At 36.2% G+C, this 64,994-nt stretch overlaps 2 protein-coding genes across 2 annotated transcripts in view; both read left to right on the top strand.

Moving 5' to 3' along the window:
• The window catches only part of LOC110451146 (probable serine carboxypeptidase CPVL), a 54,006-nt gene extending 50,758 nt beyond the window's left edge, over nucleotides 1-3,248 (top strand). The window contains exon 12 of the mRNA XM_021499008.1: nucleotides 607-3,248. Within this exon, the coding sequence (XP_021354683.1) occupies nucleotides 607-705 (99 nt within the window). The 3' untranslated portion in view covers nucleotides 706-3,248. The remainder of the gene's footprint in view (nucleotides 1-606) is intronic.
• A 21,002-nt stretch (nucleotides 3,249-24,250) lies between these two features.
• Nucleotides 24,251-58,152, top strand: LOC110451147 (polypeptide N-acetylgalactosaminyltransferase 5-like). Its single transcript, XM_021499009.1, has 11 exons — nucleotides 24,251-24,284; nucleotides 25,224-25,377; nucleotides 36,232-36,398; nucleotides 37,703-37,867; nucleotides 37,957-38,173; nucleotides 49,956-50,073; nucleotides 50,560-50,745; nucleotides 51,792-51,920; nucleotides 52,258-52,362; nucleotides 54,605-54,730; nucleotides 57,061-58,152. The coding sequence occupies exons 1-11, from the start codon at nucleotides 24,272-24,274 to the stop codon at nucleotides 57,205-57,207; spliced, it is 1,527 nt and encodes a 508-aa protein (XP_021354684.1). The 5' UTR covers nucleotides 24,251-24,271; the 3' UTR covers nucleotides 57,208-58,152.
• Nucleotides 58,153-64,994: the final 6,842 nt, after the last annotated feature.

The raw sequence follows: 64,994 nt of genomic DNA, 5'->3' as shown, positions 1-64,994 counted from the left end.
CATTACTGTAGAAGGGAAGACAGTGAATTTTGTCCAGGTAGATGGCCATTTACTGTTAACCATGTAATGAGAGGAGGAGAAACATTAACCTGGTAGATAGGTAGTGGGGAAAGTGGAAAGCTTCGACCTGAAAGGTTGATAAGAAGGGACTATGGAACTATTTGTTTTGCCCTTAACACTGTATAATAGTAGAGAGAAATGGGGGACACTATAACGTGGTTGATAAGAAGTGGGGGATGAGGGACATTATTAACCCGATAAGCATGAGCCTAGCTAGTAGGCAAGTCAATGAGAAAGTGACCAATTATATAGTTAGGTAAATCATCGTTATTAATATGACCTGGTATTACCTATTTAGATATTAGTGTGGTACTTAAGTTTAACTTTGTAAACAAGATGGCTTGAATTTGTGAAATAAACTGAAGCATTAAAAGTTACATCACGTAGTCGTTTGTTGAAATTTGAATTAATTAAACAATCAAAACATATGATACCAGCACAACCAATCAGGAGAGAGAATACATCACCTGTGTACCAGCACAACCAATCAGGAAAGAGAATACATCACCTGTGTATTTACTAGGTAATGTTCTTATCTGTCCACAGGTGATTGTACGTGGGGCGGGTCACATCCTGCCTTACGATCAACCAGAACGAGGCTTTGACATGATCCAGAGGTTTATAGAAAACAGATCCTTCCATTAGCGGCCGATTATGAAATGCTGAGTGATGTTATTTTACGACATCAGATTGATCAGATGAACAGCTGTAACTTAAGATGCTCCCTGTAATATGTTAACACATTGTAACCTGTCTAATGAGAACTCTGATAATCAGGAAACCTGTATAAACACTTAACAAGTAACTTAAGCTGAAGGTCCCAGCTTGTGTCTCTGTAGATTGAACCTTTCTTATCTGGAAGCCTGTATGATACGGAAACCTCGGTGATCTGGAAACTTGTATATTCCAAGTACTTAATTGGTTGTAGAGATGTTCCTACTAGACAGGTAACAATGTGATATTGTACTAGTAGGTAACTGTTGCTGAGGGGAGAGAGCAGGGGGTGAGGGAGTGATTTAACTTAAGGATCCCTGTCCCACTGACAAAGGGGACAGGGATAGTTAATATATGTAATGAAACCATGATTCTTCATAATTCCAACTGTTTTGAATGCAGTGATTTGATACATGCTTTTTTTAAGATTTTATAGTTTATATTGAAATATACAGTGTTGTTATCAAGATGATTTTGATATATATATTTATGTAGCTGATCAATGCTCATAATGTACATAAGATTTGGTGTGGTTTATGTGGAACAAAGACCATCGAAGTCGCAGGAAAGAATGACATGATAATTATTCATTGCAAAACTCTGAAACCAAGCAGTTAGGTTTGACACACCTCCGGTTCAAATTCTGCGACGTCCTAACTGTTTTGATAGGTGAATGCAACCGAACTGTAATATTTATTCCATTTAGTCACACAGCCTTCAGCATCATTCCTTTGATAACGCGAGTGCTTAATGGTGACACATTGGACAGTTCAGGATGGTTCATACTTTTCATTAAAAAAGATCATGTTGGACAAATAGTTTCTTTTCGAACATATTTTCAATGTTAACACAATGAGAAGGAAATAGGCTAATAATGTCTTGTTTGTTTGGTTACTCATTGAGCCCTCTAAAATGGTGTAGCTTGTGATGAGATGTGCCATTTAATACATCTTTAAGATGTCCTCATGTTGGCTTGGCTAGTGGTAAGGGATGGCATAGTAAAGATATCCCTTTTTGCACATAATATCAAATAACAAGATTAATATGTCCAAAATGTGATATGGTCATTGTACCTTAACGTAATACTGTACTTATAACCATTCAGATTGGCATTCTCCTCAATCATGCTTTTAGTTTTGACAGGTGTTTGTGTATTCAATATGTCTAATACTGCCTTGGGATAATCTATATTCATAACTTAATGCAAATCTGAGTGAGGAATTTCTCACAAGTGGTTTTTATCAGATATGTATTGAAGCAGTGTTTAGTTAGCTGTATTGGTGAATGAAGCCATACTTTGGGAGTGTAGTCACTAATTGCTGTATTCAGTACATAGAGGTTCCTCAATGAGTAGTCACTGATTGCTGTATTCAGTACATAGAGGGTCCTCAGTTAGTGGTCACTGATTGCTGTATTCAGTACGTAGAGGTTCCTCAATGAGTAGTCACTAATTGCTGTATTCAGTACATAGAGGATCCTCAATGAGTGGTCACTGATTGCTGTATTCAGTACAAAGAGGTTCCTCAATGAGTAGTCACTAATTGCTGTATTCAGTACATAGAGGATCCTCAATGAGTGGTCACTGATTGCTGTATTTAGTACATAGAGGTTCCTCAATGAGTGGTCACTGATTGCTGTGTTCAGTACATAGAGGTTCCTCAATGAGTGGTCGCTGATTGCTGTATTCAGTACATAGAGGTTCCTCAATGAGTAGTCACTAATTGCTGTATTCAGTACATAGAGGATCCTCAATGAGTGGTCACTGATTGCTGTATTCAGTACAAAGAGGTTCCTCAATGAGTGGTCACTGATTGCTGTGTTCAGTACATAGAGGTTCCTCAATGAGTGGTCGCTGATTGCTGTATTCAGTACATAGAGGTTCCTCAATGAGTAGTCACTAATTGCTGTATTCAGTACATAGAGGTTCCTCAATGAGTAGTCACTAATTGCTGTATTCAGTACATAGAGGATCCTCAATGAGTGGTCACTGATTGCTGTATTCAGTACAAAGAGGTTCCTCAATGAGTAGTCACTAATTGCTGTATTCAGTACATAGAGGTTCCTCAATGAGTAGTCACTAATTGCTGTATTCAGTACATAGAGGATCCTCAATGAGTGGTCACTGATTGCTGTATTCAGTACAAAGAGGTTCCTCAATGAGTAGTCACTAATTGCTGTATTCAGTACATAGAGGATCCTCAATGAGTGGTCACTGATTGCTGTATTCAGTATATAGAGGTTCCTCAATGAGTGGTCACTGATGGTTGGTTATCATGTTTATCTCACTCAGGTTAGCTAATTTTCAAATTGTATAAAGACACAATAACGTTTATATTATGTCTTTAAAACCACGTTTCCCTAGAAATACATTATGTCCTATGTCTGTTTCCAAAGGAGAACCCCCAGATAGGTCTCTGGATCCGCCAAACAAAGCAATGTTATATGACGTCACGATTAAAAGATGACCAATGAAATCACGTCTAAGGTGTTGTTCACTAGGGTAACCAAAACTGTTTAACAATTAACCCCTAGCAGGTTTAAACAATGAGTTGTGAGTGTGGAAACCTATTGTGGATGCGGGAGAAATTTATTTCTGATATTACATTTTTGGTGTAGGGTCGATAAGTGTGGAGTACCTCTTACCTGTTGATAAACGTATTTAATTAATTTGTAAAATGTGATTGAATCCTTCTATTGCATTTCCATGTAAAAGATCAATATTAGAATTGCCTCATATACCCATGTCTTACCCCTAACCTACTGTTCTTACGACTACTTCATCAACCACATCAATCTGTGAAGTGTACACATTTTGTGGCCTTTAAACAAAATCCATATATCATTGGTAGTCTAATGCATTTAAGTGGGGCGACACCTGAAGGGGTGTCACAGATGGAATGAAGTATAGAGGGCAATAACTCTGTTTAAACACAGGTAAAACAGCTATTTAACATGACATTGAAGAAATTGTTTGAGTGTTTTAACAAATTTTATCCCTTTGCCCTTGAATAAAGGTCAAGGACGTTTTCTTTTGTAAAATGTGTCTGGTATAATGCTGCTGTAAAGGCAAAGAAAAAGAAATGGACAAAATTTACCTTCGGACCAGGTGAACTAACAAGAGTAGCGTAGGGCGGAACAATATACGCCCGTCGAATGTCATATATTGTTATATATTAACTTGCATTAAAATAGGATTTGCATCACCTTAAGAGTGGCTAGCTAGCTATATATAGCATGCTATAAATCTCACCTTTCACTACAAAGTCAACGTCCGATTTTCTTTATGTTTCTAAAAGTTTGAGGAAAACAAGTAATCAATAGATTAGTCTCCAACTCATTATATTAACACAACTTGATATCATGATTATGAAGCCTACCAAGTTTCGAAGAAATCGATAGAAAACTGTAGATCTCCGGACAAGATTCAAGTACTAGAAATAAACAAAGGGCAACAACTTCCGCAAAAATAGTCGAATAACTTTTTCGTTCAAAGAAACATAACTATATATCATGACTATAACGATTTCCAAGTTTCAAAGAAATCGGTCGAAAAATGTAGGAGGAGATCGCCGGATAAAAATCAAATACTGAAATAAACAAAGGACAATAACTTTTGCAAAAATTGTCAAATCAAAATTCTTTTCAGGGAAACACAACAAAATGTCATGATAATAAAGCCTAACAAGTTTCAAAGAAATCGATCAAAAATTGTAGGAGAAGATCTCCAGAAAAAAATACTGAAATAAACAGTATACCAAGTTTCAAAGAGATCGGTCCATAAATGTAGGAGGAGACGGTCAATGCCGGTCGGACGATAATACTCCCGTCAAATTTGACCGGCGAATAAAAATGGGATCAGTGGACAGTTTCTTATTATCATTGCTACATATCTGTATTACCAGGGTGGAAACAGATGACTGTGATGTCATATACATGACATTTTGAAATCTTAGATGTTATGTCACTGTTTATCTATTTGAGAATTAGTGTCTGTTGCTAAAAACAACTATAAGCTGAAGTTTGGATAGGATTTCTGTTGTTCATCATCACTGTGTAGGACTGACACCGGATATAGCTAGTACCGAAGCGGGCATGGACGCTAGGCGCAGACAAGCCACAGGATGTTTTCCGATATTTCTGGTATTTTCTAGTACGTAGAGACAAGTAAAGGAGCACAACAGTTATACAATAAACAATGTTTTATGTGATGCAGATGATTTGTTAACTATTTCATGCGATCTGAAGATATTGGTAAGAAATGACTACAAAGCACCGGAACAAAATCAATTAAAAAGAAAGAAGATGAGATAACTATTAAATACTAAGTATGACATATACAATGATGAAACGGACGTTACTGGCATATGTAGATGATACCGGGATAATCATATAATGGTCATATGTTTAAATGTCGTCATTACGATGTAATTGACTTAAATGGTTCTTCGTCTGTGTACGGCGAATAGTTATTGATATATTTTCAAGTGTACGGCAGCTAGTATGTTAACAGTACGGCGAAAAGCTATACTAACATAACAATGTTTAGAGCGAGCATTTGTACTAGCTATGTTTTTATGTTGTTATACCATTGGAGTAACATACCAATGGTGTTGCTTTGTAACACTTTTGAATGATATCGTAAGGGAAGGGGTTAAGAATGTCAAAAGTCTAATGAATGTCGAGTTAAATAATGAGAAGGAGTACCAATTTTGCACATGCTATAACACAACTTAAGCTGTGACCTTGACAATAGCGGTGGAGAGTTTGAACTTTTGCTGTGACCTTGGCAATATCAGTGGAGAGTTGGAACTTTAGCTGTGACCTTGGCAACAGCAACTGAGTGTTGGAACTTTAGCTATGACCTTGACAATAGCGGTGGTGAGTTGGACCTTAGGCAGAAGGTGACATACTCTTTCCCTGTCACAACGTTATTATACAAGGGGGAGGGGTTACACAAGATATTTTAAGGGTGATGCAGAGAAAATCTGCACTAATACCTAGATTTGCAAAGAAATACACGTTGGTTAAGTTGATATATCCTCAATTTATTCACAGTTATCTGTAAACAGCAAGTGGTAAAGGCAATACATACATCTGAAAGTGTTAATATGTATACCTTTATAATTAACAGGCCATGGGAAAAGACTGTTTCATTCCTACTCAAGATTTCAAAGTCTATTCTAACTTTATTTTCATCAACTTTTAATAGGCACTTTTAAATTATGGTCTGAAACTGTTTTATAATTGGGACTTTAAAAAAATATTTTGCAACCCTAATATTTTGAGGGCTGAAAAACAGACACACATCTATCATTTTGGCCTATCCCTTTAATCTCTGACCTACCTGTACAACTGTATTGAGTGTATTGTTGTTTCTTGTAATCTGTGGTGTTCTACAACTTAGGTACAATAAGGTGCATGCATTTTACATTGTAGGAGATTTACAGTAATTGGGGAACGTTAGTTTAATTTAAGCTTTAACAAAATATATCACATTTAGGCAAGGTGTTCAATTAAATCCTGTATACTGTATACTGCGAACTATTCGCCATACACCAGATATGTAAAACATTCCTATTCGCCGTACAATGTATTGCTATTCGCCGTACAATGTATTGCTATTCGCCGTACAATGTATTGCTATTCGCCGTACACTTCACCAAAATTAGTTACACCAATATCTAAAGAAAGAAGCATAATATAGAGCGACTCCATGTATTATCATGACTATATAACTATAAGAAATCATCATAGCATATAAATGTATATAATCTACTGGCAAATATCAAGTCAAGACAATATTTGCTGTTGCGAATGAAGATTTAGCGGTACTAGGCAGACTGTTTTTGTAAATAATTTGCAACTTCACCAAAATAATTACATGCCTCCTGTTTCAGATATGATTTACATCTATGTTTGACTGTCGTGCTTCTTTATTTGTCTCTACACTACCAGAAAATACAAGAAATATCGAAAAATTAACGTGATTTGACTACCCACAGCTTCCATGCACATAAACGCAAAGTACTATATTCAACACAAAATCCAACTTTATTGAAGAAAATGTGGAATTATTGGACTTTTCATTTTCAAAATTACTTCCCTTTGTTACTTGTTTGAGAGGAAAATTGATCAAAATACACCTTTCAGAGTTTCAGGGAATACACGGTAACCCGACATGTCGTTTTGTTCATCGTATCATTTTCTAGACATTCACGGGTTTTTTTATTGAACTTAAAATTAAAAACCTTTCCATATGATGTAGCAGACCACAGTATCCAGGCCTGGCCATGAATTTTTATACAATGTATAAATTTGTATAAAAAAAAAAAAAAAAAAAACCCACTAAAATTGATATTTGTCATTTTAAAGTGAACAGTGCAAGGCTGCATATTTTTCATAATATAAAATTTGTATTTGGTTCGAGATTTCAATTTGGTCAGTCTGTAATTTGCTCCAACAAAATCTCCAACACATGCGAAGTTTGCGAAAAATAAATAATGTTGAATATATGCTGAATTGTAACTGAGTATTTGGTTAGCATGAAAGAGATGTTTAATTTAAGACATGTTTTAGGAGAAAAAATCCTTTCTGTGAGGGTCAATTTTAAGGCTAAAAATAACAATTTTCTGCATTTTTTAAATTTTATTTTGGTCCTTTATCGATGGTCTTTACAATTTAAGTCTTAAATACGAGAACACCTTTTTACACAATTTTCACTTCTTTATTACAATTGCATTTGTGATGTACTAGTAAATAAAATATTTTTATTTCTTCAGAGCTCGGCAAAAGCACTCGTCCGCTCGTCCTGAGGAGCAGATTTTGCTGACAGTGATTTTTATAGTCAACTAGTCTGTCGGACGAGTAGATTTTATGTACTTGGGTTACGATATATACGATTTCATAAAGTTATTACATGTTTCTAATACACTTGAGTAAATTATACAATTAGTCTAATATTTAAATTAGAAAATAACTTTGAAATTGTATATATAATTATCACTGTGGTCAAACGGCATTGTATAGGTTCTGGAAATAGCGATCGCCGAAGCGAGGCAGCTTTTTGAAAACCACAGCATGCTTGTGATCATAGACATGTTTTCGGTATACTATCATCATAACGAGGGTGGATGCAAAACAATAAGTGTATTAATAGATCAACCTGCGTTACGAACTTGAAATATTCCAGAAATGAAACTGAAAAGCACATTAAAATATATAGAATCAATGCGGTTATCACGGCCCGATCGAGGTCGACAATCTCATAGATTATGTGTCAATAATTAAATTACAGATCTCATTCGACACATGGTTTATGTATTTTTTCTTAATTCAATGATTTAAAAAATTAAAAACACACATTAACGAAAGCATTTGTGTTTTTAAACATAAAATAAACAATGATTGTAAATAGCATCTGTGGACATGCTACTGTATGGATAATAGCGACCAGACTGTATGTTAATAGCGCCTGCAGCTTTATATTACTGTATGGTTTATTGCATCAAACGTTTTTCCTCACACAGATGGATTATTTCGAGTGCAGTTACTGCCAAAACAGCTTTATCTAGTTTAGTAAAATTAATTGAACATCGCAGGCAAGACCACCAGAACTTAGGAAGAACGGTTACACAAAAGAAGAAATTTCTTTTAGTTCCAGAAGAGATAAGTCTCCTATGTAAATGTAGTATTATACCAAATGATGAAAACTGCAGCGTGAGGGTACAAAGAATGTATCCACTTTTATGTTCCCTGTTTAGAAAAATATCAAAAAAGTTATGAACACAACAGGGACCTGAGAATATGTTACAGCTATATTTAGACCTAAACTAAGATGTTCAGTAATTTTATATGTTTTAGGGGTTTAGATCAACTTTTGGTAAATATGCCGTTCATACCCTAGTCTGGCCGTTACATTTTCTCGTTCTCCTGTCACAAAATTGGCAATCTTGCCGACGCTTGTTTCAAGCAGTAGGAGTACGCTTAGCAAAGGAATACCCGAAACTGGGTTGTAAATAGTTGTGTTTTTCGGGGGCGGGGACTTTGAGGAGGGAGAAGGAATGCAGTGAAACTGGACTGGATCGATGGCGACCATATAGCTCAATTGGTCGAGCATCCGTCTAGAGTTCGGAGGGTTCCAGGTTCAAGTCCTGGTCTGGCTGTTACATTTCCTCTTTTTCCTTTTACCCATGGAAGGTTTATAGAGTTTGGTGTATCTTCGGGGTCGAAGACTTTGTTGTTGAAGGACGGAGTAAGTAGCAGAACTGGACTGGGTCCATTGTGGGCGACCAAGTAGCTCAATTGGTTAGGGTGTCGGTCTACAGTTCGGAGGGTCCGGGTTCCCAGTCTGGCCGTGGCATTTATCTTTCTACTGTTACACATCTAATAAACATGAGTGCAAAAAAAGTACATCATATAAAAATAACGCGGAAAACTATAATGAAAATTACTTAAAAGGAGAAAGTTACTTTTGAGATGTTAGAAAGAAAATCTTTCTAGTTATGCTAACTTTCTGTAAACGGAATTGCTACGTTTTTGACGGTCAAACGTGTAAACCACCGACAGCTTCAAATGATATACATAATAGCCAAGCCAAACACTTACTATCATATTGTTGTACTATATGAATCTATTGAAATATCAATTTGAGCCGGACAGGTTCGGCCCATGCAACACTTAGAAATTAAAGTCGTAAAATTGGCGGGAAAATCTGACGTTGCATGTTTTATGACAATGTAATTAAGCTGATTCCACGGGGGGCCTAACTTACCCGAATGCCTCTCCGACCTTACTCCATGGGGTGGCTCGTTAGGCCATCCGATCTTCTGACAGGAAAAGTTAGATAGTTCTTCAAAAACAGATGGCTACCCTACTTCCCAGAACGGACTTAAATATAAGGGGTCTAATTTGCCCAGGTCTCTTCCTAATTGTTATGCCGGTCTTAAAATCTCATTGAGATTATGTTCTTATCTCATTCTGAATCATTAAATATCAGATATCAACAAAAGCAACGCTCTTTTTAGGCTTTGCCTTTTCTTACTACGATAGAAAGTTGAAAACTCACAGCTTACATGCCACACGTACATGTGGACGGTCCTTTATGTTATCATAGAATATAGTTGTACGCAAACTGTAGCTCACATGTACCCGTAAGGTTGCAAAACCTCTGTAATAACAATTGGAAGCGACTTATTACCATGTAAAAGTTATACAAGGAAATCGCAAGTAATCGACAGTATAATCACTAGTAATCATAGTTAATTTTATCATAACAAGCAAGTAACCATACTGTAGTCGTCAATTAAGAGCCACGGTTGTTCAAACTTCAGACATTAACTTAACTGGAACTTACTTTGATTGCAGGTCTCCTCATACACTCTTTTATCATCATCATCTCTGAATTCAATCAAAATTTATAAGATTTATTATCAGAATTGTAGATATTAGATCGACTCGGATGTCAACGTTTGTGATTAATGATCGATTATGTAAGATGAAGAAGTGAATATCAATATATATTACAGTTTATCGGGTTGAAAAGTTGCAAAAATAACTGCTTCATTCGTTTTGACCAGGGACGTATAGTGGGTTTTTTTCATTTGCAGTATAAACCAGGGACGTATAGTGAATATACTGTCCCTGTTTTGACTAATTAAGCAACATGGGTAATGATAAAAAATAATCCAATTTACCTCGACTGGAGGTGTACAACAACGTGATTTATTTAGCTCTCGCTTCGGTGATCTCTATTTCCGGAATCTGTACAGTGCCGTTCGACCACAGTGCCTTTGAAACAATAATATGTGAAATTAACTAGAATATCAATATATTATCACAAGAATATACAGAAAGTTGATCTAGCTATTTATTTTTTATTTTTCTTGTTAAAAACTTTTTTTTTAATGGTATTGGTAACAGGATGGAACTGCTCTAAATATGTGTGGTATTTTTCGGTTATACCTACCAAAACAACAACTTTTAGGAAATAACACTTGAAATGTTTATTAAAATTTATTTGATGTGTTTATACAGTAAATGGGAAAAAAATGCAGTAACAGCACAGGACTTTGTTTCGAGTTTTCCTTTTCCAAAAAATGTGACAATTTCTGATAATGACGCATTTAATTTACAGTCAACGTTGTCATTAACCCTATACTCTTTGTAATGCTCATATAGGTAATGCTAGTCGCGCGTGTAGTGATGTCTCCTCAAGCTGGGGGTTTCCGTGGCTATTTTTATACGTAAATTAGTATGTGTACTAATGTACAGATGAGAGATTTCCACAAACACTGAACAGGCTTCACACACCGAAATCTTAATTTATTTAAACGTAGAAACAAAAAATAAGTAAATATTGAAGAAACGAGAACTGTTCCGCGTCTGTTGCGCAACGTCAACAAACATGTAAGGCTACAGTAGGCCTATGGGATTTTGCTAGAGATTTTAAACGCTGGGTCATATCTTACATGCATGATTGTGATCAGCAGCAAACATTGATCGTTGTAAAATAGCCATAACATAGAATATCGTAAAATGGTAGAAATTACTGGCACTAGTCAAAATTCAATCCAACCACAGGGTCACGTTACAAATGTCTGCTATACTGATATGGGTCACAACACACATAAACATACACAAGGGAAGAAGCTTCGTCAGAACACTACCGGTACCGCCAAATTTCAAATGAAGATTTTCAACACTTACTTTTGTTATTTTTTCCAGGGATCTGCGGTGATAGCTTCGGTTTGAATTGTAATTAAGTAATCCATCATGATTAATTGTGTAAGTATTCGTCTAATACATCCAATCAAGCACTTTTTCGGAGAATTTGCAGTTTTACAGCCATGATTAACTTGAACCTTACCCGGAAATGATGAGGGCTTTTCGACATGTCTTTATACCATACTGCCAAATACTACGGAAAGTCCCAAGTCCCCCCGAGTAGAGTCTAGTCCCGCAGCAAATATATTTTGGCGCAATGTTTAACATCATGTCTGGCATAGTGTCCTGATATGTATTTCACATTTTACGCTTAAGAGTTACTGTATCAATAATATTGGACTATGTAAATGTGAAATACATACCAGGACACTATGCCAGACATGATCTCCAGGCTGTACTCAGTTATATGACAATACCTCTATCTGTCTGACTAATTAGTCGATCTCCAGCCTGCACTCAGTTATATGACAATACCTCTATCTGTCTAACTTAGTCGATCTCCGGCCTTTACTCAGTTATATGACAATGCCTCTATCTGTCTGACTAATTAGTCGATCTCCAGCCTGCACTCAGTTATATGACAATACCTCTATCTGTCTAACTTAGTCGATCTCCGGCCTTTACTCAGTTATATGACAATACCTCTATCTGTCTGACTCAGATAAGTAAATAACATACACATTTTAACAAATCTTTGTTATCTATGCTATTGGCTGCTGATTGTCTGTCGTACGATGATACGTGTAAATGTCTGTCGTACGATGATACATGTAATTGTCTGTTGTATGATGATACATGTAATTGTCTGTTGTACGATGATACGTGTAATTGTCTGTTGTATGATGATACGTGTATTTATCTGGTCGTACGATGATACATGTAATTGTCTGATGATACATGTAATTGTCTGTTGTACGATGATACTTGTAATTGTCTGTTGTACGATGATACATGTACTTGTCTGTTGTATGATGATACATGTAATTGTCTGTTGTACGATGATACTTGTAATTGTCTGTTGTACGATGATACATGTAATTGTCTGTCGTACGATGATCCATGTACTTGTCTGTTGTACGATGATACATCTTATTGTCTGTCGTACGATGATACATGTATTTGTCTGTTGTACGATGATACTTGTAATTGTCTGTTGTACGATGATACATGTAATTGTCTGTCGTACGATGATACATGTAATTGTCTGTTGTACGATGATACATGTTATTGTCTGTCGTACGATGATACGTGTAATTGTCTGTTGTACGATGATACATGTAATTGTCTGTTGTACGATGATACATGTAATTGTCTGTTGTACGATGATACATGTAATTGTCTGTTGTACGATGATACATGTAATTGTCTGTTGTACGATGATACATGTAATTGTCTGTTGTACGATGATACATGTAATTGTCTGTTGTACGATGATACATGTAATTGTCTGTTGTACGATGATACATGTAATTGTCTGTTGTACGATGATACATGTAATTGTCTGTTGTACGATGATACATGTAATTGTCTGTTGTACGATGATACATGTAATTGTCTGTTGTACGATGATACATGTAATTGTCTGTTGTACGATGATACATGTAATTGTCTGTTGTACGATGATACATGTAATTGTCTGTTGTACGATGATACATGTAATTGTCTGTTGTACGATGATACATGTAATTGTCTGTTGTACGATGATACATGTAATTGTCTGTTGTACGATGATACATGTAATTGTCTGTTGTACGATGATACATGTAATTGTCTGTTGTACGATGATACATGTAATTGTCTGTTGTACGATGATACATGTAATTGTCTGTTGTACGATGATACATGTAATTGTCTGTTGTACGATGATACATGTAATTGTCTGTTGTACGATGATACATGTAATTGTCTGTTGTACGATGATACATGTAATTGTCTGTTGTACGATGATACATGTAATTGTCTGTTGTACGATGATACATGTAATTGTCTGTTGTACGATGATACATGTAATTGTCTGTTGTACGATGATACATGTAATTGTCTGTTGTACGATGATACATGTAATTGTCTGTTGTACGATGATACATGTAATTGTCTGTTGTACGATGATACATGTAATTGTCTGTTGTACGATGATACATGTAATTGTCTGTTGTACGATGATACATGTAATTGTCTGTTGTACGATGATACATGTAATTGTCTGTTGTACGATGATACATGTAATTGTCTGTTGTACGATGATACATGTAATTGTCTGTTGTACGATGATACATGTAATTGTCTGTTGTACGATGATACATGTAATTGTCTGTTGTACGATGATACATGTAATTGTCTGTTGTACGATGATACATGTAATTGTCTGTTGTACGATGATACATGTAATTGTCTGTTGTACGATGATACATGTAATTGTCTGTTGTACGATGATACATGTAATTGTCTGTTGTACGATGATACATGTAATTGTCTGTTGTACGATGATACATGTAATTGTCTGTTGTACGATGATACATGTAATTGTCTGTTGTACGATGATACATGTAATTGTCTGTTGTACGATGATACATGTAATTGTCTGTTGTACGATGATACATGTAATTGTCTGTTGTACGATGATACATGTAATTGTCTGTTGTATGATGATACATGTAATTGTCTGTTGTACGATGATACATGTAATTGTCTGTTGTACGATGATACATGTAATTGTCTGTTGTACGATGATACATGTAATTGTCTGTTGTACGATGATACATGTAATTGTCTGTTGTACGATGATACATGTAATTGTCTGTTGTACGATGATACATGTAATTGTCTGTTGTACGATGATACATGTAATTGTCTGTTGTACGATGATACATGTAATTGTCTGTTGTACGATGATACATGTAATTGTCTGTTGTACGATGATACATGTAATTGTCTGTTGTACGATGATACATGTAATTGTCTGTTGTACGATGATACATGTAATTGTCTGTTGTACGATGATACATGTAATTGTCTGTTGTACGATGATACATGTAATTGTCTGTTGTACGATGATACATGTAATTGTCTGTTGTACGATGATACATGTAATTGTCTGTTGTACGATGATACATGTAATTGTCTGTTGTACGATGATACATGTAATTGTCTGTTGTACGATGATACATGTAATTGTCTGTTGTACGATGATACATGTAATTGTCTGTTGTACGATGATACATGTAATTGTCTGTTGTACGATGATACATGTAATTGTCTGTTGTACGATGATACATGTAATTGTCTGTTGTACGATGATACATGTAATTGTCTGTTGTACGATGATACATGTAATTGTCTGTTGTACGATGATACATGTAATTGTCTGTTGTACGATGATACATGTAATTGTCTGTTGTACGATGATACATGTAATTGTCTGTTGTACGATGATACATGTAATTGTCTGTTGTACGATGATACATGTAATTGTCTGTTGTACGATGATACATGTAATTGTCTGTTGTACGATGATACATGTATTTGTCTGTTGTACGATGATACATGTAATTGTCTGTTGTACGATGATACATGTAATTGTCTGTTGTACGATGATACATGTAATTGTCTGTTGTACGATGATACATGTAATTGTCTGTTGTACGATGATACATGTAATTGTCTGTTGTACGATGATACATGTAATTGTCTGTTGTACGATGATACATGTAATTGTCTGTTGTACGATGATACATGTAATTGTCTGTTGTACGATGATACATGTAATTGTCTGTTGTACGATGATACATGTAATTGTCTGTTGTACGATGATACATGTAATTGTCTGTTGTACGATGATACATGTAATTGTCTGTTGTACGATGATACATGTAATTGTCTGTTGTACGATGATACATGTAATTGTCTGTTGTACGATGATACATGTAATTGTCTGTTGTACGATGATACATGTAATTGTCTGTTGTACGATGATACATGTAATTGTCTGTTGTACGATGATACATGTAATTGTCTGTTGTACGATGATACATGTAATTGTCTGTTGTACGATGATACATGTAATTGTCTGTTGTACGATGATACATGTAATTGTCTGTTGTACGATGATACATGTAATTGTCTGTTGTACGATGATACATGTAATTGTCTGTTGTACGATGATACATGTAATTGTCTGTTGTACGATGATACATGTAATTGTCTGTTGTACGATGATACATGTAATTGTCTGTTGTACGATGATACATGTAATTGTCTGTTGTACGATGATACATGTAATTGTCTGTTGTACGATGATACATGTAATTGTCTGTTGTACGATGATACATGTAATTGTCTGTTGTACGATGATACATGTAATTGTCTGTTGTACGATGATACATGTAATTGTCTGTTGTACGATGATACATGTAATTGTCTGTTGTACGATGATACATGTAATTGTCTGTTGTACGATGATACATGTAATTGTCTGTTGTACGATGATACATGTAATTGTCTGTTGTACGATGATACATGTAATTGTCTGTTGTACGATGATACATGTAATTGTCTGTTGTACGATGATACATGTAATTGTCTGTTGTACGATGATACATGTAATTGTCTGTTGTACGATGATACATGTAATTGTCTGTTGTACGATGATACATGTAATTGTCTGTTGTACGATGATACATGTAATTGTCTGTTGTACGATGATACATGTAATTGTCTGTTGTACGATGATACATGTAATTGTCTGTTGTACGATGATACATGTAATTGTCTGTTGTACGATGATACATGTATTTGTCTGTTGTACGATGATACATGTAATTGTCTGTTGTACGATGATACATGTAATTGTCTGTTGTACGATGATACATGTAATTGTCTGTTGTACGATGATACATGTAATTGTCTGTTGTACGATGATACATGTAATTGTCTGTTGTACGATGATACATGTAATTGTCTGTTGTACGATGATACATGTAATTGTCTGTTGTACGATGATACATGTAATTGTCTGTTGTACGATGATACATGTAATTGTCTGTTGTACGATGATACATGTAATTGTCTGTTGTACGATGATACATGTAATTGTCTGTTGTACGATGATACATGTAATTGTCTGTTGTACGATGATACATGTAATTGTCTGTTGTACGATGATACATGTAATTGTCTGTTGTACGATGATACATGTAATTGTCTGTTGTACGATGATACATGTAATTGTCTGTTGTACGATGATACATGTAATTGTCTGTTGTACGATGATACATGTAATTGTCTGTTGTACGATGATACATGTAATTGTCTGTTGTACGATGATACATGTAATTGTCTGTTGTACGATGATACATGTAATTGTCTGTTGTACGATGATACATGTAATTGTCTGTTGTACGATGATACATGTAATTGTCTGTTGTACGATGATACATGTAATTGTCTGTTGTACGATGATACATGTAATTGTCTGTTGTACGATGATACATGTAATTGTCTGTTGTACGATGATACATGTAATTGTCTGTTGTACGATGATACATGTAATTGTCTGTTGTACGATGATACATGTAATTGTCTGTTGTACGATGATACATGTAATTGTCTGTTGTACGATGATACATGTAATTGTCTGTTGTACGATGATACATGTAATTGTCTGTTGTACGATGATACATGTAATTGTCTGTTGTACGATGATACATGTAATTGTCTGTTGTACGATGATACATGTAATTGTCTGTTGTACGATGATACATGTAATTGTCTGTTGTACGATGATACATGTAATTGTCTGTTGTACGATGATACATGTAATTGTCTGTTGTACGATGATACATGTAATTGTCTGTTGTACGATGATACATGTAATTGTCTGTTGTACGATGATACATGTAATTGTCTGTTGTACGATGATACATGTAATTGTCTGTTGTACGATGATACATGTAATTGTCTGTTGTACGATGATACATGTAATTGTCTGTTGTACGATGATACATGTAATTGTCTGTTGTACGATGATACATGTAATTGTCTGTTGTACGATGATACATGTAATTGTCTGTTGTACGATGATACATGTAATTGTCTGTTGTACGATGATACATGTAATTGTCTGTTGTACGATGATACATGTAATTGTCTGTTGTACGATGATACATGTAATTGTCTGTTGTACGATGATACATGTAATTGTCTGTTGTACGATGATACATGTAATTGTCTGTTGTACGATGATACATGTAATTGTCTGTTGTACGATGATACATGTAATTGTCTGTTGTACGATGATACATGTAATTGTCTGTTGTACGATGATACATGTAATTGTCTGTTGTACGATGATACATGTAATTGTCTGTTGTACGATGATACATGTAATTGTCTGTTGTACGATGATACATGTAATTGTCTGTTGTACGATGATACATGTAATTGTCTGTTGTACGATGATACATGTAATTGTCTGTTGTACGATGATACATGTAATTGTCTGTTGTACGATGATACATGTAATTGTCTGTTGTACGATGATACATGTAATTGTCTGTTGTACGATGATACATGTAATTGTCTGTTGTACGATGATACATGTATTTGTCTGTTGTACGATGATACATGTAATTGTCTGTTGTACGATGATACATGTAATTGTCTGTTGTACGATGATACATGTAATTGTCTGTTGTACGATGATACATGTAATTGTCTGTTGTACGATGATACATGTAATTGTCTGTTGTACGATGATACATGTAATTGTCTGTTGTACGATGATACATGTAATTGTCTGTTGTACGATGATACATGTAATTGTCTGTTGTACGATGATACATGTAATTGTCTGTTGTACGATGATACATGTAATTGTCTGTTGTACGATGATACATGTAATTGTCTGTTGTACGATGATACATGTAATTGTCTGTTGTACGATGATACATGTAATTGTCTGTTGTACGATGATACATGTAATTGTCTGTTGTACGATGATACATGTATTTGTCTGTTGTACGATGATACATGTAATTGTCTGTTGTACGATGATACATGTAATTGTCTGTTGTACGATGATACATGTAATTGTCTGTTGTACGATGATACATGTAATTGTCTGTTGTACGATGATACATGTAATTGTCTGTTGTACGATGATACATGTAATTGTCTGTTGTACGATGATACATGTAATTGTCTGTTGTACGATGATACATGTAATTGTCTGTTGTACGATGATACATGTAATTGTCTGTTGTACGATGATACATGTAATTGTCTGTTGTACGATGATACATGTAATTGTCTGTTGTACGATGATACATGTAATTGTCTGTTGTACGATGATACATGTAATTGTCTGTTGTACGATGATACATGTAATTGTCTGTTGTACGATGATACATGTAATTGTCTGTTGTACGATGATACATGTAATTGTCTGTTGTACGATGATACATGTAATTGTCTGTTGTACGATGATACATGTAATTGTCTGTTGTACGATGATACATGTAATTGTCTGTTGTACGATGATACATGTAATTGTCTGTTGTACGATGATACATGTAATTGTCTGTTGTACGATGATACATGTAATTGTCTGTTGTACGATGATACATGTAATTGTCTGTTGTACGATGATACATGTAATTGTCTGTTGTACGATGATACATGTAATTGTCTGTTGTACGATGATACATGTAATTGTCTGTTGTACGATGATACATGTAATTGTCTGTTGTACGATGATACATGTAATTGTCTGTTGTACGATGATACATGTAATTGTCTGTTGTACGATGATACATGTAATTGTCTGTTGTACGATGATACATGTAATTGTCTGTTGTACGATGATACATGTAATTGTCTGTTGTACGATGATACATGTATTTGTCTGTTGTACGATGATACATGTAATTGTCTGTTGTACGATGATACATGTAATTGTCTGTTGTACGATGATACATGTAATTGTCTGTTGTACGATGATACATGTAATTGTCTGTTGTACGATGATACATGTAATTGTCTGTTGTACGATGATACATGTAATTGTCTGTTGTACGATGATACATGTAATTGTCTGTTGTACGATGATACATGTAATTGTCTGTTGTACGATGATACATGTAATTGTCTGTTGTACGATGATACATGTAATTGTCTGTTGTACGATGATACATGTAATTGTCTGTTGTACGATGATACATGTAATTGTCTGTTGTACGATGATACATGTAATTGTCTGTTGTACGATGATACATGTAATTGTCTGTTGTACGATGATACATGTAATTGTCTGTTGTACGATGATACGTGTAATTGTCTGTTGTATGATGATACATGTAATTGTCTGTTGTATTATGATACATGTAATTGTCTGTTGTATGATGAAACATGTAATTGTCTGTTGTACGATGATACTTGTAATTGTCTGTTGTATGATGATACGTGTAATTGTCTGTTGTACGATGATACATGTAATTGTCTGTTGTACGATGATACATGTATTTGTCTGTTGTACGATGATACATGTAATTGTCTGTTGTACAATGATATATGTAATTATCTGTCGTACGATGATACTTGTAAATGTCTGTTGTACGATGATACATGTTATTGTCTGTCGTACGATGATACGTGTAATTGTCTGTTGTACGATGATACATGTATTTGTCTGGTCGTACGATGATACGTGTAATTGTCTGTTGTACGATCGCGATGATACTTGTAATTGTCTGTTGTACGAAATTTACAATTTACAGAAAGCCCCTGATGATCTTTCCATCCATGCAGAGACATTTACTGCAGTGCCTCTGAGTCTGAAGAAAAAGATTTTTGAAATATTGGTTAATTTCCCCTTTGGGGCCCCGCCCTTGCCACTTGGGTTGGGGCAGGAATCCCAATTTTACAATTTGATACCATCTTCTTCCAAGGATTCTCACAAAGGATAGAATAATTTCCTACAGAAAATTGTCAAAATATACTCAAAAGTGTTTTTTCCCTAAATAAACTATAGTAAACTTTACTTCCGTGGGGAACGAATGGCCCGGGGGTACTAAAATTTACAATTTACATAAACCCCCTGAGGACCTTTCCATCCAATCAGAGCAATTAACTGCAATACCTCTGAGTCTGGAGGAGATATTTTTTGAAATATTGGCTAATTTCCTCTTTGGGGCCCGGTCCAGGCCCCTGGGGTTGGATTAGGAATCCCAATTTTACCATTTTGTAGCCTCATTTACCAAGAATTATTCTGAACAAGTTTTAAAAAATGCCATCATCTGGTTCTTGAGAAGAAGTCGAAAATGTAAAAAGTTTACGGACGACGGACGGAAATCGATCAGAATAGGTCACCTGAGCTTGATTAATTGCAAACAAAGGGCTTGTTAGTTTCATATTAATCAGCTAATGTGTGTAATATTATGAACCATACCACTACACTAAAGAGATTACTATGACCGTCACGGTTACGACAAACCTCGGTGGACTGAAAACCCACCAGCAGAGAGAGTCTACCACCTTTTATTTTAAAAGATGAAACCAAATTAAAGGCGGCAGGAGTTATATGTACCTTGTTGTAGGTGAGAACGAGGCCGACTTGTGAACGCACCACAAGCGTCTCCGTGCAATGATGTATCTTTGAAATATGTACAGATTTTGTGATAACTTATGATTATATTATATTTAATATATAGAAATGGAAAGAATAAAGCAGGAATGCTTTTAATTGCTACAAACGTCGGCGTGTAGTTAAGGGAAAGGTTAAAGTAGAAATGTATTTTATGAGACGATATTTATATGTTGTTTGGGAATGGTACGGGAAGGATGAGGCATAATGCTATACTGAAATTGTTATATTATGATGGTATGCTAATTTGTACGACAACGTTTCCATTAGAACTTCGAGTAAATTACTTTTTTGTGTAACAAAACCAAGCGTTATGAGGATGAGCAGCAGTCATTGACAGATCCAGAGGTTTAAACCACTGGTACAGGTACATCTTTGTATGGTCTTCATTCATATTTTCAACGGAAAATTGTAACTATTACAGAATTGGTTCAGTCTTTATAGCTTGGTCGAGGCGTTAAACACTGTGCTGCTAAATTTTGTATCACTGTGCATAACTATGAAGTATAAGTTGTATATACTTGAACCTGAATTGAAGTAATGAACTCTATGGAACTTTACACGTTACACGTAGGCTGGTTTACACTCAGTATTACCGTTACAAGTGAAATATCCTTTTAAACATATAGTGCAACAGACGCGATATCCTTTTAAAACTGACATTGCTCGAGGTCATTATCCATTGTATAAGTTAACTTGAATGTACTGACCACGTTTGATCAGGTGACGAACACGCTGTCAGGCCCTCGAGGGGTCAGTAACCCACACAGCTTGGCGGTATCCCGAACGTGACGGTAGGTACTGTTGTTTTGTACTTTTTCATCGTTGAAAAATATTTCAAATAAATCAAACATTGAATGTTTTTCTATTGTGTGAACTTGAACTGTAAGGGCATTTTGTAATTCATCCTTTTATGTCGCAAGAACTACCTGTCAAAACGGTCTCCTACATACCCACTTAATGTTTGTTTTGCGTCAGTATTAATTTGAGATGAACTGTACTCCTTTAATTTGAAATTCATATAATTAATTGATTTAGCACACACTCCCTGATGGTTTCAACAGTAGGTTAGACCAGTTCAGACTCCAAACTTTTGACGCCATCTCCGACGAGTCATAGAAAGACAAAACAGCTGTATGATGCAGGTGTAATTTTTGTTTTGCACACTGTATATATTAGTGCAATGTGATTAAACGTTCAGCTGAGTCATGTAGATTTCTGTGTCTGTATACAGTGGCACTACAAACTCTGTATGGTAAAGTTACTATGTTCGGGACTCACTTGATGATATCAGATATAAGATGACATAATGTTCCATATATCCTCATTGTTTAATTAAATCCCGCTGATGTATCTGGTTTTTCTCGGTGTAACTATTTTCGGAATTCGCAGGTAAATATTATGGATGACGTCACGACAATTGTAACTCAAAGCTCTCTGCCAATTTAAAACCGGTGTTTTTCACTTGACGAATTTCTTTAGTTTCATTTTGTATAAGAATACATTTTTATTATTTGATATTATCATCTCGGTTGATATCGCTAAATCACATTTTCATATAACCATATATTTACCTAAACATACTAATTGTATTCTCTCTCTACACGGTAAATCTCAATCATCACGTGATGTACACCTAACTTTACAAATATTCCCTTGATTTACAGGATGTCCGGCGAACTATAGGATACACACATACCGGACACCTACACTTTAACTAATACACACATACCGGACACCTAGATATCACTACACAGATATCGGATACCTATATATCACTACACAGATATCGGATACATATATATCACTACACAGATATCGGATACCCAGATATCACTACTGTGATACCCAGATATCACTACACAGATATCGGATACCCAGATACCGGACACCTAGATATCACTACACAGATATCGGATACCTATATATCACTACACAGATATCGGATACCTAGATATCACTACACAGATATCGGATACCCAGATATCACTACACAGATATCGGATACCTATTTATCACTTCACAGATATCGGATACCCAGATATCACTACACAGATATCGGATACCCAGATATCACTACACAGATATCGGATACCCAGATATCACTACACAGATATCGGATACACAGATATCACTACACAGATATCGGATACACAGATATCACTACACAGATATCGGATACCTATATATCACTACACAGATATCGGATACATATATATCACTACACAGATATCACTACACAGATATCGGATACCCAGATATCACTACACAGATATCACTACACAGATATCACTACACAGATATCGGATACCCAGATATCACTACACAGATATCACTACACAGATATCACTACAGATATCACTACACAGATATCACTACACAGATATCGGATACCCAGATATCACTACACAGATATCGGATACCTAGATATTGAGGATACATGATCGAACCTTCTGTGTAATTGTATTGATGGATAGTTAACACTCTTTTGCATTGACGTTCGTATTGTCAGTTCTGTGTAACAATTAAACACAAAGTCATTCACTGTGAAAGAATTTCAATACTTAGACAATGTTGACATCGAAACTGAAGCTTTTAATGGCAGGGATATTGGTAGTGACATCAGTTCAGATAATATATCTGGTGATAAGATTTAATTCTCTGTTATCACAACAGGAAAGCTTACGGCAAATCCGCAAAGTCGATTACGCTCGTGTGAAAGAAAACGAAGAAGAGTTACAAAAAGAAAAGCAAAGACTGATAAAAGAACACGAAAAAATCATAGAAGAGCAAAAACAAAAAATACTGGAACAGCAAAAACAACACGAACAGCAACAGAAAGAGTTTGAACGCCAGAAAGAGGAGTATGCGAAAGAGAAACAACGGCAACAGGAGGAACAACAGCAGCAACAGCGAAAACAGCATCACAACAATCCTGGAAATGGTTTATTTGGATTGCCAAAGAACATCGCTCAACAAGCTGGTTTGCAGGGTTTGGTGCCAGAGTTAGCTAACATGATGCCAAATATGAACGACTTAATGGGCGATATGGCGAATCCCTTACAAGACGTGGATATTAATGACATGCTTAATGACAACGCAGGCGGTGATGACAACGCAAGGCCGAAACGGGCGCTCATGTCAGGAATTGGTAGGTGTTTTACCGTTATATATTAATGAGCATAGTACTTAAATGTTCTATATGAATATGTGTATCATATTTCATTGTTTTATGTCATGAATGTGTGTATTTCTCTTCTAGTTTACGTCAGAAATGGACTTGCTACGTTATTTCATTCGTTGATACAATTTTTGTATATAGCCCTATTTAATCTTAGGGAAATTACTTAAGGCCACTCAGCAATCAGAGGACAGCAGACAAAAAGTCTTTTTGTCTAAATGTAAACAATAAAAAAACTCTTGATTCTGTTTTGTTCAACTCAGCCGTATTTTTTTCTTTATAAATATTATGCAAGGTTTGGTTATTCTTTTAAAGTTAATTGTCAATGCCATACTTGTAGTAGTAGTGATGCAAATACAGTTTCCATTTAAACTCTGCGCATAGTGACAGTTTGTCTTAGATAAATCACTTTACCATTTAAACAAGTAAATAGATAAATAATAATTTTAGAAAACATGGTGTAATCAATATCATTTTAATCGTGCGTATGAAAACAACTGATATTAAGAACCGATACTGCAATAGTAAACATTATACTTTTGACGGTGAAAGCCGAAGAGGGTTTAACATCATGTTGGAGGGTGCCGTATGGAGCTCAGTCTATCGTAGTTGGCTAGCCGTGAGTCATACAGTGATTCCCATCGCTAGCCGTGAGTCATACAGTGATTCCCATCGCTAGCCGTGAATACTATGTCGAGTCCAACTGTTGTATCCTATTGTGTTTGCGATTGTTAACCTTCGATACGTCCATGAATGTGGCTATTGTTTTGTTAAGTAGACTAACATCACCTCAGCATTCCCTCCACGTTAATTGGTAATTAACGGTCATTCTTATAAACATTATCTAGTTTGTTTGCATTCGTATGCATTTTGTGTGTGTTATATTGCCTGTGTAATATTGTCTTCCAGGTGAAGGTGGTAAGCCAGGTCATATACAAACATCATCACTATCACGCGAAGAACGAAGAGCTTATGATCAAGGTTGGAAAGACAACGCTTTCAATCAGTACCTGAGTGACCGAATCTCTCTCCACAGGTCCTTACCCGACGCCCGAGACCCCACGTAAGGTCACACTATGTATTTACACTATCTGATGACAATCATGTCTTGATCTACGCTCTGTTCCGTATTTCTTACGTCCTACACAGTGATAACAGTAGAGATAGTTATCTTGTCTATATCACAATGAACAACATTAGTTGCAAGTGTGTGGCAACTTGCGTATTCAATGAACACATCATATTATGTATATATGTGCATATTCCGTTCGATCCCTACTTTGCCGTGTGTCATCATGGTTTTGATGTGAGTTTGAATATCTTTCAAAAAGGGTCTGCCTGTTTGTCTCTCTCTTTAATATGTACATAAACATTCTTTCAACTACTTTTCAGTTGTTGATATTGACATATCATATGAGGTTGTTGGTACAGTATGTACACACTTTATTACAAATACGGTAATCTTTGAAGCAATGGTCTTCTACTATACATTACTTCTACTATAAATTACTTCTACTATACATTACCTCTACTATACATTACCTCTACTATACATTACCTCTACTAAACATTACCTCTACTATACATTACCTCTACTATACAGTACCTCTACTATACATTACCTCTACTATACATAACTTCTACTATACATTACTTCTACTATACATTACCTCTGCTATACATTACCTCTACTATACATTAATTCTACTATACATTACTTCTACTATACATTAACTCTACTATACATTACTTCTTCTATACATTACTTCTACTATACATTACCTCTACTATACATTACTTCTACTATACATTACTTCTACTATACATTACCCCTACTATAAATTACTTCTACTATACATTACCTCTACTATACATTACCTTTTCCATACATTACTACATTTCTTCTACTATACATTACTTCTACTATACATTCCCCCTACTATAAATTACTTCTACTATACATTAACTCTACTATACATTACTTCTTCTAAACATTACTTCTACTATACATTACCTCTACTAGACATTACCTCTACTATACATTACTTCTACTATACATTAACTCTACTATACATTACTTCTTCTAAACATTACTTCTACTATACATTACCTCTACTAGACATTACCTCTACTATACATTACTTCTACTATACATTACCCCTACTATACATTACCTCTACTATACATTACCTTTTCCATACATTACTACATTTCTTCTACTATACATTACTTCTACTATACATTACTTCTACTATACATAACTTCTACTATACATTACTACATAGCTTCTACTATACATTACTTCTACGATACATTACTTCTACTATACATTACTTCTTCTATTCATTACTTCTACTATACATTACTTCTACTATACATTACTTCTACTATACATTACATCTACTATACATTACCTCTACTATACATTACTTCTACTATACATTACCTCTACTATAAATTACCTCTACTTTACATTACCTCTACTATACATTACTTCTACTATACATTACCTCTACTTTACATTACCTCTACTATACAGTACCTCTACTATACATTACCTCTACTATACATAACTTCTACTATACATTACTTCTACTATACATTACCTCTGCTATACATTACCTCTACTATACATTAATTCTACTATACATTACTTCTACTATACATTACCTCTACTATACATTAATTCTACTATACATTACTACATTACTTCTACGATACATTTCCTCTTCCATACATTACTACATTTCTTCTACTATTCATTACCTCTACCATACATTACTGCATTACTTCTACCATACATTACTTCTACTATACATTACCTCTACTATACATTACTTCTTCTATACATTACTTCTACCATACATTACTACATTACTTCTACGATACATTACCTCTTCCATACATTACTACATTTCTTCTACTATACATTACTTCTACGATACATTACTTCTACTATACATTACTTCTACAATACATTACTACATTACTTCTTCTATACATTACTATACATTACTTCTACTATAAATTACTTCTACTATACATTACCTCTACTATACAATACTTCTTCTATACATTACTTCTACCATACATTACTACATAACTTCGACTATACATTACTTCTACCATACATTACTGCATTACTTCTACTATACATTACCTCTTCCATACATTACTACATTTCTTCTACTATACATTACTTCTACCAAACATTACTACATAACTTCTACTATACATTACTTCTCCCATACATTACTGCATTACTTCTACCATACATTACCTCTACCATACATTACTACATTACTTCTACTATACACTACTTCTTCTATACATTACTACATTACTTCTTCTATACATTACTACATTACTTCTTCTATACATTACTTCTACTATACATTACTTCTACCATACATTACCACATAACTTCTACTATACATTACTTCTCCCATACATTACTGCATTACTTCTACCATACATTACCTCTACCATACATTACTACATTACTTCTACTTTACACTACTTCTTCTATACATTACTACATTACTTCTTCCATACATAACTACATTACTTCTACTATACATTACGTCTACTACACATTACTACATTACTTCTACTATACATTACTACATTACTTCTTCCCTTCTACTATACATTACTTCTACTACACAAATCTACTACTATACATTACTTCTACCATACAATACTTCTACTATACATTACTTCTACTACACATTACTACATTACTTCTACTATACATTACTTCTACCATACATTACTTCTACTATACATTACCTTTACTATACATTACTTCTACTATACATTATTTCTACTATACATTACTTCTACTACACAAATCTACTACTATACATCACTTCTACCATACAATACCTCTACTATACATTACTTCCACTATACATAACTTCATTTTTCTACAATACATTAACTACTATACATTACTTCTACCATACATTACCACATTACTTCTTCCATACATTACTACATTACTTCTACTATACATTACCTCTACTAAACATTACTTCTACTATACATTACTTCTACCATACTTTACTACATTACTTCTACCATACATTACTACATTACCAATTACCTCTACCATACATTACTACATTACCTCTACTATACGTTACATCTACTATACATTACTTCTACTATACATACATTACTGCATTACTTCTACCATACATTACCTCTATCAACATTACTTCTACTATACATTATTTCTACTATACATTACTTCATTTTTTTACAATACATTACTACATTACTTCTACAATACTTATACTATATACATTACTTCTACCATACATTACTGCATTACTTCTACTATACATTACCTCTACTAAACATTGCTTCTACTATACATTACTACATTACTTCTACTATACACTTCTACCATACATTACTACATTACTTCTTCCATACATTACTACATTATTTCTACTAAACATTACTTCTACGACACAAATCTACTACTATACATTACTTCTACCATACAATACTTCTAATATACATTACTTCTACTACACATTACTACATTACTTCTACTATACATTACCTCTACTAAACATTACTTCTCCTATACATTACTACATTACTTCTACAATACTTATACTATATACATTACTTCTACCATACATTACTGCATTACTTCTACTATACATTACCTCTACTAAACATTACTTCTCCTATACATTACTACATTACTTCTACAATACTTATACTATATACATTACTTCTACTATACATTACCTCTATACATTACCTCTACCATACATTACTGCATTACTTTTACTATACATTACCTCTACCATACATTACTACATTACTTCTTCCATACATTACTACATTATTTCTACTATACATTACTTCTACTACACATTACTACATTACTTCTACTATACATTTCCTCTACCATACATTACTACATTGCTTCTTCCATACATTACTACATTACATCTACTAGACATTACTTCTACTATACATTACTACATTACTTCTTCTATACATTACTTCTACCATACATTACTACATTACCAATTACCTCTACCATACATTACTACATTGCTTCTTCCATACATTACTACATTACATCTACTAGACATTACTTCTACTATACATTACTTCTACCATACGTTACTACATTACTTCTACTATACATTACCTCTTCCATACATTACTATACATTACTTCTACTATACATTACCTCTACTAAACATTACTTCTCCTATACATTACTACATTACTTCTACAATACTTATACTATATACATTACTTCTACCATACATTACTAAATTACTTCTACTATACATTATTTCTATTATACATTACATCTATTATACATTACTTCTACTATACATTACCTCTACTAAACATTACTTCTACCATACATTACTACATTACATCTACTAGACATTACTCCTACTATACATTACTTCTACTATACATTACCTTCTACTAGACATTACTTATACTATATACATTACTTCTACCATACATTACTACATAACTTCTACTATACATTACTTCTACCATACATTACTATATTACTTCTTCCATACATTACTACATTACTTCTGCTATACATTACTTCTACCATGCATTACTACATTACTATAACTTCTACTATACATTACTTCTACCATACATTACCACATTACTTCTTCCATACATTACTACATTACTTCTGCTATACATTACTTCTACTAGACATTACTTATACTATATACATTACTTCTACCATACATTACTACATTACCAATTACCTCTACCATACATTACTACATTACCTCTACTATACGTTACATCTACTATACATTACTTCTACTATTACTTTTACCATACATTACTACATTACTTCTACTATACATTACCTTCTACTAGACATTACTTATACTATATACATTACTTCTACCATACATTACTATATTACTTCTTCCATACATTACTACATTATTTCTACTAAACATTACTTCTACTACATACATTACTTCTACTATACATTACCTCTACTAAACATTACTTCTCCTATACATTACTACATTACTTCTACAATACTTATACTATATACATTACTTCTACCATACATTACTTCTACTATACATTACCTCTACCATACATTACTACATTGCTTCTTCCATACATTACTACATTACTTCTACTATACATTACCTCTACTAAACATTACTTCTACTATACATTACTACATTACTTCTACAATACATTACTTCTACTATACATTGCTTCTACCATACATTACTACATTACTTCTACTATACATTACCTCTACTATACATTGCTTCTACTATACATTACCTCTCCCATACATCACTACATTTCTTCTACTATACATTACTTCTACCATACGTTACTACATTACTTCTACTATACATTACCTCTACCATACATTACTACATTGCTTCTTCCAAACATTACTACATTACTTCTACTATACATTACTTCTAATATACATTACTTCTACTATACATTACCTCTACTGTACATTACTTCTACTATACATTACTTCTACCATACATTACTGCATTACTTCTACTATACATTACTTCTACCATACATTACTACATTCCTTCTACTATACATTACTTCTACCATACATTACTAAATTACTTCTACTATACATTATTTCTATTATACATTACATCTTCTATACATTACTTCTACTATACATTACTTCTACCATACATTACTACATTCCTTCTACTATACATTACTTCTACCATACATTACTAAATTACTTCTACTATACATTATTTCTATTATACATTACATCTTCTATACATTACTTCTACTATACATTACCTCTACCATACATTACTACACTACTTCTACCATACATTACTACATTACTTCTTCTATACATTACTACATTACTTCTTCCATACATAACTACATTACTTCTACTATACATTACTTCTACCATACATTACTGCATTACTTCTACTATACATTACTTCTACCATACATTACTGCATTACTTCTACTATACATTACTTCTACCATACATTACTACATTCCTTCTACTATACATTACTTCTACCATACATTACTACATTCCTTCTACTATACATTACTTCTACCATACATTACTGCATTACTTCTACTATACATTACTTCTACCATACATTACTACATTCCTTCTACTATACATTACTTCTACCATACATTACTACATTCCTTCTACTATACATTACTTCTACCATACATTACTACATTACCAATTACCTCTACCATACATTACTACATTGCTTCTTCCATACTACTATACATTACTTCTACTATACATTACTTCTACTAGACATTACTTATACTATATACATATTACCTTTTCCATACATTACTACATTTCTTCTACTATACATTACTTCTTCCATACGTTACTACATTACTTCTACTATACATTACCTCTACCATACATTACTACATTACTTATACTATACATTACCTCTCCCATACATTACTACATTACTTCTACCATACATTACTACATTACCAATTACCTCTACCATACATTACTACATTGCTTCTTCCAAACATTACTACATTACTTCTACTATACATTACCTCTACCATACATTACTACATTGCTTCTTACATACATTACTACATTACTTCTACTATACATTACCTCTACTATACATTGCTTCTACTATACATTACCTCTCCCATACATTACTACATTTCTTCTACTATACATTACTTCTACCATACGTTACTACATTACTTCTACTATACATTACTTCTACCATACATTACTAAATTACTTCTACTATACATTATTTCTATTATACATTACATCTACTATACATTACTTCTACTATACATTACCTCTACTATACATTACTTCTACTATAAAATACCTCTTCTATACATTACTTCTACTTTAAAATACCTTTTCTATACATTACCTCTACTATAAAATACCTCTACTATACATTACTTTTACTATACATTACTTCTACTATACATTACTACATTACGTCTTCTATACATTACTACATTACTTCTTCCATACATTACTACATTACTTCTACTACACATTACTACTACTATACATTACTTCTACCATACATTACCTCTACTATACATTACTTCTGCTATACATTATTTCTACTATACATTACTTCATTTTTCTACAATACATTACTACATTACTTCTACTATACATTACCTCTACTATACATTACCTCTACCATACATTACTACATTACTTCTACTATACATTACCTCTACTATACTTCACCTCTACTATACATTACTTCTACTATACATTCCTTCTACTATAGATTACCTCTACTATACATTACCTCTACCATACATTACTACATTACTTCTACTATACATTACTTATACTATATACATTACTTCTCCCATACATTACTAAATTACTTTTACTATACATTATTTCTAATATACATTACAGCTACTATACATTACTTCTACTATACATTACCTCTACTATACTTCACCTCTACTATACATTACTTCTACTATACATTCCTTCTACTATAGATTACCTCTACTATACATTACCTCTACCATACATTACTACATTACTTCTACTATACATTACATCTACTATACATTACTTCTACTATACATTACCTCTACCATACATTACTACATTACTTCTACCATACATTACTACATTACTTCTACTATACATTACTTATACTATATACATTACTTCTCCCATACATTACTAAATTACTTTTACTATACATTATTTCTAATATACATTACATCTACTATACATTACTTCTACTATACATTACTTCTACTAGACATTACTACATTACTTCTACCATACATTACTACATTACTTCTTCCATACATTACTACATTATTTCTACTATACATTACTTCTACTATACATTACTACATTACGTCTTCTATACATTACTACATTACTTCTTCAATACATTACTACATTACTTCTACTACACATTACTACTACTATACATTACTTCTACCATACATTTCCTCTACTATACATTACTTCTGCTATACATTATTTCTACTATACATTACTTCACTTTTCTACAATACATTACTACATTACTTCTACTATACATTACTTATACTCTATACATTACTTCTACCATACATTACTAAATTACTTTTACTATACATTATTTCTAATATACATTACATCTACTATACATTACTTCTACTATACATTACTACATTACTTCTTCCATACATTATTTCTACTATACATTACTTCATTTTTCTACAATACATTGCTACATTACTTCTACAATACATTACTTCTGCTATACATTACTTCTACCATACATTACTACATTACTTCTACTATACATTACTTCTACTAGACATTACTACATTACTTCTTCCATACATTACTACATTACTTCTACTAAACATTAGTTGTACCATTCATTAACTTTATGATACATTACCTCTACTATAAAATACCTCTTCTATACATTACTTATACTATACATTACTTCTACAATACATTACTACATTACTTCTTCTATACATTACTTCATTACTTCTTCCATACATAACTACATTACTTCTACTATACATTACTACATTACTTCTACTAAACATTAGTTGTACCATTCAGTAACTTTATGATACATTACCTCTACTATAAAATACTTCTTCTATACATTCCTTCTACCATACATTACCTCTACTATACATTACCTCTACTATAAAATACCTCTTCTATACATTACTTCATTACTTCCTCCATACATAACTACATTACTTCAACTATACATTACTTCTACTATACCTTACTTCTACTATACATAACCTCTATCATACATTACTACATTACTTCTTCAATACATTAATACATTACTTCTACTAGACATTACTACATTACTTCTTCTATACAATTACTTCTACTACACATTATATACATTACTTCTACCACACATTACTACATTACTTCTTCAATACATTAATACATTACTTCTACTATTCATTACTTCTACCATACGTTACTACATTACTTCTACTATACATAACCTCTACCATACATTACTTCTACTATTCATTACTTCTACCATACGTTGCTACATTACTTCTACTAAACATTAGTTTTAACATTCATTAACTTTACGATACACTACCTCTACTATAAAATACCTCTTCTATACATTACTTATCCTATACATTACTTCTACTAAACATTAGTTTTAACATTCATTAACTTTACGATACACTACCTCTACTATAAAATACTTCTTCTATACATTACTTATACTTTACATTACTTCTACAATACATTACTACATTACCTCTACTATACATTACCTCTACCATACATTACTGCATTACTTCTACTATACCTTACTTCTACTATACATAACCTCTATCATACATTACTACATTACTTCTTCTATACAATTACTTCTACTACACATTACTACATTACTTCTTCCTTACATTACTACATTACTTCTTCAATACATTAATACATTACTTCTACTATTCATTACTTCTACCATACGTTGCTACATTACTTCTACTATACATTACTTCTACCATACATTACTACATTACCACTACTATACATTACTTCTACCATACATTACTTCTACTATACATAACCTCTACCATACATTACTACATTACTTCTACTATACATTACCTCTACCATAAATAATTTCTACTATACATTACTTCTACTAAACATTAGTTTTAACATTCATTAACTTTACGATACACTACCTCTACTATAAAATACTTCTTCTATACATTGCTTCTACTATACATTACTTCTACTATACATTACTACATTACTTCTTCTATAAATGACTACATTACTTCTACCATACATTACCTCTACCATACATTACTTCATTACTTCTACTATACATTACTTCTACTATACATTACTTCTACTATACATTACTTCTACTATACATTACTTCTACCCTACATAACTACATTACTTCTACTATACATTACCTCCTCCATACATTACTACATTACTTTTACTATACATTACTTCTACCATACATTGCTACATTACTTCTACTATACATTAGTTTTACCATTAATTAACTTAACTATACATTACCTCTTCCATACATTACTACATTACTTTTACTATACATTACCTCTACCATACATTACTACATTACTTCTACTATACATTACTTCTACCATACATTACTACATTACTTTTACTATACATTACTTCTACCATACATTACTTCATTACTTCTACTATATATTACCTCTAACATACATTACTACATTATTTCTACTATACAATACCTCTACAATAAATAACTTTTACTTTACATAACCTCTACCATAAATAACTTCTACTATAAATTACTTCTTCTATATATTACTTCTTCTTTACATTACCTCTGTCATACATTACCTCTACTATACATTACCTCCACTATACATTACTTCTACATTACTTCTACCATACATTACTTCTGTTATACATTACTTCTTCTATACATTACCTCTACTATACATTACTTGTACTATACAATACTTCTACTTTCATTATTTCTACCATACATTACTTCTACTATAATTACTTCTACTATAATTACTTCTACTATAATTACCTCTACTATACATTACTTCCTAGCACGGATCCTTTTACTGGACTGCAGTGCAATTCGGTTCAACTTTCTTATTACTATACATATACGTACATGTAATTTTCATTAACTTTCTTCATTTAGAGATACATTTAACTCAATTTATTGGTTATCACACACGTCAGATTACTTTGCATGTCCTTCTTTTGAACAAATATAGATATATATTTAGATGACCCGTTTATATTACATATTTTAAGGGGATGGGGTGATATTACGTATTGTTTCATTTTTATTCTTCTGTCTTATATTTTTTTCTTCTAATTTAGGTGCAGACTGCTTCAGTATGCTGACGATCTTCCGGAAGCCAGTGTAATCATCACATTCCATAACGAGGCCTGGAGTGTATTACTCCGCAGTGTACACAGTATCTTAGATAGGTCACCAGAACACCTCATCAAAGAAATTATACTTTCCGACGATTTTTCTGACAGAGGTGAATACCAAAGCGATCAACAGAATTTACATTACTTAAATTTACATGCCGGTCTCAATATTTCACACAGAAACCCATCAACGGCCTGCTGGGACACTTAATGCTAGAGTTAATAGGATAGTATTGTTGTAAACTTTGTTTATTAGACCAGATTATCGGTGACTAATATAGAATCGGAAAACCTTTTCTAGGTGGAATCACTATAATTTCCTCCGTCTATTTAATATAGACTACAACACTCTTGCATTTTACAGGATATCTGTATATTTTTTGATTGGAATCAACGTAAGGCAATTTAGAGATTTCCAATGTATTTAATGCATCCTTATATAGAGCTCATTAGGGTTACCTTTTCATGAATCACATTCCAACCAGATTCTATCAAGTAATGCAGTTCTTCTTGTTATTCTCTTCGTAACCACTTTCTTTCATTTCCTGATGCACCCCTTCCGCCTTCCCTCCCTGATTTCTTCTTCTTCTCTTTGTCTGTTATACTATCAAAATATATGTAACAGTGCCGTCCTACTGCCAGGTTTATTAATAAGGAGAAGAATTGATATAAGTACTTATGTACTTGTTTTCGAAACCTCTTTGTTCATTTTTGTATTATTTTGTCACTGCCATATATTGAATAAAATACTGTTTATACTAATCTGCTCCGAGGGACTTAATTAAGTATCTGCCCTCTCATTTGATTTCTTGAATCACGTTATACTCTACATTCCAAAATAGTTACATAATATGTAATTGATAACCCCTTAAACACCGGTAAAGTTTGCGCTATATGAACTGGTGTTTTGGCAAAAGAAAATTATCTTTGGTTGGTACCTTTCAGAAAGTGATTTCACCGAACTTTAATGTATATCAATAGTACTATATTTGCTCCTCCATTTTAAGAAATGTTCATAAACGTAAGAATTTCTGCACTAATCAAGTTTAGACAGCTGTTATATAAAAATTCAAAAATCAATTCATTTTTGTCGTCGTTTGTAGCCTGTTTGTTCTTAATTACAAACGGTCAACTTTCAATCGATACTTATGTATACATTGTACATTAATTAGTTATATTTATATTTCATACTTATGTATACATTATACATTAATTAGTTCTATTAATATTTCATACTTATGTATACATTGCACATTAATCAGTTATATTTATATTTCATACTTATGTATACATTGCACATTAATCAGTTATATTTATATTTCATACTTATGTATACATTGTACATTAATTAGTTCTATTAATATTTCATACTTATGTATACATTGTACATTAATTAGTTATATTAATATTTCAGAGCATTTACATGGTCCTCTGGAAGAATATATGAAAGACTTACCTAAGGTTAAAATTGTACGAAACAAGAAACGCGAGGGTCTGATTAGAACTCGACTTCTAGGATACAGTGTGGCTACTGGCAGTGTTTTAATCTTCCTCGACTCACACATTGAATGTGCTACCGGTAGGTGTTACGATGTAATAAAGGAATGTCCAAGACTATTATGGAATTATACGCTATATACCGGAATCAAACCTTTGTGTATATTACAGGTTGGCTGGAGCCTCTGCTGGATAGGATAAAAGACAACCCGACCACTTCTGTGACGCCTGTCATCGATACCATTGATGATGACACGTTTCAATTTAAATTTTCGCCGGCTTCTTCCACTCAAGTCGGCGGATTTGATTGGTCGTTAACTTTCACGTGGCATGCCATTCCAGAGGCGGAACGCAGAAGGAGAAACTACAAAGACTACGTACCTGTCAGGTAAAGGGGAGGGGGTTCTACTTATAGCTGCTTAACAAAGCCAGCTTATAAACGAGTTACCTCCCTTCTTAGTACCATTTTATCAGTGTTATTGTCGCTCTATTGTATTGTAAACTCCAGAAGTAGAATTAATGAAATGTCGATTTCGGAGAACTCTTTCTGATCAAATTGAGCATGTTCTCGTCAAAACGTTTCGTCAATAAGAACATTTTCTACTCTCTTCACAACCACAAATCATACCATTCTAAGGCCAAACACAAACCTACCCTGGTTTTTTTAGCTCACCTGGCACGAAGTGCCAAGTGAGCTTATGCCGTGGTGCTGCGTCCGTCGTCCGTCCGTCCGTCGTCCGTCGTCCGTCGTCTGTCGTTCGTCGTCCGGCGTCAATATTTTACTTTAAACGATTTCTTCTTAATAACCAAAAGGCTTAGGGTGATGATATTTGGCCAGAAGCAAACTCGGATGAAGGGCTACAAAGTTTGTTAACAATTAATGACCTTCAGCCATTTTCAAGGTCACAGGGGTCAAATATGTGAAAAACTTTAAACATCTTCTCGATAACCAAACTGCCCAGGGAGATGATATTTGGCCAGTAGCATGCTTGGGTGAAGGGCTACCAAGTTTGCTCAAATAAATGACCTTCAATTATATTCAAGGTCACAGGGGTCAATTGTCTTAAAAAACCTTTAAACAACTTCTTCTGAATAACCAAAATGCCCAGGGTGNAATGACCTTCACCTATATTCAAGGTCACAGGGGTCAAATATGTTAAAAACATTAAACAACTTCTTCTGAATAACCAAAATGCACAGGGTTATGATATTTGACCAGTAGCATGCTTGGGTAAAGGGCTATCAAGTTTGTTCAAATGAATGACCTTCACCTATATTCAAGGTCACAGGGGTCAAATATGTGAAAAACATTAAACAACTTCTTCTGAATAACCAAAATGCACAGGGTGATGATATTTGGCAAGTAGCATGCTGAGATGAAGGGCTACAAAGTTTGTTCAAATGAATGACCTTCACCCATATTCAAGGTCACAGGGGTCAAATATGTTAAAAACTTAAAACAACTTCTGAATAACCCACCTACCCTGTTTTTTTGTGTCTACCCTTAACGTTTCCGGTAACCCCACCTACCCTGGTTTTTTGTGCCTACCCTTAACGTTTCCGGTAACCCCACCTACCCTGGTTTTTGTACCTACCCTTAACGTTTCCGGTAACCCCACCAACCCTGGTTTTTTGTGTCTACCCTTAACGTTTCCGGTAACCCCACCTACCCTGTTTTTTTTGTGCCTTCCCTTAACGTTTCCGGTAACCCCACCTACCCTGGTTTTTGTACCTACCCTTAATGTTTTCGGTAACCCCACCTACCCTGGTTTTTGTACCTACCCTTAATGTTTTCGGTAACCCCACCTACCCTGGTTTTTGTGCCTACCCTTAACGTTTCCGGGAACCCCACCTACCCTGGTGTTTGTACCTACCCTTAACGTTTCCGGTACCCCCACCTACCCTGGTTTTTGTACCTACCCTTAATGTTTTCGGTAACCCCACCTACCCTGGTTTTTGTGCCTACCCTTAACGTTTCCGGGAACCCCACCTACCCTGGTGTTTGTACCTACCCTTAACGTTTCCGGTACCCCCACCTACCCTGGTTTTTGTACCTACCCTTAATGTTTTCGGTAACCCCACCTACCCTGGTTTTTGTGCCTACCCTTTACGTTTCCGGTAACCCCACCTACCCTGGCTTTTGTGCCTACCCTTAACGTTTCCAGAAACCCCACCTACCCTGGTTTTTTGTGCCAACCCTTAACGTTACCGGTAACCCCACCTACCCTGGTTTTTTTGTGCCTACCCTTAACGTTTCCAGAAACCCCACCTACCCTGGTTTTTTGTACCTACCCTTAACGTTTCCGATAACCCCACCTACCCTGGTTTTTTGTACCTACCCTTAACGTTTCCGATAACCCCACCTACCCTGGTTTTTTGTACCTACCCTTAACGTTTCCGGTAGCCCCACCAACCCTGGTTTTTTGTGTCTACCCTTAACGTTTCCGGTAACCCCCCCTACCCTGGGTTTTTTTACCTACCCTTAACGTTTCCGGTAACCCCCCCTACCCTGTTTTTTTGTGCCTCCCCTTAACGTTTCCGGTAACCCCACCTACCTTGGTTTTTGTGCCTACCCTTAACGTTTCCGGGAACCCCACCTACCCTGGTTTTTTGTACCTACCCTTAGCGTTTCCGGTAACCCCACCTACCCTGGCTTTTGTGCCTACCCTTAACGTTTCCGGGAACCCCACCTACCCTGGTTTTTTGTGCCTACCCTTAAGGTTTCCGGTAACCCCACCTACCCTGGTTTGTTGTGCCTAGCCTTAACCTTTCCGGTAACCCCACCTACCCTGGTTTTTTTGTGCCTACCCTTAACGTTTCCGGGAACCCCACCTACCCTGGTTTTTTGTACCTACCCTTTACGTTTCCGGTAACCCCACCTACCCTGTTTTTTTTGTGCCTTCCCTTAACGTTTCCGGTAACCCCACCTACCCTGTTTTTTTTGTGCCTTCCCTTAACGTTTCCGTGAACCCAACCTACCCTGGTTTTTTGTGCCTACCCTTAAGGTTTCCGGTAACCCCACCTACCCTGGTTTTTTGTACCTACCCTTTACGTTTCCGGTAACCCCACCTACCCTGGCTTTTGTGCCTACCCTTAACGTTTCCGGGAACCCCACCTACCCTGGTTTTTTGTACCTACCCTTAACGTTTCCAGTAACCCCACCAACCCTGGTTTTTTGTGCCTACCCTTAAGGTTTCCGGTAACCCCACCTACCCTGGTCTTTTGTACCTACCCTTAACGTTTCCGGTACCCCCACCAACCCTGGTTTTTTGTGTCTACCCTTAACGTTTCCGGTAACCCCCCCTACCCTGGTTTTTGTACCTACCCTTAACGTTTCCGATAACCCCACCTACCCTGGTTTTTTGTACCTACCCTTAACGTGTCCGGTAACCCCACCTACCCTGGTGTTTGTACCTACCCTTAACGTTTCCGGTACCCCCACCTACCCTGGTTTTTGTACCTACCCTTAACGGTTCCGGTAACCCCACCTACCCTGTTTTTTTGTGCCTACCCTTAACCTTTCCGGTAACCCCACCTTCCCTGGTTTTTTTGTGCCTACCCTTAACGTTTCCAGAAACCCCACCTACCCTGGTTTTTTGTGCCAACCCTTAACGTTACCGGTAACCCCACCTACCCTGGTTTTTTGTGCCTACCCTTAACGTTTTATGGCAATTTTCAAAGAGGCACTGTTAAAGTCATGAGCACTATATAAACCTTTCTTTTTTTTTTTAAATTTATTTTGTTACCTTCCTATTCAACATATTACAGGAATCAAGTACGTACATTATTTTGTCTGGCCTAAAGGAACACTATCGTCCTCTTTCTTTTTTCCAAATTTAATGTTGCTACGGCCACTCATGTGGTGTGCAAGGAAAATCCCCGTTAATTCATACTTACATGGACATTGGATATGCTCAATCCTGATTCAATACTTATTTGGCTTTAACTATTTTGGAGCGTATATATGGAATAAAATGAGGATAAATTTGTGATAAGTTTTTGTTAGACAATATCTCATTTGTGTTTGGTGGTAAGAATTTTCAGCAGATGACAACACGCTGCGCCCCTCTGCTGCCCTTCTATATCTTTTTATTTTATTTGACATGAGTCTGAATTGATTGAAGAGGTTATCAGTACTAGAAACACAAACCTATCTTTTGTTTCATTTTGACGATGTGCTGTCTAAATATCCGGAACTTAATTGATTTCGGCGATCGTAAAATCACTACTGTACTTAATATCAATGCTCCCCTTCTACATCAACCGCTTTTAACGATTTAGAATTTCTGGTTTTGAGCTTTCCTCTTCGTGAGTGATGGAAAAAAACCTTCTTCCCCAACCCACGATGTTTTTCAATGTTGCAGTTGATTCATTTTTCAAGAGCATTTTCCATCTATCATGATTTCTGGAAAAGATGTGGACCGCTGAGGGATAATCTTACAAAAGAGGATGGATATATCTGATAAAGCTATTGTACTTTGCTGTTTGATTTATCTGATAAAGCTATTGTACTTTCCTGTTTGATATATCTGATACAGCTACTGTACTTTGCTGTTTGATATATCTGATAAAGCTATTGTACTTTGCTGTTTGCTATATCTGATAAAGCTATTGTACTTTGCTGTTTGATATATCTGATAAAGCTATGGTACTTTGCTGTTTGATTTATCTGATAAAGCTATTGTACTTTGCTGTTTGCTATATCTGATAAAGCTATTGTACTTTGCTGTTTGATTTATCTGATAAAGCTATTGTACTTTGCTGTTTGATATATCTGATAAAGCTACTGTACTTTGCTGTTTGATATATCTGATAAAGCTACTATACTTTGCTGTTTGCTATATCTGATAAAGCTACTGTACTTTGCTGTTTGCTATATCTGATAAAGCTATTGTACTTTGCTGTTTGATATATCTGATAAAGCTATTGTACTTTGCTGTTTGCTATATCTGATAAAGCTACTGTACTTTGCTGTTTGCTACCTCTCACTTTAGGGACGTTACCTGGATGTTACCTGGATGTTATCAAGATTTACATAGAGAGTGTCGTCAAAGAAACAGACGCTTGTCTGTCTAGAACAACTGATATTGTTTTTTTTCCCATTGGGTTCATGCATATCTTAATTTGTTCATTTTTCAACAAATGTTTATCGATTTGGTTCTCGACACATCAGATTTTTTCTAGTTCTTGTTTTAACGACACTATAATGGCAAACACTGTCATATGTTTACTAGTCCCAGTATTGCCGTCATTACGTGTTGCAGGTACCTTACTTCTCGTTAACCTCCGGGGCTAAATAACTTCATCGTTTATAATAGCACACCTGTCAGCTCCCTACTGTTATCTACTTCACGGTAACTATAGGTAGTGTATTACACCAATACAACGTACAGTGACCGACCTTACCATACCAGATTTACAACGTACAGTGACCGACCTTACCATACCAGATTTACAACGTACAGTGACCAACCTTACGATACCAGATTTACAACGTACAGTGACCAACCTTACGATACCAGATTTACAACGTACAGTGACCAACCTTACGATACCAGATTTACAACGTACAGTGACCAACCTTACGATACCAGATTTACAACGTACAGTGACCAACCTTACGATACCAGATTTACAACTTACAGTGACCAACCTTACGATACCAGATTTACAACTTACAGTGACCAACCTTACGATACCAGATTTACAACTTACAGTGACCAACCTTACGATACCAGATTTACAACTTACAGTGACCAACCTTACGATACCAGATTTACAACTTACAGTGACCAACCTTACGATACCAGATTTACAACTTACAGTGACCAACCTTACGATACCAGATTTACAACTTACAGTGACCAACCTTACGATACCAGATTTACAACTTACAGTGACCAACCTTACGATACCAGATTTACAACTTACAGTGACCAACCTTACGATACCAGATTTACAACTTACAGTGACCAACCTTACGATACCAGATTTACAACTTACAGTGACCAACCTTACGATACCAGATTTACAACTTACAGTGACCAACCTTACGATACCAGATTTACAACTTACAGTGACCAACCTTACGATACCAGATTTACAACTTACAGTGACCAACCTTACGATACCAGATTTACAACTTACAGTGACCAACCTTACGATACCAGATTTACAACTTACAGTGACCAACCTTACGATACCAGATTTACAACTTACAGTGACCAACCTTACGATACCAGATTTACAACTTACAGTGACCAACCTTACGATACCAGATTTACAACTTACAGTGACCAACCTTACGATACCAGATTTACAACTTACAGTGACCAACCTTACGATACCAGATTTACAACTTACAGTGACCAACCTTACGATACCAGATTTACAACTTACAGTGACCAACCTTACGATACCAGATTTACAACTTACAGTGACCAACCTTACGATACCAGATTTACAACTTACAGTGACCAACCTTACGATACCAGATTTACAACTTACAGTGACCAACCTTACGATACCAGATTTACAACTTACAGTGACCAACCTTACGATACCAGATTTACAACTTACAGTGACCAACCTTACGATACCAGATTTACAACTTACAGTGACCAACCTTACGATACCAGATTTACAACTTACAGTGACCAACCTTACGATACCAGATTTACAACTTACAGTGACCAACCTTACGATACCAGATTTACAACTTACAGTGACCAACCTTACGATACCAGATTTACAACTTACAGTGACCAACCTTACGATACCAGATTTACAACTTACAGTGACCAACCTTACGATACCAGATTTACAACTTACAGTGACCAACCTTACGATACCAGATTTACAACTTACAGTGACCAACCTTACGATACCAGATTTACAACTTACAGTGACCAACCTTACGATACCAGATTTACAACTTACAGTGACCAACCTTACGATACCAGATTTACAACTTACAGTGACCAACCTTACGATACCAGATTTACAACTTACAGTGACCAACCTTACGATACCAGATTTACAACTTACAGTGACCAACCTTACGATACCAGATTTACAACTTACAGTGACCAACCTTACGATACCAGATTTACAACTTACAGTGACCAACCTTACGATACCAGATTTACAACTTACAGTGACCAACCTTACGATACCAGATTTACAACTTACAGTGACCAACCTTACGATACCAGATTTACAACTTACAGTGACCAACCTTACGATACCAGATTTACAACTTACAGTGACCAACCTTACGATACCAGATTTACAACTTACAGTGACCAACCTTACGATACCAGATTTACAACTTACAGTGACCAACCTTACGATACCAGATTTACAACTTACAGTGACCAACCTTACGATACCAGATTTACAACTTACAGTGACCAACCTTACGATACCAGATTTACAACTTACAGTGACCAACCTTACGATACCAGATTTACAACTTACAGTGACCAACCTTACGATACCAGATTTACAACTTACAGTGACCAACCTTACGATACCAGATTTACAACTTACAGTGACCAACCTTACGATACCAGATTTACAACTTACAGTGACCAACCTTACGATACCAGATTTACAACTTACAGTGACCAACCTTACGATACCAGATTTACAACTTACAGTGACCAACCTTACGATACCAGATTTACAACTTACAGTGACCAACCTTACGATACCAGATTTACAACTTACAGTGACCAACCTTACGATACCAGATTTACAACTTACAGTGACCAACCTTACGATACCAGATTTACAACTTACAGTGACCAACCTTACGATACCAGATTTACAACTTACAGTGACCAACCTTACGATACCAGATTTACAACTTACAGTGACCAACCTTACGATACCAGATTTACAACTTACAGTGACCAACCTTACGATACCAGATTTACAACTTACAGTGACCAACCTTACGATACCAGATTTACAACTTACAGTGACCAACCTTACGATACCAGATTTACAACTTACAGTGACCAACCTTACGATACCAGATTTACAACTTACAGTGACCAACCTTACGATACCAGATTTACAACTTACAGTGACCAACCTTACGATACCAGATTTACAACTTACAGTGACCAACCTTACGATACCAGATTTACAACTTACAGTGACCAACCTTACGATACCAGATTTACAACTTACAGTGACCAACCTTACGATACCAGATTTACAACTTACAGTGACCAACCTTACGATACCAGATTTACAACTTACAGTGACCAACCTTACGATACCAGATTTACAACTTACAGTGACCAACCTTACGATACCAGATTTACAACTTACAGTGACCAACCTTACGATACCAGATTTACAACTTACAGTGACCAACCTTACGATACCAGATTTACAACTTACAGTGACCAACCTTACGATACCAGATTTACAACTTACAGTGACCAACCTTACGATACCAGATTTACAACTTACAGTGACCAACCTTACGATACCAGATTTACAACTTACAGTGACCAACCTTACGATACCAGATTTACAACTTACAGTGACCAACCTTACGATACCAGATTTACAACTTACAGTGACCAACCTTACGATACCAGATTTACAACTTACAGTGACCAACCTTACGATACCAGATTTACAACTTACAGTGACCAACCTTACGATACCAGATTTACAACTTACAGTGACCAACCTTACGATACCAGATTTACAACTTACAGTGACCAACCTTACGATACCAGATTTACAACTTACAGTGACCAACCTTACGATACCAGATTTACAACTTACAGTGACCAACCTTACGATACCAGATTTACAACTTACAGTGACCAACCTTACGATACCAGATTTACAACTTACAGTGACCAACCTTACGATACCAGATTTACAACTTACAGTGACCAACCTTACGATACCAGATTTACAACTTACAGTGACCAACCTTACGATACCAGATTTACAACTTACAGTGACCAACCTTACGATACCAGATTTACAACTTACAGTGACCAACCTTACGATACCAGATTTACAACTTACAGTGACCAACCTTACGATACCAGATTTACAACTTACAGTGACCAACCTTACGATACCAGATTTACAACTTACAGTGACCAACCTTACGATACCAGATTTACAACTTACAGTGACCAACCTTACGATACCAGATTTACAACTTACAGTGACCAACCTTACGATACCAGATTTACAACTTACAGTGACCAACCTTACGATACCAGATTTACAACTTACAGTGACCAACCTTACGATACCAGATTTACAACTTACAGTGACCAACCTTACGATACCAGATTTACAACTTACAGTGACCAACCTTACGATACCAGATTTACAACTTACAGTGACCAACCTTACGATACCAGATTTACAACTTACAGTGACCAACCTTACGATACCAGATTTACAACTTACAGTGACCAACCTTACGATACCAGATTTACAACTTACAGTGACCAACCTTACGATACCAGATTTACAACTTACAGTGACCAACCTTACGATACCAGATTTACAACTTACAGTGACCAACCTTACGATACCAGATTTACAACTTACAGTGACCAACCTTACGATACCAGATTTACAACTTACAGTGACCAACCTTACGATACCAGATTTACAACTTACAGTGACCAACCTTACGATACCAGATTTACAACTTACAGTGACCAACCTTACGATACCAGATTTACAACTTACAGTGACCAACCTTACGATACCAGATTTACAACTTACAGTGACCAACCTTACGATACCAGATTTACAACTTACAGTGACCAACCTTACGATACCAGATTTACAACTTACAGTGACCAACCTTACGATACCAGATTTACAACTTACAGTGACCAACCTTACGATACCAGATTTACAACTTACAGTGACCAACCTTACGATACCAGATTTACAACTTACAGTGACCAACCTTACGATACCAGATTTACAACTTACAGTGACCAACCTTACGATACCAGATTTACAACTTACAGTGACCAACCTTACGATACCAGATTTACAACTTACAGTGACCAACCTTACGATACCAGATTTACAACTTACAGTGACCAACCTTACGATACCAGATTTACAACTTACAGTGACCAACCTTACGATACCAGATTTACAACTTACAGTGACCAACCTTACGATACCAGATTTACAACTTACAGTGACCAACCTTACGATACCAGATTTACAACTTACAGTGACCAACCTTACGATACCAGATTTACAACTTACAGTGACCAACCTTACGATACCAGATTTACAACTTACAGTGACCAACCTTACGATACCAGATTTACAACTTACAGTGACCAACCTTACGATACCAGATTTACAACTTACAGTGACCAACCTTACGATACCAGATTTACAACTTACAGTGACCAACCTTACGATACCAGATTTACAACTTACAGTGACCAACCTTACGATACCAGATTTACAACTTACAGTGACCAACCTTACGATACCAGATTTACAACTTACAGTGACCAACCTTACGATACCAGATTTACAACTTACAGTGACCAACCTTACGATACCAGATTTACAACTTACAGTGACCAACCTTACGATACCAGATTTACAACTTACAGTGACCAACCTTACGATACCAGATTTACAACTTACAGTGACCAACCTTACGATACCAGATTTACAACTTACAGTGACCAACCTTACGATACCAGATTTACAACTTACAGTGACCAACCTTACGATACCAGATTTACAACTTACAGTGACCAACCTTACGATACCAGATTTACAACTTACAGTGACCAACCTTACGATACCAGATTTACAACTTACAGTGACCAACCTTACGATACCAGATTTACAACTTACAGTGACCAACCTTACGATACCAGATTTACAACTTACAGTGACCAACCTTACGATACCAGATTTACAACTTACAGTGACCAACCTTACGATACCAGATTTACAACTTACAGTGACCAACCTTACGATACCAGATTTACAACTTACAGTGACCAACCTTACGATACCAGATTTACAACTTACAGTGACCAACCTTACGATACCAGATTTACAACTTACAGTGACCAACCTTACGATACCAGATTTACAACTTACAGTGACCAACCTTACGATACCAGATTTACAACTTACAGTGACCAACCTTACGATACCAGATTTACAACTTACAGTGACCGACCTTACGATACCAGATTTACAATGACAGTGACCAACCTTACGATACCAGATTCACAACGTACAATGACCAACCTTACGATACCAGATTTACAATGACCAACCTTACGATACCAGATTTACAACGTACAGTGAGCAACCTTACGAAACCAGATTTACAGCTTATAGTGACCAACGATACCAGATTTACAAATTACAGTGACCAACCTTACGATACCAGATTTACAACGTACAGTGAGCAACCTTACGAAACCAGATTTACAGCTTATAGTGACCAACCTTACGATACCAGATTTACAACTTACAGTGACCGACTTTACGATACCAGATTTACAACGTACAGTGACCATCCTTACGATACTAGATTTACAACGTTCAGTGACCAACCTTACGATACCAGATTTACAACGTGCAGTGACCAACCTTACGATACCAGATTTACAACGTACAATGACCATCCTTACGATACTAGATTTACAACTTACAGTGACCGACCTTACGATACCAGATTTACAACGTACAGTGACCAACCTTACGAGACCAGATTTACAACGTACAGTGACCATCCTTACGATACTAGATTTACAACTTACAGTGAACGACCTTACGGTACCAGATTTACAACTTACAGTGACCGACCTTACGATACCAGATTTACAACTTACAGTGACCGACCTTACGATACAAGATTTACAACTTACAGTGACCGACCTTACGATACCAGATTTACAAAGTACAGTGACCAACCTTACGTTACCAGATTTACAACTTACAGTGACCAACCTGACGATACCAGATTTACAACTTACAGTGACCAACCTAACGATACCAGATTTACAACGTACAGTGACCAACCTTACCATACCAGATTTACAACTTACAGTGACCAACCTTACGATACCAGATTTCACGTTGTCGTTCACACCATTAACACCTTGCAGGAGTCCGACAATGGCGGGAGGCCTTTTTGCTATCAACAAGGATTTCTTCACTCACATAGGGACTTACGACTCTGGGATGGACATTTGGGGAGGAGAGAACCTAGAAATCTCGTTCAGGGTAGGTTTCAGAGCATTTACGTTTAGCACTCTTTATGTGAAGGTGCCGACAAATAGGTCTAAGCTTAAACTGATACTAAATTATAGTCTCTAAACACTTGTGTTTTACTAGTAAAATAATATTATCTAAATACTTTGTTTATAGTAGTACTTTACTAAAATCTATGAACATCCATGTTGATACTGGTACTAAGTACTGTAAACATTCTTGTTGTAGGTAGTACAAGCTTATGTTCTCTAAATACATATTAACACTGGTACTAAATTCCTTTTTTTTTTTAAATATCCATGCTTATTCCTTCCAGAACTAAAATGTCGTCTCTAAACATAAATATTGATATTGATACCCCTAAGTTATAGTCTCTAACTATTCGTTCTGTTTCTAGTACTAAAATATTAGTGTCCTAACTTCTATGTCTATACTGGTAATATGCTGTAGTAGCTTTAAGTTATTCTGGTACTATCTAAATAGCATGTTGATTTTCAGATTTGGATGTGCGGTGGGACTCTTGAGACTGCCCCCTGTTCCCATGTTGGGCATATTTTCAGGAAGAAATCTCCGTACACCTGGCCAGGGAATACTAATGTGGTGAAGAAGAATAACGTCAGGATGGCCGAGGTGTGGTTAGACGAATTTAAAGTCTACTACTATGACAGAATCAACAACGACTTGGTACGTCTGACGAGTCGCAGTATTGAACAATTCACAGCTGTTGTTGAGAAATGATGAGATATATGTTAGTTTATCGGATTAAGGTGCATGTTCATAGATGTCGGACTTGACAGTATTTTATTCTCCTATGTACCAAACTCTTCTGAACAAACGTCTTGGAACTCAAAGTACACAGTACATTTGTAGGTTACCACAATTAAGATTTCCGTGCTAATTTATTTATTTCAACTAAGTTTGCAATAATTAATTTTCCATCGCAATAGTTATTTTACAAGGGAAATTAATTAGAATATATGTTCCTGATTATAATAAGTATGGTACAAGGTGTACAACAAACATATAAACGTAATCCAAAACAGATACATGAAGGTTCCACATCGAGTAACCCTCGATATCATTTGATATCTAATTGAATTCAAATTTTGATTTAAAAAAAAAGTCCAGCGCGTTTTTATTCACCCTATTTTTTTTTAAATTAACACACGAGTGTTAAATACATATGAAAAACCGTCAGGATGTGGGGCGCTTCTTTCTGCCACAGATTTATACCAAAGTCCAGAGATCGACATTGTTACAACCGATGAAACAGATGGCGTAGTGATTTGCTTTAGAGGATTATTCCTTTAATCAATATATCAAAGTGTTCCAGCTACGTGTACATTTCTGTATCGATCTTTTATTTGATAATAACTCAAACATGTTTGCATCGCATGATTTAAATCAATTCTGCGTGATCATAAATCTGACTTTAAACAATATTTAACTATTGTGGTACTACATTGCGGAAGGATGTTCGTAATAGAGCAGCACGAAGTAATAGGGGGCCAATCTTTATACATTCGAGCCATCCGTGAGGATGTCAACCCGAACTTTTGTGTGTAACAAACATTTCTGGTATTTTATAGGTGTGTTTTATGATCGATAGGTAGAAATCTGTGTTAACGATGTCCATTAAACACACAAAATAAACGATCAGTACTTATACATGTAATGGTCGGTAAATGATGTAGGATTTTTAATTAAGTATTGTTCCGTCAATATTACAGGGATACTATGGTGACGTTTCTGAACGGAAAGCTTTAAGACGAAGGCTACAATGTCACGATTTTAAATGGTATCTTCTTAATGTGTACCCTGAACTCTTTGTGCCTGGAGAAGCACTCGCCTCAGGACAAGTAAGTAATGAGGAAAGTCTACATTTATCGAGAACTCTATTTTTCAAGAAACGATCTAGGTTCCGCCCAGAATATACAACAATGATAACTTTCTACATATGCATTGAAGTTTTGTTCCTCAGAAAAGCTGATCATCGGTCTACTTGGTTCCTAAATAATGAGTGTCCACTTAAACCCTGAACTCTCTTCTCAGACAATGCCTAGAATTGACCGGTACTTGTCGGTCCTCGGCAGTCGATTACGGTATAGATACAGACACACTGTACAACTATCTACTGTTCTGAAGTAGATGCTAGTTTCTATGCAGAAATGATGTGTATCTCATAATCTTTTACAGATAAAAAATATAAGAAAACCTTTCTGTTTGGACGCTAAAACCAATTATGGATTTAAACCAAATCCAGTTATTTCCTATCATTGTCACGGATTAGGAGGAAATCAGGTGAGTAGTGTCACAAAGTGTGGTTCGTCAGCTGTTTAGTATTACAAAGAGGTTTAAAGTAAACAGGTGTTTACTAGTAAAGTATCGAAGTAAACCGATGTAAACAAAGTAATTAGGTATTATGTTAGTAATCGGTGGTAAACAAGATAATTAGGTATTATGTTAGTAAACAGATGTAAACAAAGTAATTAGGTATTATGTTAGTAAACGGAGGTAAAAAAAAATAATGATTTGTTATGTTAGTAAACAGATGTAAACAAAGTAATTAGGTATTATGTTAGTAAACGGTGGTAAACAAGGTAATTAGGTATTGACCAACCTGACGATACCAGACATGTTAGTAAACAGTTATGTAAGTAAACGGATGTAAACAAAGTAATTAGGTATTATGTTAGTAAACGGAGGTAAACAAAATAATAATTTGTTATGTTAGTAAACAGATGTAAACAAAGTAATTAGGTATTATGTTAGTAAACTGAGGTAAACAAAGTAATAAGGTATTATGTTAGTAAACCGACGAAACAATGTAATTAGGTATTATGTTAGTAAACTGAGGTAAACAAAGTAATTATATATTATGTGAGTAAACAGACGGAACAAAGTAATTAGGTCTTTTGTTAGTAAACAGACGAAACAAAGTAATTATATATTATGTGAGTAAACAGACGAAACAAAGTAATAAGGTATTTTGTAAATAAACAGATCTAAACAAAGTAATTATATATTATGTTAGTAAACAGACGAAACAAAGTAATTAGGTATTTTGTAAATAAACAGATCTAAACAAAATAATTAGATATTATATAAGGAAACTGACGAAACAAAGTAATTAGATATTATGTTAGTAAACAGACGAAACAAAGTAATTAGGTATTATGTTAGTAAACAGACGAAACAAAGTAATAAGGTATTTTTGTAAATTAAGAGATGTAAACAAAGTAATTAGATATTATATAAGGAAACTGACGAAACAAAGTAATTAGGTTTTTGTTAGTAAACAGATGTAAACAAAGTAATAAGGTATTATGTAAATAAACAGATGTAAACAATGTAATTAGATATTATGTGAGTAAAGAGATGAAAACGAAGTAATTAGATATTATGTTAGTAAAGAGATGCAAACAAAGTAATTAGGTATTATGTGAGTGAACAGACGAAACAAAGTAATGAGATATTAGGTTAGTAAACAGACAAAAACAAGTAATTAGATATTTTGTAAATGAACAGATGTAAACAAAGTAATTAGATATTATGTAAGTAAACAGATGTTAACAAAGTAATTAAGTGTTTTGTAAGTAAACGGATGTAAACAAAGTAATTAGGTGTTATGTTAGTAAACGGAGGTAAACAAAATAATAAGTTGTTATGTTCGTAAACAGATGTTAACAAAGTAATTAGGTATTATGTTCGTAAACAGATGCTAAGTGTTCACAGTAGCTAGGTTAGTCCGAATTATTCTGACTTTTTATCGACTTTTTATATCGGTCTGTCGTCGATTAACGTCAGAACTCCGGCCCTCTATAATATGCGGGAAATAACGACCTGCGCCAGGGTCGCTCTACAAATTGATATTTTAGAAACAAATCGTCACTTTCACACACATGTCGCACATTTATCGAAAGATCTTTTTTTATGCTCTTGATGAACATACATAAAATGCCTCAAACAACCAATACAATCACTACTAAAATCATTTTTTCAAACTTACTCTGTTTTACTTTACGTTTGTAACAGCCCCGCCTTCTAATGCCACGTGACTAAAATATCGACGGCCTACGTCATAACGTTGGGAAATACCTTCGGTAACGCGAGATCTCGTCAAGTCATGTGACATGGCTCATGCCCTAATTCCATTAAAAACATTGGTTTGTATAGAAAACGTTGGAAAATACTTATTCGTAATGATATTTGAAACATTTCATTGATACCACGTAGTGCATAAAGAATAGATCTTTCGATCCATGATTTGTTTCTAAAATATCAGTTTGAAGAACGACCCTGGCGTGGGTCGCTTATTTCCCGCATATTATAGATAGCCGGGGTTCTGACGATAATCGACGATAGACCGATATAAAAAAAAGTCGATAAAACATCAGAATAATTCGGACTATAGCTAGGTATACATCGTAGTACACAGTTTTCTAGCTTATCTAATATTAAGAACTTTTTTAGTATATCTTGCACTAAATACATGATAAAAACTTTACTGTATATATGTATATATACTGTTCTCGTTTTTAAGTATTGGATGCTGACCAAGGAGAGCGAGATATTTCGCGACTATGGTTGTTTCGACTATAATGATGAAGGACTTTTGATATATCCCTGTCACAAAAGTGGAGGAACCCAGTCCTGGCTACACAGGAGTGTAAGTTTAAAAGATATCCCCTCCAACAATGACGTCAACAGACCTCATTCCCCACAATGACGTCAACAGACCTCATTCCCCACAATGACGTCAACAGACCTCATTCCCCACAATGACATGGTCAGATATCATACCAAAGTTTACGTATTTTTAGCTCACCTGCCCGAAGGGCAAGTGAGCTTATGCCATGGCGCAGCGTCCGTCGTCCGTCCGTCCGTCAATTTTTGCTTTAAAACGCTACTTGTCCTGAACGGCCCAGTAGATTTTGACCAAATTTGGTCAGAAGCATCTTTGGGGCAGGGGGAACAAATGGTGGGTGTGGCCCCCCTTAGGGCTGAGGGGCGGGGCCCAATAGGGAAAATATAGCAAATTCTTTAAAATCCTTCTTCTTCTGTAGGAATGAAAGGATTTGTTCCATATTGGGTCAGAAGCATCCTTGGGGGAAGTGGAACAAACTTTATATAAACCGTGGGTCTGGCACCCCAGAGGCCTGGGGGGGGGGGGGCCCAATAGGAGAAACATAGCAAATTCTTTAAAATCCTTCTCATTCTGTAGGAATGAAAGGATTTGTTCCATATTTGGTCAGAAGCATCCTTGGGGGAATATGTACCAATTTTGTATAAACTCTGGGTCTGGCCCCCAGGGGCCTGAAGGGCGAGGCCGAATAGTGGAAACATAGCAAATTATTCTTTAAAATCCTTCTTCTTCTGTAGGAATGAAAATATTTGGTCCATATTTGGTGTGGGTCATCCTTGGGTAAAGGGGAACCAATTTTGTATAAACGGTGGGTGTGGCCCCCTTTGGGGCTAAGGGGCGGGGCCCAATAGGAGAAATATATCAAATTCTTCAAAATCCTTGTTCTTCTGTAGGAATGAAAGGATTTGTTCCATATTTGGTCTGAAGCAGCCTTGGGTTAAGAGGAACCAATTTTGTATAAACCGTGGGTCTGGCCCCCCAGGGGCCTTAGGGGCGGGCCAAATAGGGGAAACATAGCATTTTTTTTTTTAAATCCTTCTTATTCTGTCGGAATGAAAGGATTTGGTCCATATTTGGAGTGGAGTATCCTTGGGTAAAGGGGAACACATTTTGTATAAACGGTGGGTGTGGCGCCCCCTGGGACCTGATGGGCGGGCCCAATAGGGGAAATAAAGGTAAAACTTTTAAAATCCTTTTTCGACCATCGGGATTAAGGGATTTTATCCTAATTTGGTCTGGAGGATCCTATGGCCAAGGGAACTCAATTTTGTATAAGCAGTGGGTGTGGTCTCCAAGGGGGCAGAAGGACGGGGCCCAATATAATAAATAGAGGTAAATCTTTAAAATCCTTCTTCTACCATAGAGATGAAGAGATTTCTTCCCAATTTGGTCTGGATGATCTTGGGCAAAAGGGACTCAATTTTGTATAAACAGTGAGTGTAGCCCCCCTGGGGGCAGATTGGCAGGGCCCATTTGGGAAAACATAGCAAATTCTTCAAAAATCTTCTTCTTCTGTACGTATGACAGGATTTTGTCCAAATTTGGTATGAAGCATCCTTGGGTGAAGGGGAACCAATTTTGTATAAACGGTGTGTCTAACCCCCCTGGAAGCAGAGAGGCGGGGCCCAATAGGGGAATTATAGGTAAAACCTTTAAAATCCTCTAATCTACCATAGGGATTAAGGGATTTTATCCTAATTTAGTCTGGGGCATCCTTGGACCAAGGGGACTCAATTTTGTATAAGCAATGGTTGTGGTCTCCCAGGGGGCAGAAGGGCGGGGCCCAATAGGAGAAATAGAGGGAAAACCTTTAAAATCCTTCTTCGACCATCGGGATTAAGGGATTTTTTTCCTTATTTAGTCTGGAGCATCCTTGGGCCAAGGGGACTTTTTGTATAAACAGTGGGTATGACCCCCCTAGGGGCATGGGGGTGGGGCTCTGTTTGAAGTTTGTTCTTGCTATTTCTCAAGTACTAGATGGATCTTTCTGAAATTTCATATGTACTTACAGCACCTACCATTGAGTGTTATATCTTTACTTCATACAAATCATTTTAAACACATTCAGGTGAGCGATACAGGCCCTCTGGGCCTCTTTTTCTATTTTATAAGAAAGTTGACAAGATAAGAGGGCGATTCATTTGAATATTTGCTGGTAAGAAGGTTCAGTAAATACATGCATGTACATAATTATATATTTGAAGTAACGATCATTTTTTATGCTATATATATATGTGTGTGTATACAGAAGAAATGTTTATTTCAAATAAAAACACTAAAGATAAGGAGATGCCGCTAGGTTGATGTAGGTGTGTACACTGTTCAGTAAATGTATGCATTTTTTCTGTATAAAGGACAAAACTATCTACCATCCTGCCAGTAACCGATGTATCACTCTGTCGTACGACACCTCGCGCATTACCATGGAAATATGTACGGGAGAGGAGAACCAGCAATGGGAGTGGAACAAAGGGCAACACAGAGGACCGCGTCGTAATTAAACGTCAATTATCGTGTCTTGTCATACTGGAAGGGAGGTAACTCTGACGCAGATACTGTGGAGCGAAATACACTGCAACAGATCAACTTTATGAAGAAAAATGTGTAAGACTACTTTCGCTTTGGTGAATGCTCGATACATAATATAGTCAGTTTTATCAATTTCCTGTGTAGAGTTAGTATCAACAGGTTCCTGAGTACAGTAAGTATAATATCAACAGCATCAAAGTGTATGGTCTGTGTCTTCAGATTCCACATGTATGGCCGGTATAAGCAGTATCAAAGTGTATGGTCTGTGTCTTCAGGTTCCACATGTATGGCCGGTATCAGCAGTGTCAAAGTGTATGGTCTGTGTCTTCAGGTTCCGTGTGTATGGCCAGTATCAGCAGTACCTAAGTGTATGGTCTGTGTCTTCAGGTTCCACATATATGGCCGGTATCAGTAGTATCAAAGTGTATGGTCTGTGTCATCAGTCCCACTTGTCTGACCTGTATCAAAGTGTATGGTCTGTGTCTTCAGGTTCCACAGGTATGGCCGGTATCAGCAGTATCAAAGTGTAAGGTCTGTGTCTTCAGGTTTCAAATGTATGGCCGGTATCAGCAGTATAAAAGTGTATGGTCTGTGTCTTCAGATTCCACATGTATGTCCGGTATCAGCAGTATAAAAGTGTATGGTCTTTGTCCTCAGGTTCCGTGTGTATGACCGGTATCGGCAGTATCAAAGTGTATGGTCTGTGTCCTAAGGGTTCGTGTGTATGACCGGTATCAGCAGTATAAAAGTGTATGGTCTTTGTCCTCAGGTTCCGTGTGTATGACCGGTATCAACAGTATCAAAATGTATCGTATGTGTCTTCAGGTTCCGTGTGTATGGCCGGTATCAGCAGTATAAAAGTGTATGGTCTTTGTCTTCAGGTTCCGTGTGTATGACCGGTTTCAGCAGTATCAAAGTGTATGGTCTGAGTCCCCAGGTTTCGTGTGTATGACCGGTATCAGCAGTATAAAAGTGTATGGTCTGTGTCATCAGGTTCCACATGTATGGCCGGTATCGGCAGTATCAAAATGTATGGTCTGTGTCTTCAGGTTCCACATGTATGGCCGGTATCAGCAGTATCAAAGTGTATGGTCTGTGTCATCTGGTTCTGTGTGTATGGCCGGTATCAGCAGTATCAAAGTGTATGGTCTGTATCTTCAGGTTCCGTGTGTATGGCCGGTTTCAGCAATATCAAAGTGTATGGTCTGTGTCATCTGGTTCCGTGTGTATGGCCGGTATCAGCAGTATCAAAGTGCATGGTCTGTGTCTTCAGGTTCCACATGTAAGGCCGGTATAAGCTGTATCAATGTGTATGGTCTTTGTCCAAAGGTTTCGTGTGTATGACCGGTATCAGCAGTATAAAAGTGTATGGTCTTGTCATCAGGTTCTACATTTATGGCCGGTATCAGTAGTATCAAAGTGTATGGTCTGTGTCTTCAGGTTCCACATATATGACCGGTATCAGCAGTATCAAAGTGTATGGTCTGTGTCTTCAGGTTCGACATGTATGGCCGGTATCAGCAGTATAAAAGTGTAAGGTCTGTGTCATCAGGTTCCACATGTATGGCCGGTATCAGCAGTATCAAAGTGTATGGTCTGTGTCTTCCGGTTCCACATATATGACCGGTATCAGCAGTATCAAAGTGCATGGTCTGTGTCTTCAGGTTCCACATGTATGGCCGGTATAAGCAGTATTAAAGTGTATGTCTTTGTCCTCAGGTTTCGTGTGTATGACCGGTATCAGCATTATAAAAGTGTATGGTCTTGTCATCAGGTTCTACATGAATGGCCGGTATCAGTAGTATCAAAGTGTATGGTCTGTGTCTTCAGGTTCCACATTTATGGCCGGTATCAGCAGTATAAAAGTGTAAGGTCTGTGTCATCAGGTTCCGTTTATATGGCCGGTATCAGTAGTATCAAAGTTTAAGGTCTGTGTCATCAGGTTCCACATGTATGGCCAGTATCAGCAGTATCAAAGTGTATGGTTTTGTCATCCGGTTCCACATGTATGGCCGGTATCAGCAGTATCAAAGTGTAAGGTCTGTGTCATCAGGTTCCGTGTATATGGCCGGTATCAGTAGTATCAAAGTGTAAGGTCTGTGTCATCAGGTTCCACATGTATGGCCAGTATCAGCAATATCAAAGTGTATCGTCTGTGTCATCATGTTCCGTGTGTATGGCCGGTATCAGCAGTATCAAAGTGTAAGGTTTGTGTCATCAGGTTCTACATGTATGGCCGGTATCAGCAGTATAAAACTGTATGGTCTGTGTCATCAGGTTCCACATGTATGGCCGGTATCAGCAGTATAAAAGTGTATGATCTGTGTCTTCAGGTTCCACATATATGGCCGGTATCAGCAGTATCAAAGTGTAAGGTCTGTGTCATCAGGTTCCGTGTATATGGCCTGTATCAGTAGTATCAATCTGTGTCATCAGGTTCCGTTTATATGGCCGGTATCAGTAGTATCAAAGTTTACAAAGTGTATGGTCTGTGTCTTCAGTTTCCACATGTATGGCCGGGATAAGCAGTATCAAAGTGTATGGTCTGTGTCTTCAGGTTCCACATGTACTGTCGGTATAAGCAGTATGAAAGTGTATGGTCTGTGTACTCAGGTTCCATGTGTATGACCGGTATCAGCAATATAAAAGTGTATGGTCTTGTCATCAGGTTCTACATGTATGGCCGGTATCAGCAGTATAAAAGTGTATGGTCTGTGGCATCAGGTTCCAAATGTATGGCCGGTATCAGCAGTATCAAAGTGTATGGTCTGTGTCTTCAGGTTTCACATGTATGGCCGGTATAAACAGTATCAAAGTGTATGGTCTGTGTCTTCAGGTTCCACATGTATGGCCGGTATAAGCAGTATCAAAGTGTATGGTCTGTGTCTTCAGGTTCCACATGTGTGGCCGGTATAAGCAGTATCAAAGTGTAAAGTCTGTGTCTTCAGGTTCCGTGTATATGGCCGGTATAAGCAGTATCAAAGTGTATGGTCTGTGTCTTCAGGTTCCACGTGTATGGCCGGTATAAGCAGTATCAAAGTGTATGGTATGTGTCTTCAGGTTCCACATGTATGGCCGGTATAAGCAGTATCAAAGAGTATGGTCTTTGTCATCAGGTTCCGTGTGTATGACGTACCGGTATCAGCAGTATCAAAGTGTATGGTCTGTGTCATCTGGTTCCGTGTGTATTGCCGGTATAAGCCGTATCAAAGTGTATGGTCTGTGTCTTCAGGTTTCACATATATGGCCGGTATCAGCAGTATCAAAGTGTATGGTCTGTGTCATCAGGTTCCGTGTATATGGCCGGTATCAGTAGTATAAAAGTGTATGGTCTGTGTCATCAGGTACCACATGTATGGCCGGTATCAGCATTATCAAAGTGTATGGTCTATGTCTTCAGGTTCCACATATATGGCCGGTATCAGCAGTATCAAAGTGTATGGTCTGTGTCATCAGGTTCCGTGTGTATGACGTACCGGTATCAGCATTATAAAAGTGTATGGTCTGTGTCATCAGGTACCACATGTATGGCCGGTATCAGCATTATCAAAGTGTATGGTCTGTGTCTTCAGGTTCCACATATATGGCCGGTATCAGCAGTATCAAAGCGTATGGTCTGTGTCATCAGGTTCCGTGTGTATGACGTACCGGCATCAGCAGTATCAAAGTGTATGGTCTGTGTCATCAGGTTCCGTGTGTATGGCCGGTATCAGCAGTATCAAAGTGTAAGGGCTGTGTCCTCAGTCCCACATGTATGACCTGTATCGAAGTGTATGGTCAGTGTCCTCAGGTTCCACATGCATGACCGGCATCAACAGGTTTCAAGTGAAAGTTCGGTTTCAACAGATTCTGTATGAATAGGTGGTATTATCAGGTTCCGCGTGTATGGTCACACATACGGTAATATCATAAAAGAGTAAAATGCCATTAATGATGAAGTGTCTGTCAGTTGTTCGTTCACCTTACCGTTAATGTTACACCCTCCTTACACCAGAGACACGGCAGTCCTTTATACACTGTACAAATCGCTGTCTGTTAAAGTTGTTGTAATGTCTGTGTTTCCCGGAATAACAGAACAAACCATGCTGCTTTTATGGCGGGTATTTTAATAGTGACCACTTCTGTTGTACACAACATACTAACCAAATGACGGACATAATTTCCGGAATCATCGTGTTAATATATATATAGCTAATTTATAATGTAGAATATAACATCCCTCCATATTTTTATTTAGAATATAACGTTAGCTTTAGTATAAGTTGTACACAATCATTAGTTTTGAATTAAACAGCAATAAAACACATTTCACTGAGTTGGGTCTTTTGTATAAATCACAGTCCTGAAAGAGTTACTGAAACACTTGACTAGAACATGAATGGAATCAAATACTGGTTCATTGACTAGAATGTTTGACTAGACATATCGTTAAATGACACATACTCAAAAAGTTCACATTTAGCCATGTCCATAGCCCGCACAAACAAACACAAATAACAAGCCTGAACTATAAAACAGGTTTATGTAACCTGTGTACATTGAAGGGATTATTATGCCCTTGTTAGCGCCAATGTACTTTTAACTCTTTTTTATTTATAACTAATTTGCACCTATTGTTTTTTTTCCGTATTCTCTCTGATCTCCTATAGCTAGGATTCTGCGTACCTATCACTGTCTCTGTGGATGATGACTCTCTCTCAGGTATTGGTACTTCATATTCATCTTCCATGTCTCTAGAGTTGTCGAGATATGGAATGTCAAAACTTATCTTTTTGAACCTTGATGAATTCCTCGTTGTCCTTTTGTCGCCTCGTTCCGCAGTGATCATAGAGCCTTTTTTTCCAATTATTTGGTATGGGAATGGGTCATACTTTGGGGTTAGTTTCCCTTTGACTTCGGATTCTAGGATCACACTGTCTACTGGCCACAAATCGTTCCCAGAAGAGCGTGAAGCTCTATTCCTCTTATCCTCCAGAGACTTCATTTTATACTTCCCCATGTTGTCATTGCTGTGCAAAATTTCCTTCATCACCACGTTCTCAGGTCTACAATCTTTGTGCAGTGTATGTGACCTCGGGAAATTTTGTGTTTGGTTCTCGAGAGAACAAAAGCCTAAATGGAGGTAATCCAGTGGTGGTATGTGGTGTCGCTCTATATTGGCGGAGGAATTTCTGCATGTCTTGCTTCCAGTTTTTTTGTTCCAGGTGAGAGGCTTTCACGGTTTTCATCAACGGTTTATTAAATGCCTCTGCTTGAGCATTTGCCCTTGGCCAGCACGGAGTGATTTTTCTATGATCAAATCCTATGTTCTCTGCATACCTTGCGAACTGGCTCGAGTTAAATGGACTGCCATTGTCTGTTTTTATCACTTTAGGGATACCAAATGTGCTGATAACCTTGTCCAAGATAGGTATTGGGGTATTTGCAGATACACTTCTAACTGTCTCTACTACAGGGTATCTGGAGTACTCGTTCACAACTACGAATAGGTAATCTCCTGAAGGGTGAGGGCCACAGAAATCAGCACTCAGTCTTTCCCAGGGTCCTTAGGGCAGAGGGCTCATTTTAAGTGGTTCGCGAAGTTTTGTAGGGTTTGTTGTTGCTTGGCACGCGATGCATTTCCCAATGGCTTTTTCTACATCCTCATTGATGATTGGGAACCAAATTTTGGACCGAATAAAGGATTTGGTTTTGGTGATCCCCTGGTGTCCCTCATGAGCTATTTTGATAGCTCGGTCCCTTAATCCAATGGGCACCACTATCCTAGTTCCACGGAGCAGCACATTGTCTGTGTGAACTGTCAGTTCATCTCGAACACTTCTTAGAGTGATCAGCTCCATTAAATCAATATCGTCCCCGACGAGATCCTTTATAGTATACCATTGACCGTTCCTGGTCACTTCTATTGCCTTTAACAGGGTCTTGTCTCTCATGGTTGCTGATTTGATCTCATCAAGTGACATTGCCTTGGGGACGGATGTCTCTGTTATAAAATTCACATAATACTCCACCACTTTTTCCTCGTGGCTGGATGAGACTGGGCCTTCTCTTTGGTGGCGCGACAGATAATCTGCTGTATTCTCATCACCAGGCCTGTACTTTATTATGAGGTTGTATGGTTGTAGACGAAGTCCCCATCAATGACTGGTGGAATCAATGTTCCCCAAGGCTTGTCGTAACCATCAATGGCTGGTGGAATCAATGTTCCCCAAGGCTTGTCGTAACCATCAATGACTAGTGAAATTAATGTTCCCGAGGCTTGTCGTAACCATCAATGACTGGTGGAATTAATGTTCCCCGAAGCTTGTCGTAACCAACAATGGCTGGTGGAATCAATATTCCCCGAGGCTTGTCGTAGCCATCAATGACTGGTGGAATTAATGTTCCCCGAACCTTGTCGTAACCATCGATGGCTGGTGGAATTAATGTTCCCGAGGCTTGTCGTAACCATCAATGGCTGGTGGAATCAATGTTCCCCAAGGCTTGTCGTAACCATCAATGACTAGTGAAATTAATGTTCCCGAGGCTTGTCGTAACCATCAATGACTGGTGGAATTAATGTTCCCCGAAGCTTGTCGTAACCAACAATGGCTGGTGGAATCAATATTCCCCGAGGCTTGTCGTAGCCATCAATGACTGGTGGAATTAATGTTCCCCGAAGCTTGTCGTAACCAACAATGGCTGGTGGAATCAATATTCCCCGAGGCTTGTCCTAGCCATCAATGACTGGTGGGATTAATGTTCCCCGAACCTTGTCGTATCCATCGATGGCTGGTGGAATTAATGTTCCCGAGGCTTGTCGTAACCATCAATGACTGGTGGAATTAATGTTACCGAACCTTGTCGTAATCATCAATGGCTGTTGGAATCAATATTCCCCGAGGCTTATCGTAGCCATCAATGACTGGTGGAATTAATGTTCCCCGAACCTTGTCGTAACCATCGATGGCTGGTGGAATTAATATCCCCGAGGCTTGTCGTAACCATCAATGGCTGGTCGAATCAATGTTACCCAAGGCTTGTCGTAACAATCAATGGCTGGTGGAATCAATGTTCTCAGGGCCTTGTTGTAACCATCAATGGCTGGTGGAATCAATGTTCCCCGAAGCTTGTCGTTACCATCAATGACTGGTGGAATCAATGTTACCATCAATGACTGGTGGAATCAATGTTCCCCGAGGCTTGTCGTAACCATCAATGGCTGGTCGAATCAATGTTACCCAAGGCTTGTCATAACCATCAATGGCTGGTGGAATTAATGTTCCCGGAACCTTCTCGTAACCATCAATGGCTGGTAGAATTAATGTTTCCCAAGGCTTGTCGTAACCATCAATGACTGGTGGAATCAATGTTCCCCAAGGCTTGTCGTAACCATCAATGACTGGTGGAATTAATATTCCCCGAGGCTTGTCGTAACCATCAATGGCTGGTGGAATTAATGTTCCCGGAACCTTGTCGTAACCATCAATGGCTGGTGAAATTAATGTTTCCCAAGGCTTGTCGTAACCATCAATGACTGGTGGAATTAATGTTCCCCGAGCCTTTTTTAATCATCAATGGCTGGTGGAATCAATGTTCTCAGGGCCTTGTTGTAACCATCAATGGCTGGTGGAATTAATATTCCCCGAGGCTTGTCGTAACCATCAATGACTGGTGGAATTAATATTCCCCTAGGCTTGTCGTAACCATCAATGGCTGGGAGTAGTAATGTTCTCCGAAGCTTTTTGTAACCATCAACGACTGGTTGATTTAATGTTCT

This window comes from Mizuhopecten yessoensis, unplaced genomic scaffold (genome assembly GCF_002113885.1).
Source record: "Mizuhopecten yessoensis strain PY_sf001 unplaced genomic scaffold, ASM211388v2 scaffold5811, whole genome shotgun sequence".
In the NCBI taxonomy this organism is placed as follows: Eukaryota; Metazoa; Mollusca; class Bivalvia; order Pectinida; family Pectinidae; genus Mizuhopecten; species Mizuhopecten yessoensis.
This window is presented reverse-complemented; position numbering and strand designations above follow the sequence as displayed.

Coding starts and splice junctions, on each gene's coding strand:
- LOC110451147 (XM_021499009.1), top strand. Junction 38,174..49,955: donor AAAGACTACGTACCTGTCAG/GTAAAGGGGAGG, acceptor AACACCTTGCAG/GAGTCCGACAATGGCGGGAG. Junction 54,731..57,060: donor AGTCCTGGCTACACAGGAGT/GTAAGTTTAAAA, acceptor TTCTGTATAAAG/GACAAAACTATCTACCATCC.